This window comes from Lycium barbarum, chromosome 7, assembly GCF_019175385.1.
Source record: "Lycium barbarum isolate Lr01 chromosome 7, ASM1917538v2, whole genome shotgun sequence".
Classification (NCBI taxonomy): domain Eukaryota; kingdom Viridiplantae; phylum Streptophyta; class Magnoliopsida; order Solanales; family Solanaceae; genus Lycium; species Lycium barbarum.
In genome coordinates this window covers 111,936,564-112,008,652 of record NC_083343.1, presented here as the reverse complement: position 1 = coordinate 112,008,652, position 72,089 = coordinate 111,936,564, and the positions used below count along the sequence as shown (strand labels likewise).

Below are 72,089 nucleotides of genomic sequence, written 5' to 3'. Positions count from 1 at the left end.
GGTTCTATATAAAATATTGAAGTTTCAAGGTCCCGAAGCATGATTAATCTATGGTCAAAGTACGTTAAAAAGTGTAATGGAAGAAGGGTTAACCAAAAGGGCCGAAAAAAAAATGGGAGGGACACTATAGTAGTTAACGGAGTCGTCCCCGTTAACTGCTTTAGCGCAGTAAATTACTACGCTAAAGGTATTTTGGTAACATTTTTTTTTTTTTTGGGATATTTTGATTCAAAATGTTTTTTTTTTTTTTTTGGCATTTTGGTTCCGGACTCGGTATTGGTGAAGGAAGTTTATGGATGATAAGAAGTTTACAATTTTATTGGTTGTGTTGATTGGATCTTGTCCATCAACATACGAAATGTCTATCTAAACTAGTCCCGAATCGTCTCCAAAAACTTTAGGCACAACAGAGGTCTTGAGCTACTCCACCCAATGCGATGTGGTAGGCATAATGGGATTTCGGCATAATACTCAAATTTGGTATGCAATTTGCATAATTACAAATCAAAATCAGAACTCGTAAAGGATGTTCTCACATCATAGGTTAGTATAGTTATGATTTACTTTGAATCAATACTTTTGACTCGAATTTTGTATATATATTAAAAAGTTTATTAAATAAGTATGTCTTGAACATAATAAATCAAATTAGCTACGGTAGAATCTCCAATTTTAATCCATAAAGTTCAAATCCTAATTTATTTAAGAGAGAATGGGGAGTGAATTGAATTCCGTTTCCGTTCTTTGGGGGCTTTCGGGCCCCTCTCGATCTTTTTCGTAGTTGAGAAGGGGGGAAAGGAGAAATATATAGTATCAATAAGAAGATCATTTGATTTTCTTATTTGCTATAGCGGAAACCCCAAAATCTAGAGCTTATGGTTTTAAGTTCCAACCCAGTTCCAACAATGCACTTCTCGGCACATCATCGGTAGGGGAAATTTCCGAAGTTCTCAAATAGTTGCTTTTGTCTCTGTTTATTCTATTATTAGTTCTATTGTTCCGATCCGCTTGTGTTTCAGGAAATCAAACCGAAGTAAATTCATTCAACAAGAGAAGAGAGACTTGTTGGAAATGTGCTTGGTTGTTGACCAAGAAAGAAAGAAATGGGAGCTAAAGACCCAGAAGGCCTAGAGCAAGGTCAAGAAGTTAGCTCATTAAACCAGTGCCCTTTTCTTTTGTACTAATCAACTATATGAAATATAGAATAGAAGGTCTTCAATCTTCACACTTATGCGTGTTTGGAACATTTTGAGGTCAACCCTGTGACTCATTACTTTGCGTTTGAACCCAAAAATCAAATACATATGTGAGATTTGCAACCAAACATTGTTACTAAAATTAATACTCTTGCGTACCTCATACCACTACTAAAAAATCACTATTCTCCCATTGAATTACCCACTGAAAAATGTTTACTGGCTATTCCCATTGAATGTCGGTCGAAAAAACCTAAATTTTAGTGTTTCACATTGAAAAATTCGGAAGTTTCCCAGAGTTTCAAGAAAAATCTATTTCCCACCATGCGTTTTCCCAGTGTGCTATTTAGATAGAAACGATGTGAAAAATTATGTTTTATAACATAAATTTCTCATTCAATAACGGTTGAAAAAAATCTCTATTTCTAATAGTGTACACCCTACCAAACGGCCCCAAGTCTAGAGTTATTCATTGGGTTAAAAGATACTACAGTACTCGTATGATTCAACTATTGAGGCAGGTTGAAAAGACTAAAGGTTACTATATTCCAAGTTGGAATGGGACAATTGTATATTTCTACACATTTGGACTAAGGCAACGAGAAACTTTTATATGTATACAGGGAGTTACGTTGGCTATTTCCAATTCCATGAACTGTGTAACTAGGTGGAGGACATTTCCTATTTTTACCATTTCCATGTGTTGTTATAAGTGAAAGATTTAAAGTTTGAAACATCACGAGCTTGAGATAAGACTTGAGAATGACAATAACCTGCAGAACCAAAAAGAAAAAAACATGATGGATTGTGCAGAAGATAAGAATATTGTTACAGTTGTATTTGAAAGATGAGAAGTGAATAATTCAAGACATGAAGGTAGAGGGTCCATTTGTTTACTTTTTTCTTGCTTTTATATTGTTAATTATAAATTGAGACAATAATATTTATACATCCTCAAGTTTATTTTAAATTCAAGCGCTCTCTTCGATTTTGAATAAGATATTTTCTCCTTCTATTCTATGTAATAGCTATTTTTTTCAAAAAAAAAAAAATTGCTTCCACTTTCTATCCATGTAGTACCTGTATACATTAATATTTTTATCCTTTTCTAGGTGTTTCACCTATAATTTTATTAATGTTATATTGTCTTATTTTAAGTTAAGTCCATTAATATTAATTCTATTTTTAAATTGATATTGTAATATAACGTGCATTAGGCATTACTTATGTGTCTCGCTATGTGTGTTTGTGTTTGTCTACATCTATCATGTATATTAGTTTTTGAGTTTTGATTATCATTAATCAAATATTTTTAAATTAAAATTTAAAATTTATTCAAAATATAAATAGATAATATTTTAGAAAATTATTATAAAAAATACATCTATTTATAATAATGATTTTTATTGTCTGCATTGAATATATTTTTACAAAATGACCAGTGACTCATTAATCATTAAGTTTTCAAAAAGTAGTACGCGGAACATTGACATTAGCAGTTAGTATGTTTAAAGGCAAAGGTGTCTCCTTGCGATCAAATCCTGAGTTTGTCTCTATATGAGGTAGTTGTTTAGTCTTTTGGCAAAAGGAGAAAGACAGTATGGCATGGATTTAACAAGTAATTGCATGTATGAATGTACTCATAATGGATTCCTCTCTGTTCAATATAATTTGAATCTAAAATAAAATTTAAGAAATTAATAAAAATATTGAAATTTATAATTTTAAACATGACCTTAGATAGAAGAGTATGAAGGTCACTGATTAGGATAAAAGGTTAGTAGATAGTTGAGCGTTGTCTCACTTTTTAGTGGAATTAGGCTTGGTGGTATTCTGGAACACCGTATCTATCGTAGTATTGGTCTTATTCATGTAGTTTCTTGCTTTTTGATATCTGCCACCATCTATTGTTTATTCTGTTTCAGTTATATTGTGCTATTTCGATATTGTTGTTGTTCTTTTTTCTGAATGTATTGTACTGTTTTCCTTATTAGTTGTCATATCTTATTCATTGCCGTATGTCATTTTTCATAACAATTTTGATTTGCTGCGCTTGAGCCGAGGGTCTTTTGGAAATAACTTGTGCGTACACTCTACCCTCTCGAGACCCCACATATGTAATTACATTAGGTATGTTGCTGTTATTGTAAACATGTTATAATATTTATATAGCTACAAAAAATTTGACATGTACCAATCATAAATGATAAATCTAAAGAATCAATTTTACTTATATTCCATATCGAATTAAATTATGTGATATAAATTAAAACGAACTGGTAAAAATAAAACACAGAAGCACCGCACCGGCCAATAGGTCATTTCATGTGACTAACCCCATTTGTCAATAGGCATAAAATGCTTTGAATAAATATTAAAATTTAAAATTATAATTCCAAATATTAATATATCAAATAAAGTAATAAAAACTTTAAAAGTGAAACCAATTAAATTTAAATTTTCAGTCTGCTTCTGTTAGCTTTTGAGATACCCTAGGTCCTTGTTCTTGCTCTCTCCTGCTGCAGCTGCTGACTGACGTAAAATAAAGGTCACAATTATTCTGTCTATGACGTTGTGATTGATATAGAGAATTGGAGAACAAACCAATGTACAAAAATACTAAAAATTACTCCATCCGTTTAACTTTGTTGTCGTAGTTTCATTTTAACATAATAATGAAAAAAAGGATTCATAAACTTTTGATATTTATATTCTTAAATATGCATATATAATATTTGTAGCTGTAGAATATATACATACTAGTATTCGTATTTGCGCGATGCGCAGTCAAATGAAAAGAAACGTGACAAATTTGTTACTCTTATCTATTTATAATATTGCATTATAACTCGTTGCTTTAATATTTAAACTGTCATTTTTTAGAGATCATTTATTTTATCTTTATAAGTCAATATGTAATACTCCTCCTACACGTAAGAAATAAATTAAAAGTTGTTCAAGTGATTCTTTAACATGCTTTTCTTTTGGTTTTTTTTTTTTTTTTCAAATCTAATTGTTATAGCAACGTTTCACAAATTTTATTGTCAATTATTATATATTAAACGTTTTCTTAGATCAACTTCCCCACATTGTGGGATTCACTGAGTATGTTGTTGTTGTCGTTGTTGTTTTCTTAGATCAACTTATAGTTAACCAATATGTTTGTTACATATTTCATTTCAACTAATTACTTTAATATTTAAACTGTTATTTTTTAGAGATCATTTATTTTCTCTTTATAAGTCAATTGTAATACTCCTCCTACATGTAAAAAATAAATTAAAAGTTGTTCAAGTGATTCTTTAACATGCTTTTTAGTTGGAAAAAAATGAAATCTAATTTTTATATCAACTTTTCATAAATTTTATTGTCAATTGTCATATATAACACATTTTGTTAGATCAGTTTATAGTTGACCAATATGTTTGTTACATATTTCTTAACATAGCAAAGCAGCAAAAAAAACTATATTCCATTTAATAAGAAGACAAGTATTTTTAAGCAATTGTTTAAAACTTGTATTAGAAAAATAAAATTTACATTTTTCAAATTCTTAAATAAAAATAAACAGAAATCACTTAGATAAAATATACTAATTAATTTTGATAATAATGTTTAGGGATTTGTATAATTAAACTATGTTAAAGTCTGTTATTATACATACTCACCAAAAACAAATATTACTTCCCAACATCACTCTAGTTCTTTCTTCTTTTGGAGATTTCAATTAATGTTGGTCCCTTCTTTTACAAAAATAATAATAAAAAAAAATGAACTATCAAAATGAAACCAAATGAATGAGCATGCGGTAAAAAAAACAATCGATGGATATTATTATGTATATATTATAAATTATTATGATTTCTAGTCTCGGTGTCTTAATTACTTGTTAATATTGCACTTGTGTTTTCTTCAATTGTTATAATATTCATTACGCAACACTTAACCACCCATCCTTTGACCATAAATCTTTGGGGAAAGTACATATTCCTTCTTTATAATTGTTTTTCTATGTTTCTTGCCAAAATTTTGAAATTTACTTCTTCAAACTCTTCTCAATCCTTTCTTCTTAAGAAGGTGATTTTGATTTTAAATTTATGAAGAACGTTAAAGATGATAAAAGGCCAATGCTTGAATTTTCATAACCAATCAGTAATTATTGTATTAAAAATATTTTATTGAACTATATTTATCCAACAACTCCTTGAGAATATAATACTAAAGAGAAAAAAGAAAAAGTAAAATTTTTAAAATAAAGAAGTTTGGTTAAAAATATATATTTGAAATGAATACAAATCAAGTTTTAAAAAATAATAATAAGTAAAATAATTACAGGTGAGAATGAACGTCTAACCTTGTAGGCTTCTTTGATAGTCAACTTGTGTTTGACACAAAACTTTTAAGAGAATCAAAATTACAAATCAACTTAGACATTGCAACATAATAAGTTTTTTTTAAGGTAAAACTACAATAAAAGTAAGATTACGGTGATTTGTTGATTTTGTAAGAAATTTGTTATCGTAGTTGTTGATAGTTCATTGCCACTGCCGATTTTACTACTCACCCCAAATTTCAAACAATACAAAAAGAAAAAATTAATGCCTTCTATAATCCTAATTGTTATGAGATGCTTCTAAAATCCAAAAAGCAACTAAGAAAACTAAATACTTCTAATGAAGTTTCTTGTTCTTTTTTAAATAATATGATACAAAAAACAATTAAGCAATATCACCTGCGTTGAAATAAAAGATTTACAAAGAAAGAAACTTACGATATAAATTCTCCTGAAATATTGATGAAAAGTTAAGAACGTAGAAGTAATCTATGCAATAAAATGGTAGAGAAACAATGCAAGTTGAATCATAAACTTTACATTGGCTTCAACCTTTTAATATGATGTAGACTCTGAAGATTCATGTTGTATTATAAGGTCAGAAGAATACGAATATATAATATTCTACATGGTGATTTTTATTTTGATATGGTTCTTTGTCACAATATTAGTTTACCATATACATCGCTTGATTGTCGATCAATCATTCAATTCCATTTAATAAATGTGAAACTTAAAATATAATCAACTTTTTCATATTAATATTTGTCTTCAAAATGTGATTTAACTTAAAATGTGAAGCTTAAATATATATATATATATATATATATATATGTTATTGTTATTATTATTATTATTATTATTATTATTAACAACTACTATTACTATGTGCTGATAATATCGTATGAGTATATTACGCGAGTTCATTATTATTTTCATTATTATTATTAACTACTACTACTACTATGTGTTGATAATATTGTATGAGTATATTACGTGAGTCCATTATTATTATTATTATTATTATTATTAATTATTATTATTATTATTATTATTATTATTATTATTATTATTATTATTATTATTATTATTATTATTAGTAGTAGTAGTAGTAGTAGTAGTAGTAGTAGTAGTAGTAGAAGATTAATAAATTAGGTAATATTTTGAACTACAATTAATAACTTCTTTTATAATTAATGCAAATAGAATTTGTTGCCAAGTGTTATTATTATTATTATTAGTAGTAGTAGTAGTAGTAGTAGATTATTAAATTAGGTAATATTTTGAACTATAATTAATAAATTCTTTTATAATTAATGCAAATAGAATTTGTTGCCAAGTGCTTGTTCATATTATACCACTTGGCTTAATATTAAGCTAGACTACTCTCCTTTTATATATATATAGTAGTAGTAGTAGTAGTAGATTATTAAATTAGGTAATATTTTGAACTACAATTAATAACTTCTTTTATAATTAGTGCAAATAGAATTTGTTGCCAAGTGGCTAGTTCATATTACACCACTTGACTTAATATTAAGCTATATATATATTAATTATTAACAACTACTACTACTATATGTTGATAATATCTTATGAGTATATTACGCGAGTTCATTATTATTTTCATTATTATTATTAACTACTACTATTACTATGTGTTGATAATATCGTATGAGTATATTACGTGAGTCCATTATTATTATTATTATTAATTATTATTATTATTATTATTATTATTATTATTATTATTAGTAGTAGTAGTAGTAGTAGTAGTAGTAGTAGTAGTAGTAGAAGAAGAAGATTATTAAATTAGGTAATATTTTGAACTACAATTAATAACTTCGTTTATAATTAATGCAAATAGAATTTGTTGCCAAGTGTTATTATTATTATTATTATTATTAGTAGTAGTAGTAGTAGTAGATTATTAAATTAGGTAATATTTTGAAATATAATTAATAACTTAATTAATGCAAATAAAATTTGTTGTCAAGTGGCTTGTTCATATTACACAACTTGGCTTAATATTAAGATAGACTACTCTCCTTATATATATATATATATATATATATATATATATATATATATATATATATATATATATATATATAATAGTAATAATAGTTGTAGTATAGAACATTATTAAATTAGGTAATATTTTGAACTACAATTAATAACTTCTTTTATAATTAACGCAAATAGAATTTGTTGCCAAGTGGCTTGTTCATATTATACCACTTGGCTTAATATTAAGCTAGACTACTCTCCTTTTATATGTATATATATATATATATATATATATATATATATATATATATTAACAACTACTACTACTGTGTATTGATAATATCGTATGAGTATATTACGTGAGTTTATTATTATTATTATTATTAGTAGTAGTAGTAGTAGTAGTAGCAGTAGTAGTAGTAGATTATTAAATTCGGTAATATTTTGAACTACAATTAATAACTTCTTTTATAATTAATGCAAATAGAATTTGTTACCAAGTGACTTGTTCATATTACGCCACTTGACTTACTATTAAGCTAGACTACTCTCCTTATATATATATATATATATATATATATATATTATTAACAACTACTACTACTATGTGTTGATACTATTGTATGAGTATATTACGTGAGTTCATTATTATTATTATTATTATTATTATTATTATTATTATTATAATTAGTTATAGTAGTAGTAGATTATTAAATTAGATAATATTTTGAACTACAATTAATAACTTCTTTTATAATTAATGCAAATAGTAGTTGTTGCCAAGTGGCTTGTTCATATTATACCACTTGACTTAATATTAAGTTAGACTACTCTTCTTATATATATATATAGAGAGAGAGAGAGAGAGATTATTATTATTATTATTATTAGCAGTAGTAGTAGTAGCAGCAGCAGCTTATTAAATTAGGTAATATATTGAACTACAATTATTAACTTCTTTTATAATTAATGCAAATAGAATTTGCTGCCAAGTGGCTTGTTCATATTACACACTTGGCTTAATATTAAGTTAGACTACTCTCCTTTTACATATATACTAGTATACGTATCCGCGCGATGCGTGTTCATTATAATTTAAAATTGAATCATTTAAAAAATCTTATACATTTAAAGGTAGACAAAAAACTTATGGTTTATATAAAAATGTACTTCGTACAATTGAAAGTATGTGTTTGAATACAATATGTCTTATTATTTACCGCTCGAGTAGTTTTCTTTGCTTTCCTACTAATCTCAAATAAAAGATTATACAATCACTTGATAAAAATGCTATATAAAAATCACCATCTTCTTTGCTCGTCTCGTCTCCTTTTTGTTTGCTCGTCTCTCGTCTCTTTTTTATCGATCTTAAATTTTGAAATTAAAGACTATCAAATAGCTACATTTTTCAACTAATTTAAATATCCAGAATATGCATGGCACAAAAATATTATCCATCTCTATTCAAATAGAAGATATTGACTTACTAAATTATTTTTCTATTTGAATTAAGAAATTACCAAACTTACCAACTTATTTTTTTCTCAAGAAACACAAATAATGTGGATAATTAATATCATTTCGGCAAATAATTTTCTTATTCCAAACCTATGTTGTGGATACAATGTTCAACCTCCTCATATGTTTCTTCTTAATGAACTCTCATTTTGACTTCGTAATAGCATCCATTTACATGCTCGGTCTCTTACTCTACTAATACCTCACATCAAAAGACCAAAAAAAAAAAAAAAGATCAAGAAAGTCAATCACCTTTGTAATAATGCAAAACCCCAAAATAATACATAATGAAGGAACTATGGATGCATGTGTAGAGAGTTCCCAAGTTATAATCCTGAAAATAGAGCAATGAAAAGCAAAAGCAAGTTGGGATGTTTGGAGAATCGGTTGATGGCAGAAAAATAGTGACCGAGCATTTATCACTCTCTGCTTCTTTGTAACTTCACCTCAAATCTCTCTTAGTTAACTTCCCCTGAAATCTCGGATTTGATTCTATTTAATTGATTACTTAATTACCTCCATAATTGTAAAGATGGTTTTTCGGACTAAATACGGTAGTGGTTGTTTTCCCCCTAAAAATCAATTTTTTACTATTCTTGATTAGTTACAGAATTATTTATATTTATTTATTATTTTTAAATTATAATCCAAAAACAACTAATTATTGTCTAACCTAACTAATTTATCCTAAAACTACCACTTGTCTTTCTACTACGTGGCAACTTGTCATGATCCTAGAATAGACTTATTTGTCATATATATATATATCGATGTCTCACAGATAAAATTAGTTTTCGAAGTCGTTTCTTTGAAGAAAGTAATGACCTTAACCTAGTTAGTTTTTTCCATATGATGTATCATGTATATGTTGAAGATTCATATTGTCCTAGTGGTTAGAATCTGAATATATAGTAATCCCCGTAGATTCTTTTTTTTTTTGGAAAAGGCTCTTGCTCACAATATTATTTTACCATGTATGTTGCTTGTTTGTTAGTCAATTATTCATTTTCATAGTCAAAACTAATATTTCTCTTCAAAATCTAAACAAAGTAAAAGAAATAAATGCAATAAATTAAATAATATGCAGATCATAATATTATTTTTTATATGTTAAAATTTGAATTGTATATATTCCAATTTATTAGTAATACAACTGTAATATGCAGTGTTAATCTATTTTAATTGGTATATGATAAATTTGGCAAGTTATGGACGGAGAAAATATATTTTACTGTGTTATGTTAAATTTAGAACAATCATCACTATATTATTGGAAGTCTAGAACAACTAAGTCTTTTTCCAAACGTGGAAAGTAAGAGCCCGTTTGGATGGGCTTATAAGTTGATCAAACCAACTTATAAGCCTTTTTTAGCTTATTTTAGTGTTTGGGTACAAACTTAAAGTGCTTAAAATAAGTCATAAAGTGTTTAAAGTCAGTCATTTATGAAAAGTTGGGATTTCTAACTTTTTTTTTGGAGGGCTTAAAAGTCATTTTCGTTGACCAATAAAATTACTTTTGTATCTCTTGTATTTTATTCTAATTCCCACACAACCCTCTCACCTAAAGCCCTAAAAGTGACGATCTCTTCCTCTTTTCATCATCTTCTACAAACAACGCAGTCTCCAGGAAAGCCCTAAAAATATGATTTTTTTTCCTCTTTCCGTCATCTTCTACGCAATCCTCTTGCTTTCACCGCAGCTTTTCATCTGGGTAAGTTTTTCTCCATTATTCTCTTGTAAGTTTAGTCGAAATTTTTGTGAGTGATGGAGTTATCAAAAGGAATTAGTAATAGATTTTTACTCTATTTGGTGTCTGCGGTTTTACATGTTCTGGTCTCAGGCTTGCTTAATTTTGTAAAACTAATTTTGACAAGTATTTGTTAATATTCAGAGCAATAACTATTCAGAGCATTATTGCCCCCTGCCCACCCACCCAGTTCGAAGCTATAGAATTGATCAATATCCTTATTAAGTTCTTCAGATTTCAGTCGAATTTCGGGTTCTTATTTCTTTAGCTTTTTTTTTTTTTTTTTTTTTTTTTGTTCTCAATGATCTTCAATGTTACGAGGGAAAATCCCTAAAATAGAAGTGAAGAAACCTATTTGATTATAAGAAAATTAATTATTAAGAGTTCAAAATATATAAGAGTAATAAATGATGCTTAAGGCTTCCTTATTTTTCTTATATATTACTTTTCGTGTTGTATTCGATTCTCCTTCAGATTTATGTGCTCTTATCTTTCGCTCTCGTGGTTGTAGTATTTATTTGATTCCTATAAGTCGGGGCAAGAGTGGGCTGGTTCGCTTCGTGTTTGAGGTATGTTATCACTTCCCATTTCCTTTTGCTATGTTTCCTTTGATAATGCACTAGCAAATTCAGATCAATTAGGTACTAGTCTTAATGTGCATCTCAATTCAGTTCCAGTATTTTAACCCTTGCTCCCATGGATCTTGTTGATTGGTAAGAATGAGGAGGTGCATGAGTTACTCCATATACAAAATGGAATAAGCACCAACAATAGGGAGTGCCAAGGATCTATGAAAGAGAGACTAAACAAAATGAGAACCTGGTTTCAAGAGAGTAAAATCCTCAACTGTAGATAGATTAGTTCTAAAAAAAGGGCAGCCCGGTGCACTAAGCTCCCGCTATGCGCGGGGTCCAGGGAAGGGCCGGACCACAAGGGTCTATTGTACGCAGCCTTACCTTACATTTCTGCAAGAGGCTGTTTCCACGGCTCGAACCCGTGACCTCCTGGTCACATGGCAGCAACTTTACCAGTTACGCCAAGGCTCCCCTTCTATAGCAAGTAAACATTTTTGATAGATCCAAAATGTTGATAGCTTTTTACATGAGAGTATTCGAGCTCTGTCAGTATCTTTAGTGCTTTATTGGCAAAGAAGCATATATCTTGCATGACTATGCTTGTTACTATGTCTCCTTCGCTGAGTATGATGTGGAGCACAATATGAGCTTTCTCACTATGAACTCCTTGATCAAGTTAATATAACTGAGTATATTTGATTTTGTCCATTAACCTTTATTTTCTACTACAGATTATTCTCTATGCTGCTGTCATTACTCTTGTGTTTCTTTTGTTAAATGAGAATCTAGCATTCCTCTCAGTTTCAGATAATGTATCCTGTGTTTGTTTGTTTGAATTGACATGGAAAATTTGAATTAAGGAAGTAGTTGGTTTGAACTTTGTCTCAAGGGAAAGTTGCAGTGTATAGACTATTTTCTAGATTTTATGATTTTTTTTTTAATCTGCATTTTTGGCATAGACACTTAGCTTTGCCATCCGTTAAAAGTTGACACAAAAATACCTCGTAGTTTCTCTTTAGTATCATATTTTCCATCTTTTTCGAGTTCAACAAACATGTTTTTGGTTGGTTTTCACTATTGTACGTGTAAGCTAATCCTCTGATTAGGCATAGGGATGTATAATTATGCAAAACCAACTAAATGTTGGAGGAGAAGTGGTTTGGCCCTAGATATTCATCTTCATCCATCATAATTGTAATTATGTAACAGAAAAAACACAAATTAAAATGCAATCATAAATACTGCATATATACCATGTAGTTAAAACTTTTTTTCATTCAGATAAGAATAGTAATATAGTATAGCTAAACATTGTTTGATTCCCAGCCACCTTTATTATGCAGATCTTGAGGAGATGGATTTAGAGTGTTAACAGCTAAATAAAAACCACTCTCTTTCACAACCCACAGACATAGACCATGTTCATATTTAAATGCACATGGAAGATCTTTATTAAATACATCAAGAATCTGTTGTTTTGAACCCTAATAAAAGTGAGAAAAGAAGAGTGTGTCACCCCAGCTGCTGGCTGCTGGCTGCAGTTGCGGGCTGCTGGTTACTGCGGCTGCTAGTTGCTGCTGCTGCTGGCTGCAGTTGCGGGCTGCTGCTGCTGCTGCTGGTTGCTGCTGCTGCTGGCTGCAGTTGCGGGCTGCTACTGCTGCTGCTGGTGGCTGCTGGCTGGTGGTGGTGGTGGTGGTGCTGCTGCTACTGGCTCGTTCCTTTATTGGCGTTTTACATTCCTCTTAGAGTGAAGAGATACGATGTTTGAGGTTGAAAGCGACTTGGAATATGACTTAAATATGACTTTTTCTTTTGGCTTTTGGCTTTTGGCTTTTGGCTTCATTTAATTAATTAATTGATGCTGCTTTTAGTCTATTCTATTAATATTGCTCTTTGTTGCCCAAATTTTTCACATATTGGCCGACTTGAAGTTGTATTTAGAAACACTTAAAATTTTATTTCCACTTTTTCTCCACTCTCGGTACATTCAAATAATCAAATATTTTTTATGCTTCCACTTCTTTTTTATTATCTCTCTATTTTGGTATGTGTACAAAAAGCTGTGACTAGGGAATTGTGGCTGTGTGTTTAGTTATTGGGCTGCCAACATTATGATTTTGCAGAGTTCATGAACATTTATTTCTCCTTTCTTCAGATTGTTTACATTCAATCATGCCGGAAACTAGTAAAGCACGAAGTAATGCTAAATGGGATGATGATGCCAACATTAAATTTATAGATTTGTGTGAAAATGAGATTAGACAAGGACGTAGACCACACACTCATTTAAATAGAGATGGATGGAATAATGTTGTTGAAGAATTCAATAGAGCCACGGGAAGAAACTATGATAAAAAACAAATGAAAAATCATTGGGATAACATGAAAAAAGATTGGATTCTTTTTAAGAAGTTAATGAGAGGGGAGACGGGTTTAGGATGGGATGCCACGAAAAATACAATTATGGCAGATAGCTATTGGTGGGAGCGAAAAATTAAGGTACATCTCTCACATTTTTCTATATGTCTTTCTTTTTTCTTTCATTGCTAAATTTCTTGGTTAGTTTAAAGTAGTTTTGAATTTTTTGTTACAAGAGGATGATCGATACAATAAGTTCAGGAAAATAGATCTTTCACTTATATGGTATCGCTATGATGCGTTGTTTTCTGATATTGTTGCTACTGGAGAAAGAGCACGTGCAGCGAATCAAGAACAAATGTCTGGCATTGGAGTAGATCTTGATGAAGAAGGAACAAATAATATTGGTGGCTATGACAAAGAACACTTTATCAATCCTAGTGATGAAGCGAATGATGAAAGTGATGATATACAGAATGTGGATTCTATTATGTTTCCTAAGCCGTCACTTAAAAGACGAGGTTCAATTGATTATATTGGCACTAGCAATCAAGTCAAAAAAAAATAAGGCAAAATCTGGTGTGGCATCAATGAGAGAGGATATACACTCTCTAGTGGAGTTTATGTCTAGTAAAAGCACTGCTACATCCCCTTCGGTAGATGATCCCGTCATCGATAAGTGTATGAATATGTTGGCAAATTTTTCTGATATTCCTGCTGGGAGTGGAAAGTACAACTATGTTTGCAACATGTTTCTTAAAAAGGATGTACGTCAACTGTTTCTTAAGATGGAAACTGATGAAGCTCAGAAATCTTGGTTGGAGTATAACTATCAGTTACACCTTGAGAAAATGGGTTGATTGCGTTGCTATGGTTAAATCTTTTTATTGTTTAATTTTCGAACATTATGGTTGTGCATGTAAACTTTACTTATTGCTTCTTGTTTAGACATTGCAGTTGTATCCCTAAATCTTATGGTTGTACGTGTAAACTTTATGTATTGTTAATGTTGTGTTGATGTTGTGGTTGTATCCTTAGACCTTATGGTTATTGTTGTTGTGTTGACTTTAATGAATGTGGGAACTTTATGTATTGTTGTGGTTGTTTTTCTTTGATGGAATAGTAATTTGAGATTTACAATGTGATTTTCCGATGATACATATGAGTGTATTGAAACAATGGAGTTTCTAAAAAATCTTGAAATTGGGTTGTGATGAGCCGTGAAATTACGGGATATTCGATGTTTATTCCTTAAGCTTTTGTGACTCTTTAAGCACTTTTGTTTTTACTTTTTGTGTTTTTATGTTGTTTTGTAGGAAAAGATGCCCGGAGAGCATAACGGAGCAAAACGGACCAAAATAGAGCAAAAATAGAACAAATCAACATTTCTGGTAGCATATGCTAATAGCACATGGTGCAGCATGTTGAACATGCGAGCAGCACATGGTGCAACATATGCTGACAGAGAAAGTGGCACCATGTGCGAGTAGCACATGGTGCAGCATGTTCAACATGCGAGTAGCACATGGTGCAGCACATGCTGACAGAGAAATTGGCACCATGTGCTACGATTTTGGCACAACATGCGATTAGCATGTTGAACATGCGAATAGCACATGGTGCAGCATGTTGTGCAAGAGGGTATTATGGTCCAGATTTTGTTCCCGTTTTTTGGAATGATATAAATACTCTTTTAGGGTTTGTAATAGATATCTTTGGCAATTTTTTACAAGTTCTGGAGACTAGGTTTCTACACCACACTTTGGGGTTGAAGATTTGAAGATTTGGTTGAGTATTTCTTAAACCTTTAATTCATTTCTTCAATTCCTTGCTTTGTATTGTATATCTAAGTGTGTAGCTTTCTATTCCATTACTTGAATCTTGTTTATGAAAATATTCTTGATTAAAGTTTGGTTTGAAACTCTTGTTATGCTTATGTATTGAATGATTTCTATTCCTAATGAAGTGGGTCTTTGTTGATTTAATTAATCTCGTTCTTGAATGTTTCCAAAGGGATTAGCTAACCCTAGGACTCACCCATTTACTTAGATTGAGCTCGGAAGAGGAAATCTAGGTTGGGAAAGATTAGTTAACAAGGATTTGGGTCATTAAACCCATCTAATAACTTGAGCTCGGAAGAGGATAGTTACTTGAGGTTAAATTGATTGTGCCTAATATCACACTCTAAGGCTTGGAAAAGCTTAGAGTGAAATTCATTGATTTGGTTGGAAGACTTTCAATGAGATTTTAGATATCATTATCTATCAACACAAACCCGCTCTTAGTTGTAAAATCGTAAAATACGTTGGATCGTTACTTGAGTGAAATCTCCTATTATCCATGCTTGTGGCCATTGATCATTTTACTCGCTTTCTAGGTTAGTTTACATTTCCGCATTAGTTATAATTATCTCAAAAACCCAAAATATTATCCATCATTTGGCTTTAGCGTAATTGGTGAAAGATCCTCACTTTCTTAATCGCCTAGCATATTGTTCCCTGTGGGATCGACCCCGACTCATAGTTGGGTAAATATATTGCATACGACCGTGTACACTTTCTCTTTGAGAAGTGTATTTGGACGTTATCAAAAATTGGTTCCGTTACCGGGAACGGCGCCATTTTTTATAACGTCCAAATCCACTCCTCAAAGAGAAAGTGTACACGGTCGTATGCAATATATTTTACCCAACTATGAGTCGTGGTCGATTCCACAGGGAACAATATGCTAGGCGATTAAGAAAGTAAGGAACTTTCACCAACTAAGCTAAAGCCAAACGATGGATAATATTTTGGTTTTTGGAGAAAATTATAACCAATGCAAAAATGTAAACTAACCTAGAAAGCGAGTAAAATGATCAATGACCACAAGTTTGGATACAAAGGAAATTACACTCAAGTAACGATCCAATGTATTTCATGATTTTACAACTAAGAGCGGGTTTATGTTAATAGATAATGATTTCTAAAATCTCATTGAAAGTCTTCCAACCAAATCAATGAATTTCACTCTAAGCTTGTCCAAGCCTTAGAGTGTGATATTAGGCACAATCAATTTAACCTCAAGTAACTATCCTCTTCCGAGCTCAAGTTATTAGATGGGTTTAATGACCCAAATCCTTGTTAACTAATCTTTCCCAACCTAGATTTCCTCTTCCGAGCTCAATCTAAGTAAATGGGTGAGTCCTAGGGTTAGCTAATCCCTTTGGAAACATTCAAGAACGAGATTAATTAAAGAAACAATAACCCACTTCATTAGGAATAAAAATCATTCAATACATAAGCATAACAAGAGTTTCAAACCAAACTTTAATCAAGAATATTTTCATAAACAAGATTCAAGTATAGAAATGAAATACTACACACTTAAATATTCAATACAGAACAAGAAATTGAAGAAAGGTTTAAGAATTATCTCATTAAAGTGCTCCAATCTTCTCCTCCAATGGTGTAGGTGAAACCCTAGCCTCCAAGCTTGTAAGAAAAATGACCAAAGATGAAAATGTTTTGCCCCAAGCCTCTCTTTTGTAGCTCCTCAATTTTTCCAAGTCCAAAAAATGACAAAATATGCCCCAGATTTTCGTTTTTGCAGTTCTGCCCATTTTTTGCAAATCTGTCCCGCTTTTGCAAAACTGTCCACTTTTGACAGTTTTGCAAAACTGTGCAGTTTTTGTCCAATTTGACCTCTTTTTGACTTTATTTTCACTTGGTTTCTTCCGATCACTTCTAAATCACATAAACCTATAAAATGGAAGTAAACGACATTAAATGCACTATTTTCTCAATCAAAACATAGCAAAAATCTAAGATTAAAGAAGAAATAAGTTGGTAAAATACCAACTTATCAGGTTGTTGGAAAAACTTTCATTCTTTACTAATTGGAGTCATTTCCATTTTCAGTTAAATGGAGAGTTGGGATATTAGCAATGTGGTCTCTCCTCATTTAAGTGATTTGTTAGATGACGAAGATCAAGAACTAGAACAGATTCGGAGAGAGCAAGATGAGAAGGTGGGGATGGCTTTATGTCATATAACAGGTAAATACATTTTGATGTATTGTGAAAAATACATGTGCAAAGAACCTTGTCGTACATCAATGCGCTCTGGAAATGAGTTTATTCAAGAGATATTACGAGGAAATGAGACTCGTTGTTATGAAAATTTTCGAATGAAGAAGGCGGTGTGCATTGATCTATCCAATGACCTAACTGATAAATATGGGCTTAAACCCACTTGTGGAATGTCTATACATGAAATGTTAGGCATATTCTTGATGACTTGTGCACATAGAGTTGGAAATCGAATGATACAAGATATCTTTCAACATTCTGCAGAGACAATTCATATACACTTTCATAGTGTTTTAAAGGCCGTTTGTAAGCTTGCAAGAGATATCATTCAACCACATCCAAATTATAATGATGGTTGCGATGCTCACAAGCCATGTAAACAAAGATATCTCCCTTTCTTTAAAGTAAGTAACCCGTTTATGATAATTTGTTATTCTGCATTGTATCTTTACTACCCTTATATAACAAAAGCTTTATGATAGTTTCTTGCCCCTTAGAATTCAACGAGAAAAAAAATGGATCCCAAGTTTCTTATTTTACATTCACTTCTTGTAGGATTATATTGGAGCAATCGATGGCACACATGTTAAAGCTAGATTACCGCAAGGTCAACATAGTCGTAGGATTGTATTGGAGCAATTGATGGCACACAGGTTTTACATTTGCATGGGCTGGGTGGGAAGGAGCAGCTCACGATAGTCGTATATTTGTTGAGGCCCTTCGTAGAGAAGAGCTCAACTTTCCACATCCACGCGAAAACAAATATTATCTAGTTGATGCAGGATATTCACACATGAAAAGATACATGGCTCCATACAAAGGAAATAATGTAAGATATCACCTAGTTGAATTTCGCCGCGGTGCAACTCGACAATTGCGAGAGCCAAGAGGACGCATTGAGAAATTTAACTATTTACATTCTTCTTGTAGAAATGTAGTAGAGCACACATTTGGCGTTTGGAAAACAAGATGGTCTATTTTAAGAGACATGTCATACTATCACATTGACACACAAAGGGACATCGTACTTGATACTATGGCCATTCACAATTATATTAGAAAGAAATGCAATGTGGATGATGCATTCCAAACAGTCGAGAATGAGAGCTATATTCCATCGGTTGATTCTAATGATATTGGCACAACTTCAAGAGCTAACAATGTAGATGTCGAAGATGTAGGAGAACAAAATGATGTCTATTGGATGGAGTTTCGTGATATGATTGCTAGTGACATTTCTAATGCTTGATACTTGTATTATATGAGTATTTTCCACTTCTTGTATTTATAGTGGAGTGCTTTCGGTTGTATTAGCACTTTTATTTTGTGTCAAATTCTTCATCTTTGAAATATAAATTGTATTACCCTTTTTTAAGTCATGTAAAAAATTTAAAAAATTGTGCTCTTTATAGCAGTCCTAGGCAAAAAATGTCCATTTGCTTCCGATTTTTTCATAAATGCCAATAATAGATCATCATTATTAAAAGTAGAAGTTTTTGTTCTACTTGCACGTTCATCTAGTGCTTCAGTTATGTAATTGTTCAAAATGTGGAGGCTCTTCTTTAGACTTTTTTTTGATCCAATGGACAAAAATCTCATAAATTTCCACATGAAGTTGGGATAGAACAATCTTTTGAAAACTGATTTTAGAGTTGTATCCATTGCAAGTGCAATTGAATTATCATCATGAAGTTCAATGGTGAGAATATTCAAACTTTTCCCTAGAGCAAGTCCAAAAATGTTATCAGTGCCAAAACGTATCATTAAATCTTGTAAGTCTACTGAAATGTTCTGTTTTGAAGCCTTGTCTAAGATTAGTAATAAACCATTCTTGATTGCTGGATTTAGTCAACGATATAGTGCATGACCAAGCTTCCATTTTGATAATTCAGGAACCACTATTTTCCTTTGCAAAATTCACTCTTCACCGTTAACATAGGATATATCTGTTGGAGGAAGAAGAATGATTTAATTAATTTCTCATAATTAATACACAACTCTTTCTTGAAACAACAAATCAATATAAATACATTTCCAATAATGAAATAAATCAAGAAGATATTACTCCCTTCATTCCAAAATAAGTGTCTCTTTTAGCTCATGCGGCCCCCTTAAGTAACATGTATTTATAAAAAAAATAACTTAAATAAACATTTTATAGTGGAAGTGATTTTAAAATATAAATTACTTTTGATTTGAATCAACTTTAGAGTTTAAAATCTTTTAAATCAACTTATTTATGGTGTTAACAGCTTTAAGGGTATTTCAGTCATTTTGACAGAAAATAAGTGCTTACAACACTTATTTACCAAACACATTAACAACTTATTTTCAGCATAAACACTTTTATCCAAACACTCAATTGTTTATTTATAAAAATAACTTTCAGCACTTAAAAGTTCTAAATGCACTTTATACATAAAAATCATTTTTTTTAAGCCCATCCAAACGGGCTCTAAATCAAGACTACAGGTTTTTTTCCCCTTATCTAATGACTCGCATAGTTTTAATGTAGCTTTTAATGACAAAATCATATGGGTTGGCAATTTTCTTTTACTAACCCAAAATTAAAATCCTTTTTTTCCTTAATAACCCAAATGCAGAAATCAGAATCTCATAACCAAATTACAGTGATTATTAATATAAATAAAATTTTCATATAAAAGATATAGGTATAGATAATTCAAATTCAATAAAATAAGGATAAATTTTCTCTGGAAAAAATATTCAACGTGGGTCAATATATCACATCTAAACGTGGGGAAAGAAGTAAGATGGGCCGAATTAGATTCGAACATAAATGGTAGAAATCTAGGAAATAATTTTGGTAATGCAATATTTGGATTGAAATTGACAAAGAATTCCTTTTAATTTATATTTCACATACAATCATTTTACCTATAGCTAGGGGTGTTCATGATTCGGTTTGGGTCGGTTATTGATTAAAACCATAACCAAACCAATTTAGTCGGTTTTTAAAAGTCTAAAACCATAACCAAACCAAATAAAATAATAACCACCGGTTTGGTTGGGTTTGGTTGGATTTTTCGGTTTATGACTAGCAGCCATGAGACTTATCAGTAAACATTAAAAAGTTGAAAAAACATGTCTTTTTTTTTGTTCAAACGATATATTTTATTTATAATTTAAGGTGGAACATACATCATAGAAACATTTTCACTATTAGTGATAGTGTCGTACTCAAGCTACCCAAAGTTGCTAAACTATTACATATAAAGCTAAAAACTAACTAAGTAGTGGCTGCACCATTTTTGTCATCTTAATATACATACCTGGAAATAAAGTAGAGCATAAGAGCTTTTAGTTGTTGTTACAAACATACATATTAATTAAACATAAAGACTACCTAAAATTAAAATGAAAATATATGAAATAAAAAAAACTTTGTGTAATGATCCTAAACTTTGGGACAGCACTTGCATTTTGCCCTCAATTCTCCCATTTTATTAAAAAAAAACTTTCTGTAATGATCCCAAATTCAGATGTTTTTCTATCATTATCTCCAAGGCTAGGGTCTCGACTACAAGGAGTTGTTCTTTTCTGCTTTTTAGGAGGATTATCCACGGAAGAAGTATTAGGACATTACCATGTGCTTGAGTTGCAGCAAATGCTGATGTTACCGAAGTATCTTCTATAGGAACCTCCAAATCTACAACCTCTGTCCTTTTCATATGAAAAATATTAGAAGTTTAGGACCCATTCAGACAAGAAAAAAAGAAAGGTATAAATTCGAAAAAAGAAAAAGAAACAACCTAAAATCAAATGGCTGACAAAGAAAGGCTAAAAAATTAAGTTAAAGACATTAGACTCTAACGTGAGCTTACACTTAACACTTAAAGAGTTAAAAGACTTAAAGTCATGGGCTTGAGCATATTCTTAAAAACACGGGTCTTAAACAATCATGTGAAATAAGTAGACCAGAAATCAAATTAATGATTAAAAGGTATAAAATATTTATAATTATTTATGAAAAAATAATATTATACATATAAATAATTATAAAATTTATGTATATAATTTATCGGTTTGGTTCGGTTATTTATTCGGTTATTTTTTAATATAACCATAACCAAACCAAATATTATCGGTTTTTAAAATTTAAAACCAAATCAAACCAAACCAAACCAAATGTCGGTTTTTTTATTCGGTTTGGTTAAAATTTCGATTTGGTTTTGGTTTTAACCAAAACCGTGAACAGCCCTACCTATAGCATCAATAACCAATTTTATAACAGTATGCTATTTAACTTAATATTAAGCTAGGCTACCCTCCTTTTAATATAATAGAGATATATATTGTTGTTATTATTATTATTATTATTATCATCATCATCATCATCATCATCATCCTAGTATTTAAATTGAAAATTTTCTAATTTCCTCATAAAGAAAAATATAGTCTGCACATTTTTTGTCATATAATATTATTTCTTATATGGTAATTTTTTAATTGCAAATATTATAAAATCCATATAAGATATTATATGAATATTTTTAAAATTATATGTCATGATTCTTCATATATGGTAATATTTCAACTGCAATTAATAACTCTTTTTTTAATCCAATCAAATAGAATTTGTTGCCAAGTGGCTTGTTCATTTACACCACTTGGCTTAATATTATGCTAGACTACTCTCTTTATATATATTATTATTATTATTATTATTATTATTATTATTATTATTATTATTATTATTATTATTATTATTATTATTAACAACTACTACTACTATGTGTTGATAATATTGTATGAGTATATTACGTGAGTTCATTATTATTATTATTATTATTATTATTATTATTATTATTATTATTATTATTAATTATTATTATTATTATTATTATTATTATTATTATTATTAATAGTGGTGTTGTAGTAGTAGTAGTAGTAGTAGAAGAAGAAGAAGATTATTAAATTAGATGATATTTTGAACTACAATTAATAACTTCTTTTATAATTAATGCACGTAGAATTTGTTTCCAAGTGGCTTATTCATATTACGCCACTTGGTTTAATATTAAGCTAGACTACTCTCCTTATATATATATATTGATGACGATCCGTTATGATTTGTGAGTAATCCAACAAGACAGTTGATTAAATATAACATGAAGTCATACCAGTTTGTCATGACTTATATGCCAAGATTTGAAATATATTTTTTCTTCTTCTTTGAATTTGTAGCTTTAATCTGAAATCGTGACAGTCCGGTGTGATTTATGCCAAGCCAACAAAACTTCTAAGTTGAATATAACATGAAGTTATACTGGTCTGTCATAACTTGAACGCCACCGTGTTAAAACATATTTTTTCCGCCTATTTATTAGTTATAACTTTGAAATCATTATGATCTGACATGATTTATGAGTATTAATCCAAAATGACATTTAGGTTGAATACATCATAGAATCATAACGATGTTATGTGTTGTCAGGGCGGCATTGAATGCATTTGTTCACTCATTCGGCGACATCGCTTCAAAGGCAGTGATTGGCAGTTACAGGAGTAGACTCGGCCCTCCGTGAATCGAGGCTAATGATTGCGATTTCCCCTATGTAAGTTGTTCATTTGCCCACTGAATCCACACACAATCTCTTTTGACAACTCTCTGGCTTCATATCTTCTCTTCTCTCACCTTTTCTCCCTTTGAAACTTCGAACAAAAGAAACTATGTCTTCTTCATCATGCTCCTCCCGTCATTTAGCCTTCACCACGACTGAGGAACATTTGGACGGGATCTTCGACACCATCTCCGGCGAAGGGACCGACACCACCTCCTCTGCTGACACCCAAGAAATCAATTCGGGGTGAACACTACCGACATCATTCCCCCAGTCCTGAATTTATTGAAGGACTTCCACTCCAGCCAACAATTGGGTTCAGTTATGCAGATGTGCTCTATGATCTATGACGCTTCCATCCCCCCAGTTCGTCTTGACTGCCAGTGGAGGCTAGAAGTCGATATTTCAACGGCCCCTGAAATACCAACATAGCTCATCATGCTACCGGAATGTCGATAGTCTACACTTACCCTTTTACCATTGGCTTTTTGCTACCCGTCCATGAGGTGATCGAGGTGTTTTGCTGTCATTACCAAATCTACATTGCACAATTGGCGCCCCAAGTTTGGAGGATAATTCCGTGTACACAGCACCTGGCTGAACTGGTCGGGCTCCCTTTTACTCTAAACCACCTGCTCCACCTATATTCTCCTCGCATGTTCCCGGGAGGAATGATCCATCTGGTCTCCCGAGGCTCTCGAAGCCTAATCACCAGTGCCGAAGATGACTTCGATCGAGGTTGATATAATCGATTCTTGATGATCCGTACTGACCTCTTGCACCGTGCTTCCCTAAATTTGTTTTCGGAGCCTTGGAACCCTATACGTATGTGTCTTATCCAGATAATTATTCCACCATTTTCTATTTAAAAAGTCCCGATTTTAAGTTTTGTCTGGTTCTTTTGCAGCGGCCCTGATAAAATAAGACTACATGCCCGAACTCTTCGGATGGGTGATGGCTATTTTACGCGCATCTCTCGAGGTTCGTAAGACCTGGAGGAGTATCTCAGCCAACCGCTAGTGGGCCAAGAACCATGGTATGTCAAAAATAATTTTTGCCTCGTTCTAAGACTTAGCCGAGAACCCCCTCAAGGTTTCCATTAATTTTCTCGACGCCTCTGAACCATTGACGTTCAAACCATCTGTGAATGCCGTAGCAGCTCAATCTTCCTGGTATGGCAGGCAACAGCATCCTCTCCCGTTGGGATCTTTCCACGTAGGTGCAGAGCATCTCATCATTGCTCTATTTTACAGCAAATATGTCCTCTTTGTGCGTCTCAACTCCGAGCCCTGATAACGTCCAAATCCACTCCTCAAAGAGAAAGTGTACACGGCCGTATGCAATATAATTTACCCAACTATGAGTCGGGGTCGATCCCACAAGGAACAATATACTAGGCGATTTAAACAAGTAAGGAATTATCACTTTCTACGCTAAGCCAAACACTTGATAATATTTTGATTTAAAGAAAATTATAACTAATGCAAAAATGTAAACTAACTTAGAAAGCAAGTAAAATGATCAATGGCCACAAGCATGGATACAAGGAACTCTCAAGTAACGATCCAATATATTTTATGATATTACAACTAAGAGCAGGTTTATGTTAATAGATAATGGTTTCTAAAATCTCATTGAAACTCTTCCAACCAAATCAATGAATTTCATTCTAAGTTTTTCCAAGCCTTAGAGTGTAATATCAAGCACAACCAATTGAATCTCAAGTAACTTTCCTATTCCTAGCTCAAGTTATTAGATGAGTTTAATGACCCAAATTATTGTTAATTAATCTTTCCCAACCTAGATTTCTTCTTCCGAGCTTAATCAAAGTAAATGGGCAAGTCTTAGGGTTAGCTAATCCCTTAAGAAACATTAAAGAACAAGATTAATTAAATCGACAAAGACCCACTTCAAAGCAATAACAATCATTCAATACATAAGCAAAACAAGAGTTTCATCCAACACTTTAATCATAGAATATTTCCATAAACAAGATTCAAGTGAAGAAAATAAATACTACACACTTAGATATACAATACAAAGAAAGGAATTGAAGAAATGAATTAAAGGTTTAAGAAATGCTCAACCAAATCTTCAACCCCAAAGTGTGGTGTAGGAACCTAGTCTTCAAAACTTGTATGAAAATGGCCAAAGATGTGTTTTACAAACCCTAAAAGAGTATTTATAACATTCCAAAAACGGGAACAAAATCTGGACAAAAATACCCTGCGCGCACAACATGCTACTCGCATCTTGTGTCGCAGGTGCAACATGCTAGTCGCATGTTGTGCCAATTTCTCTGTCAGCACATGCTGCACAACATGCTGCTCGCATATTCAACATGCTGCAGCAAGTGCTACTAGCATGTGCTGCCAGAAAGTGTTTCTTGTTCTATTTTTGCTCCGTTTTGCTCCGCTATGCTCTCCGGGCATCTTATCCTACAAAACAACATAAATACACAAAAAGTAACAACAAAAGTGTTTGAAGAGTCACAAAAGCTTAAGGAATTAGCATCGAATATCCCGTAATTTCACGGCACATCAACACCCTCAACTTAAAGTCTTTTATTGTCCTCAAGCAGATCAAAACAAAAATCTCAATTAGGATCCACTTTAAGCACAAAAACATGACTTTGGTTGGTACCAACAATTAGGCTACAAGCATGTGAAGCTTCAACCAAATAACTTCCTTATTTCAAAATACAATATCAAGAATGCAATAGAGATTTAAAACCATCAAGCAACAACACTCAAGCCTCAATAAGTGACTTAAAACCACTAGCTTACTAGATATGCTCAGTTGACTCAACTTTGAATTTTTCAACATCACCAATCTATCGTAATCCATATGCCCTCACAAGAAAGAAAGTCCCAAAATCACTATATTCACAACAACGACGCAAGGGACAAATACACAAAAGTCACTCACACTCAACAAAGAAGTTCTAGTGCTAACAAATATCACACCATAAGCTTGCCCTTATTTTCGTTCATCACTAACTCAAGAACATTCGGTTGGAGATCACATAGGGACTTTTTAAACTTGTAATGTAGGCTTAGGGAAGGGTAGGATAAATATTTGGGATACAAGTGACTACGCCCTCCTTGAACACTACACATCCTTTTGTCCACTTTCCTCTTCATTTCAAAACATCACTCCTTCCTTTGCATACTAGTTTCCCCAATTATTCCAACTTCTTTTTGTGCAACCATTTTCTTGATTTCTAAATATATTTTTTTGGCACAAAAAGTTTGCAACCTTTTTGTATTTTTCAAATTTTCTTCCTTTCTTTTGACTTTTCCACAACACCAACCTTCACCACTCTCAAGCAACACTAACACCCCCAACTTAGGCTTTTGGCCTCAAATTCACAATTTCATGTTCAAGGAGGGAAAGGTTCAAAAGAAAGACTTTTCATCAAAAAGGGTAAAGGCTTGTAATGTGGCAATCAAAGAAAAGGTCATAGGCTCAAATGGGGTTACTAGTGATATTATTTATGCAATGGTAGGCTAGAAAGGCTAAAGAGGTTTTTTCAAAAATCACAAAGATAGCCCAAGGTCATCTCTCCAACCAACATAATCAAAATTAGCATTGAAAGACTAACCGGGCAAGTTCTAGATGATAAAAGTAAACACAAGAATTATTCAATAAACACTCACCACACATGGCATATGAACTAGTCAAGATGGATCAATTTTACTTCCTAAGCAAGAACAAATAGAGCAATATCTCATCATCCCAAGTAAAACTTATCTAGTAGGTAAAGAGTCACAAAATGAGCCAAAAAGTTGTCACAAAAATCATTCCTTCTATGCATCTTGCTTCTCTTTTCACTTAAAATTTCACTTGGAGGGGTATGCTTAATTAAACGCTTCACAAGCAAGAAACTAATTCTATTAGTACCAAACAAGCCAAGAGTTTTCACAATTTTTCCTCAAAGGATCACCTACACCTAAACTAAAAGACTAATTAAAGAAGCTAAGAAAGAAAATAAACTAATAAAAGTGACTAATCCACAACATGCCAACAAAACAAAATCTTCAAAAATTTGAGCAAGTTCCATTTGTGACAACGTTTATTCACAACCATACCAATAGTCACAAAACAAACCCGGCAAGGGCACACAATATCCATATAGAAGACAAAAGCCCGGCAAGGGCACAATTTATGCATAACCAAAACATAATGTGCTACCACATGCCACCTCCAACTACAAACATTGCAGTGACCTCACTGCACATAATCAAAACAAAACATAAAATAGTTTGAGGGCAAATAATTTTTTTTTTGTCAGCACCTGCGACTCGCAGGCATGACCTACGGTTCGCAGGTGATGTCACCTGATTTTTTTTTGAACTGTCAGCACCTGCGAAACGCAGGCATGACCTGCGAAACGCAGGCATGACTTGCGAATCGCAGGTGATATCACCTGATTTTTTTTTCAGCAGCAACTACTGGTTTGGGGCTGCTCTAAAAACCCGACCTGCTCAAAACAGCTCCAAAAATTCTAAAACTTTGTGGATTAGTCAAAAGCAATAGAATAAACTATTCTAAAAAATAAAATTTCAAAAACGAGTTGAAATTTTGAAAACGATGGGTTGCCTTCCACCAAGCGCTTAAGTTAACGTCGCGACACGACGGTTAACTTTACAACTTTTCCCTCCACTTGGAGGATATGAATTTTCACCCCAACTTCGAATCAAGATTCCGGTGATGCTCGTGAGGCGGTGGTAGGAAAGCAAAGAGGCCAACTCTCGGGTGTCGTATTTTGTACTTCTTGGCCCGTAAGTGAAGCATGTCATTTTGTCTTCTTGGCATAGCAAACTTCAAAATGAAAACGCTTTCTTCTTCATCTCCAAAATTCTCCATAGGCTCGGTTAGTTCAACTTCCATATCATCAACCAAGCACAATGTTGAAAAATGGTTGGAATGTGGTCCAATGCGCTTCAATTTCAAATTCACTTCATTTTTGGCATCCTCACCCAAAAATGAACTAGAGTCTTCAAAAACCATTTCATGAACTTTTTTATGCAACTCTAGTATCATTTCTTCAATCTCGGCATCTTGCATTATTTTTGGATTGGTCGGTTGGCAATTCATCATTAGCTCTTGAAAATCAATCTTGACCTCTTCTTCATTGGAAACCAACTCAAAACTACAATCCATGGCCCTTTGATATTGAGCATCACATGCCTCAATCTTTGCATTCAATTCGGCCTCCAATTTCCGGATAGCAATTTCAAGTAGCTCCACTTCTTGACTTTGCTCAACATGCATTTTTAGAAATTCTTCCATCATTCGACGTCTAGACCATAAAATATTTTCAAGAACAAGCAAATCAAAATGATTTTTGTCTGTATTTATTCTTTGAGTTTGAGATTGCAGAATGAATTCATCAAAATTCTTTTTATCAACATATCTCGTGAAATGCCTTCACGGTGATCCCCATAGGCTTCAAGTTGTTGAGCTTGATTCATTAGCCAATCATGGCTCAAAATTTCTATTTTTTCAAGTTTTTCTTCATTGTGAGAGTCGTCCAGCTCTTGTAAAAATCCATCCATGGTGAGATACACCTTTTGGATAGTTTCATCATCTCCATGTTGAACTTCTTCCCACAATTTGGTCAAAACTTGCCCATAGTTTTCATTCCTCCCCATTATGCTTTTCAAAATTTCCTTAACTTCTTCTTTTTGAGAATTGGAAATTTCTTCTTCAAGATTTTGCTCTTCTTTAAGTTGAACCACTTCTTCACTTTCACAACTTTCGTTGTGGACACAAGAATTTTCGGGCTCATCTTTCAAATTTGAAATCTCTTCTTCAACCAATTCATTTTGAGGAGTAGACACTTCCATGACAATTGAGGAATTTTCATATTCTAATGAATCATTCATTCTTTTCATAGCTTCTCCATTTTCTAAAATGGACTGTTGGACGAGTTTTCGCTCTTCCTCCATTTTAGCTTCCCGATCTAAGTAATTTTGGAGCATTGCCATGATGCCTTCATATCCGGTACTTTGTCCTCCACTTGTCATGTCATTGTCCCTATCAAACTCAAAAGGACAACTAGCATTTTCATTAGAACAACTTGGGGGAGGGGGAGCAAAATAATTAGGACAATACCCCAATGTCCACCTTGACCACCACGTATATTACAAATATTCTCATCATAGGATTGAGACGGTGCACACATCTCTCTCCCGGGAGCATTTTCACAATCTTGCCAAAAGTGGGGTCCTCCACAATATGGACATGGGTCATCAAAATATAGGTTGCAACCATCAAACCCATTTTCATTCCAAGATGCCATAGAGACACAAGTAACAAAAATAAATAACAAAAAAATAAAAACTAACACAAAGAAACACAAAAAATCACAAACACATATTCACAAGTTTGAACCAAAGCAAGTAAGCTTACATCCCAAACTAACCCAAATACGCCAAATTGTTCCCCGGCAACGGCGCCAAAATTGATAACGTCCAAATCCACTCCTCAAAGAGAAAGTGTACACGGTCGTATGCAATATAATTTACCCAACTATGAGTCGGGGTTCGATCCCACGGGGAACAATATACTAGGCGATTTAAACAAGTAAGGAATTATCACTTTCTACGCTAAGCCAAATACTTGATAATATTTTGATTTAAAGAAAATTATAACTAATGCAAAAATGTAAACTAACCTAGAAAGCAAGTAAAATGATCAATGGCTACAAGCATGGATACAAGGAACTCTCAAGTAACGATCCAATATATTTTATGATATTACAACTAAGAGCGGGTTTATGTTAATAGATAATGGTTTCTAAAATCTCATTGAAAGTCTTCCAACCAAATCAATGAATTTCACTCTAAGCTTTTCCAAGCCTTAGAGTGTAATATCAAGCACAACCAATTGAATCTCAAGTAACTTTCCTATTCTTAGCTCAAGTTATTAGATGAGTTTAATGACTCAAATTCTTGTTAATTAATCTTTCTCAACCTAGATTTCCTCTTCCGAGCTTAATAAAAGTAAATGGGCAAGTCTTAGGGTTAGCTAATACCTTAAGAAACATTATAGAACAAGATTAATTAAATCGACAAAGACCCACTTCAAAGCAATAACAATCATTCAATACATAAGCAAAACAAGAGTTTCATCCAACACTTTAATCATAAAATATTTCCATAAACAAGATTCAAATGAAGAAAATAAATACTACACACTTAGATATACAATACAAAGCAAGGAATTGAAGAAATGAATTAACGGTTTAAGAAATGCTCAACCAAATCTTCAAATCTTCAACCCCAAAGTGTGGTGTAGGAACCTAGTCTCCAAAACTTGTATGAAAATGGCCAAAGATGTGTTTTACAAATCCTAAAAGAGTATTTATAACATTCCAAAAACGAGAACAAAATCTGGACAAAAATACCCCGCGTGCAGAACATGCTACTCGCATCTTGTGTCGCAGGTGCAACATGCGAGTCGCATGTTGTGCCAAAACCGTAGCATGTTGTGTCAATTTCTCTGTCAGCACATGCTGCACAACATGCTGCTCGCATGTTCAACATGCTGCAGCAAGTGCTACTAGCATGTGCTGCCAGAAAGTGCTTCTTGTTCTATTTTTTCTCCGTTTTGCTCCGTTATGCTCTCCGGGCATATTATCCTACAAAACAACATAAATACACAAAAAGTAACAACAAAAGTGCTTGAAGAGTCACAAAAGCTTTAGGAATTAGCATCGAATATCCCGTAATTTCATGGCACATCAAGCCCCGGCATGAGATTTTACAAACGTATCTACAAGAGCAGCAAAAGAGTCAATAGAATTTCTGGGCAAGAAATTATACCAAGAATGTGCCCCTTAACGAGCGTGTGTTGGATTTTTTTTAGCATGATTGATTCAATCTCGTACCGCTTGAGGTCGTGTTTGATAATGGCCTCTTCGAAGATCGTTATGTGTTCCTCCGGATCTGTGTTTCCGTCATATTTGGATATATCTGGCATTTTGAACTTTTTTGGGATGAGCACTGGAAACGCACTCGGGTTGTATGGAATCTTTATGTATTTCCTCACTCCTGCCCCTTTTAAAGACAGGGAAGCCCTGGGTATTTAGCTCATCCGGTCGAGAACTTTTTTCTAACTTAGCGGTCATCGCTAAGTCTGCACTCTGATTGACTGGCTCTAGCTCCATCTGCTCTGCGTCCACCTCGGGAGTCCCAGGATCCTTAATAACCTCCGGGTTATCCGTAGGGCATTTAATCGATGTTCTTCCAGCCGTGATACTGATGAGCTTTTCCATGCACTCTATCATGGTGTTGTTCGACTCCAGAACTGGTGCTAGAGTTATTTCCGATGAGGGATCTTCCGGTTTGTACATTCCTTCCACCCTAGGATGAGGGCGCCTTTTCCTTTTTTCGGAGTAATGTCCTCGAGGAATCTTCTTCCTGCTTTCCGCCGAATGGTCAGGATGGTCTTTCTCAATCGGGCTCTCGTTTTGGACCTCCTCCGGGGGTTGTGTTACCTTCTCCCTTTCTACCTGTTCTTCTAATTCTGGGTTGATTTTCTTGTTAAAGTTCTGCTGGTTCCTCAATCGTGAGCCCTGCGGGTCTCTCATTCCTGTTGGAACACTGCTCCTTGACATGCTGGTAGCTGTTTCAAGCATGGTCAAGTGCGTTTTTTTCGCTTTGACAAAACAACTCCAGACCCAAGCGAGTCTTTTAAGATTTTCTGCTTTGGATCAGGATGACACCACATATGTCTATCCCTATAGACGACGCCAAACTGTTTTCCGGCAAAATCAGATTTGACGAAAAAATGAGTTAGAGATTTGTGTTTGTAGGGTTTAAAGAGAAGTGGATGTATCCAATCCCGAGAACTCTTTTTATGAGCCCGGTCAAGAGTATTTTGGATCGTAATAGAGTATAGCAAGCCACAAAGATCATATAACAAGATTCAAGTTGCTAAAATGACAAGAAAGTCTACTAGAATGGATTACAAAATCAGAATCAGACAAATCATGCTCCAACTTCACACACGAGGACAATCACAGAAGAACTGACCAAAGATACTAGAGAGATTAAACAATTTTCCTACTTAGTCAAGTGATGTATATTCACGTGTAATGAATCAGAATGTCCATGGGATCTAGTTCTAGAGTCCAAATGGAACTAGTGCTTTGTAAATATTACACTTGGTTGATATAAAATTTTCCAATTCGACAAAAAAAAAAATGACAAGAAAGTGATGATTCCGTGTATATTACTCGTTATTGAAGATAAAAACAATATTTACAATAGTATGAGAGAGAAGGAAGAAGATGCCTTCCTTCCACCATAAGTTAAGTTTTTATAAGCCAATCCTCAACTTTTCTAACCTCATAGTACTAGTGATGTGACCATTCTGCCACCCCAGCGTGCATACTTGCAGCGACGCTCTAATCGAGGACTGTTGACGTAACGTGAGTTGGTGAGAATGAGAACCAACTGGACAGTTCCTGCAGTCGTAACGGGTATCCGGGTCTCGTGACCGGACCCTGATGCGCTTTTACCCCCATGCACTTAAAATTATCAATTCCTCACAAATATCAAAAGCTGAAACATATTTTAAATACCAATTCTAAAGTATCATTTTTTACTGCAAATCACCCAAAAAGCAATATACACTAATTTATATTCTTGAAGTGACGCTCTTTAAATATAATAGCATCTGTTTATTATTTTAAAGTGTCGTTTTCCAATTATAGTAATAACCATTTTGTTGTTTTTGATACCCCTATTATATAATCTAAGACCCTGTTTGGACATGATTTGAAATCATGATATGAAATCAAGATAATTTGAAGTTGAAATTTTGTTTGAACATGCAATTTGAATTTATTAAGTTGTATTTTTTTTCATAGACATAAAAACCGCACAAGTTGTGAAAACCGTCATAACTTCTCATTTCTTTTACAAGATTACCAAATGAGCAAATCATAGTTCATAACAAAATTAATACGCCACTAAAATGACTTTCTAAAAAATACAATATCAATTGATCGAACTGTAGTTCAATAAAAAAGAAAATTGAACATGAATTGTAGTGTAACTACTCTTTAATATAATCCCTCCATATGATATGGACATTTGGTAATGGTTGGTAAGAGTAAATTTGTTAAAAAAACTTGCGGATATTTTAATATTTGATATAAATGGTTGGTAAATATATCTACAAACTAGTGAATTTTTATTTTTACAAAATATAAACTTATGGAATAAGTTTCACATTTTAAAAAATATAAAATCATCTTTTTGAAGAATTTGGAATTTGAAATCATGATATGAAGTTGAAGTTGAAATTTTGTGCAACTTGCATAAACAAACACTAATTTGAAATTAAAATCATATCACATGGCCAAACGCATAATAAGATAAACCCAAATTACACAAATTTTTCTTCAAGAATTAGTGGGAAGGAGAGGTATGATATGCTTGTCCAGAGACTTTGTGGCCAACAGAGATATGTGGGTTCAGAGATTCTTGATAGATTTTTTTAACATATATATATATATATATATATATATATATTTGTGCTTGACAGGATTGCTTACAGCATGCTTTATCGAGACAATCCTGGTCATGGGTGCGAGGCCAATGGATAATACAAGTGAATAGAAAATTATACTGTACGAAAACCTAATAAGCGGAAAATAATATATTTCCTTTTTGATACTAATAAAAACGAATACACTTGAGAGTTCAGGGAATGAGTAAAAGGAAATTGTTTTGCTTCACGAGAAAGGCCTTTTAACCTCTATGGGTTTAATTATTAAGACATTAATATCAAACCTAATATATTTTTAAAATTATAGTTATATATATATATATACTTTTAATGAAGCTTTATAAGTATATTTGTTGGATTTTTAAGAGGTGTGAATGAGAAATAGAGGAAAATGAAAATTTGTACAAAATTCTTTTGGTAAGGAAACTTTGTCCCTCAATATTGATTATTGATTAAAGAGAGGAGAGTTACATTGTTGTGCTTATATATAAGAGCATTTCTTCCAATTCTGAATAGGGCTGTTCAAAACCGAACCGCCACCGATAATCCAACCGTAAAATTGGCTTATTGGTAGTGGGCTATCGGATTAGCGGTTGGGGAATGAATTAAAATTTTGTAGTTAACGGCTTATCGGTGCGGGAGCGGATTATACAATTTTCTTATTGGGCAAACCGTTAACCCGTTAAGAATTTATCATATTTATAATTTTACCCCTAAACATATAAAATATGTATTGTAAACCTAAAACACTAAAATCTAAAGCTAAAGCACTAAAGTGAAAAGTCTGAATCATCAGTAATTATCTTCGGTAAACTCTTCCATTAACCATAAATTATTATTATTATTATTATTATTATTATTACTATTATTATTATTATTATTATTATTTTGTGTTGGAAGTTACTATTGCAATAATTGTGGTTCCAGAGAAAGGTGGTGAAGTGATCACCATAGGAAGGGTTGAGATTAAACTTGTGAATTCTTAACTGTTAAGTCCTGCCCTATGACAATGGGGCTTAATTGACTTCCTAGTTGTTAAATTATGAATAAAACGTTTGTCTTTCTAGGCAAAAGAAAAAATAGTAGTTACGTAATTTAACCGATACACCGCCCGATAACCGTCCAATAATTGTTGACCTGATACCGAACCAACCGATATCTTATCGGTTGGCTAGCGGATTAGTACTTTTAAAAGCCGATAACCGTTAAGCCAAACCGTTAAGCGTTGTTATCCGCCCGATAAGCAACCCTAGTTGAAATTTTGGCTAAACGTTGAGGGAATATTTGGGTATTTTCTCGAAAAGAAATAAGATAAATATATACTAGTATAACTCTAATTGAATGTTTCTTCTGCTGTATATAAGCATCTTCGGTGCACATGTTCTTTCTTTTAATCAGTTTCAAATATAATTTGACAACTTTTCAACTGGGTTATCCACCATGGCCATATTCACTAGGGTTGTTCAGAATTGAACCGCCACCGATAATCCAACCGTAAAATTGGCTTATTGGTAGTGGGCTATCGGATTAGCGGTTCGGGAATGGATTAAAATTTTGTAGTTAACGGCTTATCGGTGCGGGAGCGGATTATACAATTTTCTTATTGGGCAAACCGTTAACCCGTTAAGAATTTATCATATTTATATTTTTACCCCTAAACATATAAAATATGTATTGTAAACCTAAAACACTAAAATCTAAAGCTAAAGCACTAAAGTGAAAAGTCTGAACCATCAGTAATTATCTTCGGTAAACTCTTTCATTAACCATAAATTATTATTATTATTATTATTATTTTGTGTTGGAAGTTACTATTGTAATAATTGTGGTTCCAGAGAAAGGTGGTGAAGTGATCACCATAGGAAGGGTTGAGATTAAACTTGTGAATTCTTAACTGTTAAGTCCTGTCCTATGGCTATGGGGCTTAATTGACTTCCTAGTTGTTAAATTATGAATAAAACGTTTGTCTTTCTAGGCAAAAAAAAAAAAATAGTAGTTACGTAATTTAACCGATACACCGCCCGATAACCGTCCAATAATTGTTGACCCGATACCGAACCAACCGATATCTTATCGGTTGGCTAGCGGATTAGTACTTTTAAAAGCCGATAACCGTTAAGTCAAACCGTTAAGCGTTGTTATCCGCCCGATAAGCAGCCCTAATTCTGAAATAGTTGAGAAGAAGTCAAGTCCAGTACCTCGGTCGTCATTTGGCTATCTTCTTGGACCAAGATAATCTTTGTGTAGTTCGTGACTCTCTTTAAGTTTGACGAAATTGTTGGCGTTTGAGGTATTGCTACTCTAACAATAGGTATATCCGTTCTATCCTACGAAGAAGTAATCCAACACCATGAGTATAGTCAGGGGATTAAATTTCTTAAAGACACACAGTAAATTTTGTGAGCTTTGATATTTTAATTAAAATTTTTGCTTTTCTTGATATTCTGATTTACTATTTTTATAATATTAAATTCAGATAAACAACCCGACTCCGCAACGTGCGTCCTCACACTTTTGAGGTGGATCGACAAGACAGCCATTTCTGTAGTAGGTACTTCTGCATTGCACACATCACAACACTTCCTTTTGTTGGGTCAATGAATGCATGATGACACTTACTGCGTATTTTTTTCTTTTCTTGTTAGCTTTGATTGTCAAGACGTTGGGACAGCAGAAGATGCACCACTGGTGGAAGGGGGGTAATATAGGAATTAATTGAACGTTTTCAAGTTCCGTAAGAACATAGTGAATGAAAGTATTTTCTAAAGTTCTTGTATTGAAAAACTACAGTAAGTGAAAATTCTTGATGTATTAATGACATTGTTTTTAAAGATATTTAGTAAAGCTCATTCCCAAAAATCAACAGGATGAGAAATATAACAAAATAATGATACGGTAAAACCTAATTGAGACGAAGTGGAAGGAAAAGAGAATTTTTTTAGTATTTACAAAGGAACAAAAGTCTATACTAACACTAAATTTGTAACTACTATTTTGACTGTTTTGGAATAAAACGTGGTAATAATGGGTGTGTTCGGTACGGAGGAAAATGTTTTCCTGAAAAATGTGTTCTTGGAAAATAAGTGAATTTCTACTTATTTTCTCATGTTCGTTTGGTAGCAGAAACAAGTAAATAAGAACTTATTTTCTTATATTTGTTTGGTTAGTATAAAACATTTTTAGAAAAATACCCACTCAAGCCCCACAACTGCACCCCAACCTCACCACCCCATACCACACCAACCCCCCCCCCCACCCCCATCCCCACCCCAACACACACACACATTTTTTTCTTTTGAAGTTTTAAATTTTCTTTGATTGGTTTTCTACACCACCACAACCCCCCCCCCCCCCCGCCCCACCCACAAAACCCCCCACGATTTTTTTTTAAGTTACTTTTTTCAGATTTTCACACCACTCACCCCCTTCAATAACCACGCAAACTTTCAAATTTTATAATTTTTTAATAAAGGTAAAATTAAATAGGAAATAGAAAATTCGGAAAGGGGTAGGAGTGTAGAGAATCAAAAAAGAAAACTTTTCAAAACTTTAAAAGAAAATTAATTTTTTTGGAGGGGGTGGTGGGGTGTCAGGAGGGGGGTGGTCATAGAGGTGGGTGGGGTAAAAAAATTAAAAAAAAAACTTCTAAAACTTTTTTTAAGAAAAAAAATTAGGGATTGGGGGGGGGGGGGGGAGAGGGTACGGGTTAGGGGGTGGGTTGAGTGGGGGTGGGGGGGATGGATGTGGTGGTGTAGAAACCAAAAAGAAAAATTAAAAAAAACATTAGGGGGTAGGGTGGGGCGGTGGGGGGTGGGGGTGGGGTGTGGGGTGAGGCTAGGGGTAGGGGTAATGTGCGGTGTGGAGGGAGTAGTGCATGTGTTACAGGAGTGGTTGGGGGGTGGGGTGGTACATGGTTGCAGAAGTGGTTGGGGTTTGATAGTTGGGAGTGGGCGTGGGGTGTGGGTGGTGGAAAAAATAAAAAAAAATCAGAACTTTTTTTTTTTAAAACAAAATTAATTTTGGGGGTGGGGTGAGGGGTGGGGTGGGGTAGTGGGAGTGGTTGGAGGTGGGTTGAGTGGTTGGTGGAATGAACTTGTGGACTTGTTCTCTCTATTTTTATTAGAAAAGTCATTTTCTCAATTTTTGAAGAACTTATTTTCCTAAAGAAAATGTTTTTCAAAATTTTTAATCGAACGAACATGAGAAAATTGAAAAACATTTTCCTACATACCGAACACACCAAATATCTCTTTGGCCATTATTCCCGTTAATGGCAGCAGCCCTCTGATGATGTTATTAAACTTAATGTACATGATGCGTACGATAATATAATTGGAAGAGGAGGAATATGAGGTGTTTTTAGAAATCATACAGACAGTTGGATACTTGATTTATCCAAACACCTTACCTCTACATCTATTATCCAAATTCCAAACATACTTGCTTGCCTTATTATATAGTAGATTGCTCTTGGCCTAGAAAGTGAACATTATACTTTTGCAGATTGAATTAATCTAACTCCCAAGCAGTGTGCTCTATGCTTAATGGATTAAATGATAAATACTTGCATATCCTTGCTAAATGCAGATCTTTGCTTAATGATCTTAGAGGACCACATATGCAACACATTCTCAGAGAAGCCAACATTATGGCCGATATATATTTTGTCTAGATATGGTTTTAATAGCATGGATACTAATACTACGTTTTATTTTGCTGCCTTCATTTGTATATAATTATTATGTTAATGATCCTTCAAATTAGGTACTAAGGAGAAGGTAATAGCTAGTTAATATATAAAATATGTCTTCTGAAGCTAAAAAACAAATTGGCCACAGGCAAGGATGAAAGTTTCTTTCACCTAAGTGATACTATATAAGCTTGATTATTTAAACATGAACTTATTAATGTAAATCTTCTAGGAAGAATGACTTGTGTAACACCAATAAAGTGGTAGCATATGCATTATCAATATAGACATACTTAAAATTATAGTGTGTATAGTTAAAGGTGGCAACCGGTTCGGGCTAACCGGTTTTAACCGGTAACCGGACCGGTTAAACTGGAACCGGAACCGGTAGAACCGGTTAACCGGTTCCGGTTAATCGTGTAATTGTTTATCGGTCCGGTTCCAATATTTTGGAAACTGAAACCGGTTAAACCAGTTTAACCGGTGAAAATTAAAAAAAAAAAAAAAAAAAAAAAAAAAAGGAAAGAGCCGTTGGGCCTTAATGGACCGTTGGCAACGGTCCATTTGCAAAAATGGTCGTTGCCAAACGGTCAGTTTTTTTATTTTTGGCCCCCAATTTTTTTTTTTTTAACACTTTAACCCATCTCCACCCCTATATAAACCCTTCTTCATTTTCATTTTAATTCACATCAATTCACTCTTCTTCATCTTTCTCTCAAATATCAATCTCTCAATTATAGTTTCTTTGCAATAATTAGCCACAAAGTCTTATTATAGTTTCAACTTTCAATTATTAATTTTGCAATTATAATATTGTTGGTGGAGTTGGTGATTTTGCAACAATCCGAAGTAGCTTTGGTGGATTTGCAATTCTAGCCGCCTTCACTTTGTTGGAAATTAATCCGGCAATTTGGTACCTTCGTTCAAACTCTATCTTTATTTTTCGCAATTTAATTCTAGCAATTTAATTTACGCAATTTAATTCTAGCAATTTAATTTGTTGTAATTTATTTTCTTGTAATTTATTTGATTGTGATTTAAATTAATTCTATTTAATAATGTCAAAGAGATTAAGACGTGGTGCCGGTAGTAGTAGTCGTACTGTTAGGGGTGCGCTTAATGAGGAAACATTTATGGAAGAAACACCTAATTTAGGTATTGATGTTGGTGGATATAATCCACTTTTAGGTCATGAGGCAATGCAACAACATTTTACTGACACTTTTAATGAAGACTTAGATGATGATGATGAAACACAACCCCCCGAAAATCCCATAGGAGATACATGTCCGGCACAATCACATACACAAGACAAACCGCCTAGAACTCGTAAGCCAACAGCTAAAGTTTGGAAATTTATGACTAAGAATAGGGAAAACCAAACAGCTACGTGTACCCTATGTGGACAAGTATTTAGTTTTAAGCAAGGAACTGGTAAGGATGGTGGAACGGGTACACTAAATGGTCATATGAGAACCAAACATATGGATATTTGGGGAGAACAAACGGGTTCAAATGTGGGGGGGATTCAAATGACGATAGACCCACGAACCGGTAGAAATTTTAAGTATGACAAGAAAAAAGAACGCGTAGAAATAGCTAAAATGGTAGCTTATGATTGTTTACCATTTTCCTTTCCCTCGGGTTTGGGGTTTGTTACTTACATTCAACGTTGTTATAACCCGTTATTTGAGGGTATTCCTAGAAGTACTTGTAGAGCCGATGTTATAGATTTGTTTAAAAAATATAGATTTTATTTGCGCCATGTATTTAATTCTTTAAATTGTAATGTTTGTCTTACCGCTGATTTGGGTCTTAGTATTAACCATTTAGATTTTTTTGCTATTACATGTCATTGGGTTGATGACAACTGAGTTATGCAAAAAAGAATTATAGCTTTTTTATATGACGAAGGAAAAGGTCGTCACGATGGAAAATTTTTAGCCGATTCAATGTCTACAATAATGAGATTTTTTAACATTTATAGAAAAACACTTTGTATTGCTTTAGATAATGCTTCTAATAATACAAAGACAATTGGTCTTTTAAAAAGAAAAATAAACCCTCCTCTAAGAAATTTTTTTCATGTAAGATGTAGTTGTCACATTTTAAATTTAATTGTTAAAGATGGTCTTGTGCATTTTGATGATTCTGTTCAAAAAGTTAGAAATGCTGTTGCGTTTCTTTTTTGTAATGCTAATAGGGGAAGAATTAGAGATTTTAAGAATGCTTGTGTGGAAAATAACCTTAGACCTAGGAAAATTCAAGTAGAAATTGAGACTAGGTGGAACTACACTTACATTATGCTACAACAAGCATATGAGTATAGGATTCTCATACAACAAGTTCACAACAAATATAATACTGATAGTGAGGATTGGTTAACCTTTAGGCATTGGGAAGATGTTAAAGAATGTATTGAACTCTTAGAAATTTTTTATAATGCAACTCTTGTTTTTTCTAGACAATTCTATCCCACGGTAACCGGAATTTTAGCCTACTTAACGGAAATAGCTAGAGTATTACAAGAGTATAAATATAAACCCGATTATCAAGTGGCTATTTTTGAAATGATAATCAAATTTAAGAAGTATTTTTTTTCCATCCCAACTTTATTTATATTGGGTTCCCTTTTAAATCCTTGTTTAAAAGTGTCTTATACTAAAAATTTGGTTAGTCAAATTTATACATTTTTAGAAATTGAAGAGGGAGTTCAACCATCTTTAGCTAAAGCCGATCTCGCTATTGATGATGAGTTTAGAAGAGTTTTTACTCATTATTCTAGTTTGGAAAAACGTGCTACACCCGTTGCTCCACGCCCTACTACTTCTCAGAGTAGCAAAAAGGGCTTGTCGGGTTTAAAAGTTTTACATTCACAGTCAACTTCTTCTTCTACTGCAAACTTTGATGAATATAACTTTTATTTGATGCAGCCAAATGTGGATATCAGCCAACTGGATGAGGTGGACGTCTTAGCATGGTGGAAGAAGTACAAGGCAAGCTATCCGGTACTTTCAAGAATGACTCGAGATATCCTTATGGTTCAAGTATCAACCGTGGCTTCGGAGAGCGCATTTAGCCAAGGAAGACAGCAAATTGGAGACCATAGACATTCATTATCCGGCTTTAGCTTGCAAGTACTAGTGTGCATTCGTGATTGGATTAGATCGGAGCGACGCAACCAAAACTCAGAAGCGGAGGAAGGCGAAGAGGAAGAAATTGAAGATTTGATAGCTAGTGGACCGGACCAAATGGAAGACTTTGAAGATATTTCCATGACCGAATATGATGTGGGGGAAATTAACGAAATGGTTCAAAATTGGTGATTTTATTATTCTACTATTTTTGTACAACTCATGTATTATTTGCAAGTTAAAAAAAAAATACAACTTGCAAATAAATGTTATCCAAGAATGAATAAAATATATGGCTCATTGAGCTTTCTTCTATTTACTTGTGTTCATATTTTTACTTTTATTAAGTTAAGAATATACCTAAAATATACTAAGAATATACTTATAAGTATATTAAGTTATATAGTATACTTAAACATATATAAGTATATATAGTACATATAGAAAAAATAGTATATATAGTATATATAGTATATAAGTAAGTATATATAGTATATATATTAAGTTATACACATATATAAGTATATATAGTATATATTATATATAAATATATTTAGTATATATATTAAGTATATATAGTATATATAGTATATATGTATATATAGTATATATATTAAGTTATACCTATATATAAGTATATATAGAATATAGTACATATATATATATAAGTATATATAGCATATAAGTATATATAGTATATATATTAAGTTATACATATGTATAAGTATATGTAAGTTATACATATATATGTATACGAAAAGCACTATTCTGTATTGCTGACTTGCTGTTAGGCTGTTAGTCAGTAAATATTTAAACTTTAATTATAAAGTTGTATAACATATGTAAATATACCTACAATATACAAATAAATACTATAATATATATATATATATATATATAATACAAAAAATAAAAAACAAAAAAGAAGATTTTAAGCACTCCAAATCGGACCGGTTCCGGTTTGGAGTTTAAAATCGGTAAACCGGAACCGGTTAAGCGGTTCCGATTTTTTAACCGAAACCGGCCGATTAGCTAACCGGTTACCGGTCCGGTTTCGATTGGAACCGGTTAACACCTTTATGTATAGTACACGTACGTAGTTTGTTTATGCTTCCACAATCTATGCAATTTTTAAACATTTTATATCTTGCAAAAGTAAAGCATATGCAAAGAAAGTGATGGACATTTCCAGAATACAATAACATTGGAAGGAGTGTGAAAAAAGAAGCATATGACTATATAACTTTCTTCCAAATAGCAGTGGATTGCAATATTTAAACCATAGTGCTGTCTAATCACATTCCCTTTCTCTTAGCTTATATAAAGCCATTCTTCTACTCATAATCATAATAAAAACCCGTGAGCTCCTCCTCTTAGGCACAAAATACTAAACAAACAAGTATTCAAACTCCATCACTTCATCTCCCCTAATTTTCCTCTCTATTTCCACCTTGTGGAATCTGTTTGTCCAAAATATTCTTAAAATTTTTTCTTATGTGGGGTTCCTTAATTTTTTTTTGCATAATATATATGTAGAGAGCTTTCTTCAGTCCACATAAAGGGGGTAATATGGTTCAATTAGCTGCTGACTCATTCACACAAATGCTAAGGGGTTTGGGTTGAAGAATGCCTTAGTAGCTGAGTGAATGAAGTGGGAGACTTGTTGAATCTTAAGCTTCCTCTACTTGGACTGAAGGGAGCTCCCTCTTCAATTACTTGCTTTCATTTACACTCCTCTCTCTTCTTGAAAATCTTATCTAATTTCTAAGCTACTTTATAGCTAGATTTGGACATAGATTTGGCTGAAACTTAGAAAAAAATTGAAGTTGTTGAAAAATAGTTTTTGGAAGTTGAAATTGTGTTTGGACATGCATTTTAATTACTTGAAAAAGGTTAAAAGTTTTGTGAATGGAAGAAAAAAATTCACCCAAAAATTGGCCCAAACCAGTTTGATGAAATTCCATGAACATGTTTTCAATTTCTTTTTGAAAAAAATGTAAAAAATATCTGTATCCAACGGGAGCTTAGTTCTAGTTTCCTTACTAACATGGATTGCTATCCATGTACTTTAAGGGTTATTTAAGTTCTATAGAGTGATAATCTACTCAATTTTCTACAGTATCACTTATAGTTTAACCTATGATATTAGTTTGTTACCATATATGTCCAATCACTAATTAGTAATGTTTATCATCGACATCCCGTTGTTATCTTGTATTTAAGTCACTTAATTTATTGAGTGAATATATATTTTTTACTCCGTCAGTTCATAAGATTTAAACTCATCTCTAGGGTTATTGTCAATGCATAAGACTCAATATATATATATTTTTTTAGGGTTTGCACTTGTGGCTTTTGTCTTTTGTGTTTAAGATTTATATATCATAGGTTCTTTGGTTGATCTAATTAGTGTAAGAATTCTTTACCCTAACTGTGTGTAAAACTTAAGCTCCCGTGCTTTATATATCTGCAGGTTAAAAAATCTAGTTAGATGATTATATTTGTTTTCGGTTGCCTAACTAACGTAAGATTGTGTAAATTTGGATTACTTTTTTTAGTTTCAGATTAATTGAAGATCCAAAATTGAACTTTACTTCTTATACTGAGACAAATGAGATAAGAGGAGGCTCTATGACAACTATGATATTTATTTATGTTCTTGCCCTCCTTGTAATAAGTAAATATCCTTCAACTGTTTATTGAATTAATCTATCCGCTAGCCTTTTGGAGTATTTTATTTGCATACTGATATAATCTTTGTCTTTTCATTCCCTTTTTCTTGTAATTTTGTGTTTTTTTGTTGTCGATATTTTCCTAAAAATTCGCCTCTTCGAGCTGTAAATGTGATGTTTCTTGACATTTTGCCCTATTCATCTCTTGGAGCTGTAATCATCACTTTTTCATTACAACAATTCAATGTATGAAGACATCGCAATTTTTCTGCTTGCTATTTTGTTTATTGTAAGTGGAGCCATTTTCGCGTTTTCTCTGTTTGGAAAGCCAATAGGATCAATATTATCTGCTTCTTGTGTGTATCAGACTTTATTCACATCCGCTAATTAAAGCCACAACTTAGGGTGTTTTAGGTGCGTAATTTAAAGCTATCAATTCACATTAAAAAAAGTTGTGTTTTCCTGAAAATGTTTTTTTTCATGTTTGATTGCTCAAAATGTTTTGAAAATATTTTCCCCACCATCACTAACTAGGCTTGCAAGAAGACAATGTCATCCATATAAAACGGTTTGATGGTTCAATTACAAGTTCTTCACACACACACACACACACAGAGGCATGATTCATTGTTCTCATCATATTAGTTGGGCAGATTAGCTTAAGTCCATTTAAAAACAAAATGGGTAAACACAAAACTGCAGAACAATATATTTAGCCTTTAGGGAACCAAAAATAGTGTTGTATAAGTCTCCTTTCTTTCCACCCCTCACCCCCCCCCCCCCCCCCCCTGAGTGTGGGAATACTAAGGATCAATGACGCATGTTCATTTTTAGCTAATATACCACCAGGCTGTGATCCTCATTAACAATAACAACCTACCCAATGTAATCTCACAAGTGGCCCCTACCTTGGGAGGTAGAGAGGAACATATAAAGCAGGACAACAAGTATAGAATTTTTGATATCATAGGTATGAAGAAACATTATAGAGAGAAAGGGTGGATAGAGAGCTTATACCCATAGGAAAGGTTAATGTAAATGTAGATAGGGTGGTCGAGAGTACTGCTGAGTTATTTTTGAGTTGCTATAGGAAGTACTTGGAGTCTGTATGCATGGTTTTTTCGAAAATAATTAAAGTTTGTTTGTTCGACCAAAAAATGAGGTTGTTTCCGATGGACCTTGGCTCAGAATAAAGCAATAACAAAGCAGGTCAAATAGGAGAAAGGAACAGGAACTACACCGAAACAGTATGCTAAGTGAAAAATCAGAGATAGTAAATAATAATAGAAATCAAAGGACAAGAAACTACAAGAGAAATATTATGATTACTAGTAATACGGAAGGATAAGGGCGACAATGGTCTTTTGCCTACTAATCTTCTACCTAATTCGCGTCCTTCAAAACCTCCTATCTAAGATTATGCCCTCGGTAAGCTGTAACTGCGTCATATCCTACCTAATCACTTCTCCTCTATACTTCTTCCCTTTATCTCTTCTGAAGCCATCCATAGCTCACCTCTCACACTTTCACATTGGGACATCCGCACATCTCCTCTTCACATAGCCGAATCATCTCAGCTTTGCTTCCCACTATTGCGCGCCTTAGTTGCTTATTTTATTAATAATGATTTAAAAAAAACTCAAAGAGGATTGTAAGTGAGTCCAAACCATGCCTTACTAATTCTAATGAAGGACTTGTGTTATAGTTTGAACTTTGAACAAGTTTTAAAATGGGCAAACTCAAGGATATGTCTAGTTGTCTACTCCATTATTCTCTCTTTAATTCCCTGTTAGAGTTCCGTGGTCTGAGTATATTATGCTAGTGCTTCCATTTCATTCATAGAAGCTTATTAGGTATCCGTTGCTATAAGCTTTTGAGAGTCAGCAAACCTATGTGCCATAGTTTTTCACATATGGTATTGATATATTGATTCAATCCGAGCTCTCTTATTGAGAATGCTCATTATATGATGCGTTGAAGAGGACTTGAACCTTCACACTCTCTAGCTAGAGATTTTGAGTCTCGCGTATTTACCATTTCACCACTAAGGCATCTTGAAAGCGAATTGTATTCCATGAATATCATATCAGACGATGTTATTATAAATGTGGTTCTTCAGAAACAACAAGCGTTTGTAGTCCAACGGTTAGGATTATTGCCTTCCAAGCAATAGACCCGGGTTCGACTCCGGGATACGCACATATTTTGAAGTATAGTTTGCCTGGTTTTTTCTTCTTAGGATATACAAGATTTTTCAAGGACACGGCAAGGAAACAAAGTATCTGGAAGTTTGTTTGCCTTTTCGCAATGCTCATTGATCATTGGTCATTTATGTTTTCCATAAGCAAAGAGTTAAATCTACATGATGGATACATTTACACGCGTCAGGAATGGTCGGAATGCCATAGTTTAAAGAGAGAACTTTTCTACTATCAATGATGTACACTAAGGCAATGCCAAAAGAGATAGGCTGTACAAATCCTACCATATTTAGGGCCATCAGACATGGTTGACTGAAAGACGAAGCTTTTTCGATGGAAGAATACCATCAGCAATTTCAACCAGACAATTTGATTCCACAACTGGTTTTGGTGCTATGAATTGATTTTCAGATTTCTCAGTCAATTTACACGCTTTTATGTCCTTCTGAGAAGGTTTCTTCAGCAATTGGTTGTTACTTCAGTCTTTTGCTTCAGCGACTATGTAGCTGTTACATCCCGTACTTTTGTACGCTAAGCATCTTTGTGAGTTGGTGATTATAGATTTGGAGAGCGGAGTTATCTTTGAGGTTTTATAAGATTAGATGTGTTCATCTTGAGTATACGAAGGTTTAAGTTCATGTTGGCATGTGAACGAATATAGAAGAGAAATACGGATCATATAATATGGACCGTACCTTGAAATAAGGTCCTTACTTCTCTTGGCAGAGAGGGCCTGAAATTTCATTGGGAAATACGGTCCATATATATGAACAGTATATATATATATACGACCAGTATTCTGGACTGTATATATACATATGGCCAATATTTCTGGCCGTATTTCTATGTCGGTTTCAGCTCTTTTTTTTTTTTTTTGAAATAATTCGTATACCCCTCATTTTATCTCATTTCCTTCATCTCGCTTAACCTCTAACCTTCTAGAAAACTCTCTCCAACATACCTAATCAACCCCTAAGTAAAATCAAGGATCAAAAGAGAAGATTAAGTGCTAAAGGTTTCCAAAGTATTTGTCACGACCCAACCCCGTAGGCCGTGACTGGCGCCCTAGTTGGGCACCCTGACGTACTTATTCAATCGAATCACACACACAAATAGCATATACGGCCATAAATACTATATGCCGTCTAAAACCATATCAAACTGTTCAAACACATCTCAACGCAACCGTATGCGGATATATATATATATATGTCAAAAAGCCGGCAAGGCTATCAAATGTATCAAAAGCCGACAAGGCTAACAGATGTATCAAAAGCCGACAAGGCTAACGGATGGCGCAACGGCCCAAAACATATACAAAGTGCACGCCGACAAGGCTGCCATAACGAATAGGGTCATACAAACACATCTGTACAGAAGTAGGCACACACACCCACAAATACGTCTACAGACCTCTAAACAGACCAACAGAAACATATGGCGGGACAGGGCCCCGCCGTACCCCTGAACGAATATATGCATACATAGCGAACAAAATATATATACCAAAAGTGTATGCTCCGAAATGAGAAGAGCACTCCAAACGGCAGAAGAGGGTGTCCTAGACTGGTGGATCACCAAACTGTGCGTCTGTACCTGCGGACATGAAACGCAGCCCCCGAAGAAAGGGGGTCAGTACGAAATATGCACTGAGTATACAAAGCAGAATATACAGAAGCAAACCTGAGACATAAACGAAATAGTAGTACAGAGAATATATACAAATCCAACGTATCAAAATGTTTACTTTAAAAATATGTAAGTCATGCAGAAGGTACAGAAGAATATGGTCCCTCGCCCGTCGATGGCGCCATAACACAGCATAACACCAAAAAGGTTTCTAACCTCCGAACCCCCGTCACATATCATAACACAGCATAACGCCATACACACCATAATATCATATATAAGTGGAACCCGACCCTCTTTGGCGAGTAGCTCGGTGAACCATAAGCACAGTATAACTCCGGAGTATATCAAAGTGCGCACGACAACAGAACTGGCCCGGGACTCGGCGAAGGGAAATATCAGAATGCACGAGTAGAGTCGTGAGTAGTCATATGCATAAAATCATTATCATAACCTCAAACATAAGTAAAATGATCATACTTGCAAATCGAAGTAATAGTTATATCAAATTCTTTCAAAAGTTCTCCGAAGTACATAAAAGAACGTCGCGGGACCCACGGACGGGTATTTATCCGAGTCGGGCCCGCCTATGGAAATCATACTCATCATAGGCCATGCAAACTCATACGAAAATATCAAAACAATCCAAGCCTTTATGCGAAAGATATGGCATTCAAAAATTTCGAAATTCTTTAAAGTGAAACCTTTTTATACAAAGTTCGGAAGGCGATTATTTCAAAGACGTAATGGTTCATACTTTTATCAAATCATACATAAGAGTGCCAAGGAATATATATAGATCATATCGTGCTCGGATTTCGAATCATAGGATTTTCCTAAAGGTTCGTAATCTAGCCTATCCAAACTAAGGCATGCCAAAAGAAGGAAGGTTGGGGCTTTACATACCTCGAACGCCCTCCAAGCTAGCCGATCTAAAGTTAATCCCAATCTACGCCTCGGGCTCCCCAAGGTCTACAAATATGCCAACGAATATCCCATATTAACCATAGGCACTTAAGCACTTATTTATTCCAAACTAACTCTAAATTCTACAGAAAATTCGGCAGCATTTCCCCTGTAAATAGGCCAACCCGAGAATTTATCTCGCTCAAAATCAACCACAATAACCAACCTAGCAACATCGGTAATCAATTCGAAAGGCAAAATAACAATAGTAACTCTCTTTTACATCATTCAACAACTTTCCAAATATTCAATTTAACGGCTTACATTCAAGCCACAATATCGCTCACACATTCAATTATCAACCCGAATCCTTACCAACAATATTCAAGGACATCCCAAACAATTCACATAATTTTTCCAACAAGCCAATAATAATTTTTTTTTTCTATGTTGGCCGAAAACAGTCCCAACCGTGAGCAGCCCCTTTTTACCACATTCCTCATTTTCAAGTCATGGTTTGTATCACAATCCAAAATGTAACGATATCGTTCTCATAAAATATACCAATTACATCAACGCATAATAAGCCTCAAAACAGCCCACACAATCTCAACATTAATCTTAAGTCATTAAATGTTCATTTCAAAACTAGAATTCATAACGACGACAATTAAAACGCTAAGCGATATTAACTCATTCTTTGCTACAAATTGGAGGCTATATACACGGCTACATACCCACCTATATACATACATCGCTAGTTCTCATTCATTTGGTCACCCTACAACAATCAACATACTAAATAGAGTTAATTCATCACTTAGTCACAACACCCATTTACACAACTTCACACACCATACACGACCCAACTTCCAACATACTACATTTCATAATTTTCATCCATTTTAACATACTACAACATGAATTAAACGTTCACAACACATAAACAAGAGTAAAACTTACCTTTCTTCTCCAATTCTACACTTTGGTTAGGGTTTGCAATTGACCCCACGAATGGTTGGATGACCCAAACAACTCTTCCACGGTACTTAGGGACCTCAAAATAGTGGGTTTGAACCAAAGAAATAATTTTTGGAAGGCTTGAAATGATCTTGGCTTTTCTTCCCTCTTGGCCGTGAGCTTCTTGGTGAAGCTCTTCAATTTGGGGCTTTATTTTGCTATGAATAATGAAGAAAGATGACTTGAAGTCATCTTTTAAGTTCCACTTAATATCTCTCTTTGTTTGTGGCCCACACATGTGTTGGACCAATTAAAATTGGCCACACAATGTGTGGGACCATCTCAATATACATGGCCACAAGGCCTTATTGGTGCAAGATTTTTAAATTCCAATTTTTTTTGAATTGTGGTCCAAATTTTTCCTAAGTGTTCAATGCCAACAATTTCATATATAATTTATGTCTCAAAATAAAATCAAAGGTCAAAAGTCCCGACTTCAAATTCCGGAATAGTCTTGGCCTTAAATTATCATAGTTAATCCAGGTTGTCCCAAGTATAAAAATACGGGACGTAACAGTATTGATTGAAGCTTGTTTCTCCTTCTTGTAGAAACTCTGGAGGATACTCCAAGGTGCAGTAATCTTGGAATTGAAGTATTCTTGAGCTCTTAAGGTAAGATTTCATCTTATTTCCATGTTTATGAGTTTATATGATAGTTATGCTAGGTTTGAAGGGAAAGAAGTTGGAGGGAAGGTTCAAATATGAACTTGAGATTATGTTGAGATGTAATCTAACTTGAGTCATGTTGTTGATGTGTTTTTGAACTAGAATCTTGTTTTAAGGATAGTAGTTAGTGTTGAGATTGTATTGAGGAGGTTATACTTGGTATAATTAGAAGAAGAAAGGGTATAAGTGTCATATATAAGCATATATTGGGCTGTTTTGATGAGAATCGTGGGTTGAGTAGTGATGTGAAATTAAAGAGACTTATATGAGGTTGTTGTTGTGTTGTTGCCTGTTAGGTGTGCTATAGTGACTAAGGAGATTGGAGTACTGGTCCGACAGATTCGTTGTGGATTTGTGTTGACCACTTGAGGTATGTTAAGGCTAACTTTCTTTTTTTTGGCATGATCCTCATGAACGAAACGTAAACGTAACGCTACCCATAATGATTCCTGTTGACACCTAATTTTTGACCTCCCGTAATTTATTTCAATCACTCAGAATCCCGGGATAATAAATAAATGAGCTGAACATTTTTAAAAGCCTTTAGTGATTATCATAAATTGTCCGGATTAATATTTCTTTCCCTTAAATTAACAAAAAAGGATTTTCAAGCATCATAAATTTTATTTAGAGATTAATGAGCATTTTCATGATATTTTGTTAAATTTAATTTAAAAAGGAAAAGGAGAGATAGAGGAAGGGTACTTATTTAATTATTTAAAATTATTTTGCAAATACTCCTTTCCTTTTTATTTTATCTTTGAAAATCTGAATAATTTAAGTAATTAACTATTTAACCTTTTTAACTTTTGATTTTTATAAAATAGACATAACTGCCCTTAAATGTTTTAATTACGCTAATTAATTAATTAAGTGATTGCAAAATTGAGCCTTTTATATAGATATATTTATTTTCTTTGTTTTTGCCTTGGCCATAATTAATTAAGTCAGTCCATGATTTAAAGAAATTAGAGTCGTTTTTGCAAAATCAGCCAGTTAACATGTGATAATGGGTTTAATTTAATTTCCAAAATTGATTAAAAAGGCCATAAGTAAAATAATTATGCTAGACTAATTAATTAAGGCCATTTTAAGCCCATTGACAATTTGATCGACTTTTTAAATTTATTTTAACATAACTACGGCCTAATTTTGCCCATAATTAAAATCTCCTCCAATTTTAATTTCTAGTTATTTCTTTTGGGAATTAGATATACCCAATGTATACACCAAAGTATACACATATATATATGAAATATATATGTATACACTTGGTGTATACATGAAAAATTAAGGCCCTTTTAATTTAAATTCGGATTTGGACCGAGTCCAGCCCAAGCCAGGCTATGACTCGGCCCAGTCCTTTTAATTAATCAGTCATATCCCCCTCCCCCCCCCCCCCCCCCCCCCGCACCCGCTTCTCTCTTTCTCCTCCTTTCCCTTCTCGTGTAAAACCCTAAGTAGCTGCCATGCATTTCTCGCCTCTCTCATGCCAAAAATGGCATTTTTACACATCTGTATGCCCTTTGTGATGAAATATCGCATATACGCTTGGTTCCACGAGTGCTTTTGTCCGAATATGGTAATGAATCTTTACTTTACTTTGTTTTTTCAAATTTTTAGTCAAAATCGTCATTATCTTTTACTTTAAAGTTTATTTTGGTTGTATTTTGTTATTGGTTTACGTTTGTTGGGTCAGATCGAACCAAAAGAGGGTCAGATCTGATCGTATGTTGGCTTACCTTAGATCTGGGTTGTCGATTTGTTGGCTATTTGGTTTGGATTGTGAGAAAGGGGGTTTTGTTCCACATCGACTGTTGTTTGGTTTCGTTTGAACTTTGGGGTTCTATTTATAGAACCCTAACCCTCGTACAAGAACAAGTTTTCTTTGAAAAGTGGGAAGTCTGAAAAAATATATAGAGAAATTTGAGGGAAAAAAAAAGAAGTTGAAAAACTTCTTAGTAAAAAGAATTTTGAAAACCTAGACTAAATAGTTGTTTTTTTTTTCTTAGTTAAAAATATTTAGTCCTCACTTCATTTTTTTTTTTTCATGTGTGTGTGGCTAGGTTGCTGAGATTTGAAGCACAGAGGCTCCCAAATCCATTCTTTTCTTGGCTGCGCACTTAAAAAGTAAACCTTAATTTAATTCATTTCATTTTGTATTTAGTATTTAGTATTCTGCCTAGTTTGAATATGTTTGTAGGTTAGTTATGTTTATGTGTCTGATGATGCTAAGTATGCCTTATTTGGGTTCTATATTTAATATGTGCTTTATTTAATAACAAACATAATAGGAATTGAGGAAAGTGTTACTGTGACGTTCATTTAAGAAGTAGGTTGTTGAATTACTTATTGGTCTTGTTTGTTCATGTGGTCTTGAGGTTCCGTGTTCACTATAAAGATGTGTGTGTGAGGTGCCTTTTTTTTTTTTTTTTTGAAAATCCCCTTCCCTTTCCCTTGTCTTTTCTTGAATGTTTTTACTAGTTTACTGATCATGATCCTAAGTAGAGTCAATATAAGAAGTTCAACTTAATTTAAAAAAGGGAGGAATATGAGACAGTCTATGTGTTAGTACAGATGAAATGTGGATGATTTGCTGGTAGTGTGTGCTTGTGATTATAGTTAAGTCCCCTATTTTGCTGATCAATCATGAATGACCCCTATTGTGAAGTGAGGTCTTTTATCAAATCTTAACTGGGCTGTTTGAACTTGACAAGTTGTTTTGGACACAATCCCTGATATGTTTCTCTTTCTTTTTGAAAATAAGTAAATAAAGGAACACTTAGATAAAAATGTGAACCTGTTTGCTGAAACTCTGAACACAATAGGATGCCTTATTGCTTCTTTCCTTTCCTCTTAAATGATCTTGCTCACCGAGAATAGAGTAAAACAAGATAAGTCCATGGTCTGTTTTGTTTGTTAATCAACACTAAAACAAAAGGAGTATCGGGTTCATACCTTAAGCTTACAGTTTGATAGGTTGTTCATGGTTGTATTTGTAGTGGAGTCATCATCTAATTTAGGCTGGATTATGTATAATCACCTGTGATTTGTGACAAGTGTATGTTAATTGTCCATGACTCATAGCAAATCCTAGAACTATTATGATCATGGCACTTGAATGTGAACTCTGTTTCCCTTTTTTGGTTTGCTTAAGGCTAGTTTTCGTGATCAAATTTGTTGCTTATGCACATGGTGTTCATAACTTGCTATGTTGGCTTATGTTACAAGTGCCTCACCTGGAAATAGTCTACTTTTAAATGTGCAGAGTTTGATGAAAGGGGAAAAGTAAAAAAAAAATGGAAAAGAGGTGATTAATTGTAGGAACTGTAGGATTAAGCCCTCATTAAAGACCTATTAGAATTAATCTAGTTGACAACTCGTTAATAGATTGACTGTCAACCTGTAGTTTAATCATGATCATGTTGAAATTGAAAAGTGTGAAAGAAAGAATGAAATGGTGTATAAGAGAGAGGTCTGTTCTCTTATTCGTGAGTTCTTTTGTTGGTCCTGCCCTATCAGTATCTTACTTAAAGGGTGAAGTAAATTTATTATAAAAAATGGACTAATATGTTAATGCTCTTGCATGTGTGTTATTGAAGATAAGCACCGAAAGTAAGAGAAGTGAGGCGTTCGGGACCTATTCTAGTAAAGGAAGCAACCCCAGAAAACCTGACCAAAAGATAGCTAAGTTCCCGTCACTAACCTTACTTCGGACTATGTGGTTGATCCGCTGAGAAAAGACAGTAAGGCAAAGAGAAAGTACCACTTTTCTTAAGTTATGATGAATCTAATCTATTGAAGAGTCAAGGTTTCCGTTTTCATCCATGTATGGGTCTTAATTTGGTAAGGGATCATGAGTGTTCCAATTTTATAAGTTTAAGTATTAAAAGAAGAATGAAAGGAAACAGCCTGATTTTGATTTTCCCAAGTCTTGAACAATTTGGATATTAAGGCTTTACCTTGAGACATGAATGCTTTCTTTGTTCTCTTATGTGTATAAGTAATTGATGTAGTAATAATAATTCTTTGTTTGCAAACTGCCTAGGCTTAAAGATAGGCACAGATAGAAAGAAAAAGCCTCATTATGCTAATCTAAGTAAAAGAAGAGTATGGAAAGATAGAAGAGAAAGAAAAAAGTATTTGAGAACTTAAGAAAAGGTATTTGTCTCTAACCTGGAAATTGCCTAGTCTCATTTGGTATGTGAAAAAAGGGTAATAAAAGATCATATGTGTAGGAGTGGAGGTTGAAAACCACTTGGCTAGGTAGGGAAGGTCTTTTAAAGATATCTTATGAGAGGATTGAGAAAGGGTCAAGCATTGCTTGACCCATAATATCTTTTCTCCCAAATAAAAGATTGTCATGGCATCCCTCTTAAGCTTATGGGGGTATAATCTCCTACCTCTGTATTTTGGTGCTTTCTTGTCATTTTGTTGAGGTTATGGAATCCTAAAAGATAAAATTTCTTGTACACTTATTAATGAACCACTAGAACCGATTAACCTGGTTTTTATTGTATTTGTCCTGATGTGTCTCAAGAAAATGTTTGGATTAGTTGGAAGATGTATGATAATTTGGAGACTGTAATAAAACTGGAAAAAGGAAAAGCAATTTTCAAAAGAGGATACTGATTATTTTTTGGTAAAATAAAGTAGAAGAGTCTTTTCTTTTTGTGAAGATGACATGATGATGTAAGACAGACCCTAACAATTGGGTTGAGTTAGGATCATGGTTTAGACCCTATGTAGAATCTGTGTGCATTGATGTGGTTTCAATCTGCATTTTTTTGAAAAGTGGTCTATTCTCTCTTGCATCATAAGTCCTAATAGTGCCTCTTTTTGAAAATAAGGAGGTCAATGGTTCAGTGTTTAGTCAAGATAGCAATGAAGGCTGATGGGGGGGGGGGGGGGTATATTTGACCCTTTTTCCTTGTGACACTTTGAACAATAAGTCATGCTCCTTTTCCATCTTCTCCTTTGAACTGTGTTGTGAATCCATTAATCTAAAGGCCCCAGTAATAGATGAAGCTGACCCTAATCTGGTTATGTTGAAGAATTTATTTTCCTTCTGTGCAACATTAAAAATTAGTCAAAAATATGTGATACTTGTCCAATTTTGAAAAAAGAGGGAGATTAAGAATAAGGCCATAACTAAAATTAGGTGCATCCCTTAAAGATTAATTTAGACCTTTCTGCAAATGAGATAGAATCAAGAGTAAAGGTTAGAAAAATTCTAAGATCTGCACTTAGAACAAACTGTGAAATTTTTGTGCATTTTTTGAGACTTTGACCTTCCTACTTGCTTAAGTCATGTATAGAGGTGTAACTGTTGTGTCTGAGATTTATATATCCTATATGGGAACATGATAACTTAAAGGTCTCTTGGCAGTTGTTTCTACAAATGATCCTAGCTTGGTTTTCATTACTGTTTGTGTCTTGAATTGTGTTCTGTAAAAGCAACATAGTATCATACCAATAAAGGGTTGTTCCATTTTTAAAGGGACTCTGATTTGCAGTTGCTTGGTCTTGTTAGGCTATATCTGTTAAGATTATAGTTTGGATCCTCCTGTTTATTTTTGTCTTCACTAGAGGAATCATTTAGACTTTGGAATATAATGTCCTCAAAAATGGCAAGAGTATTCATTTGAATTGTCCATAAAATGTCTAGGCTCATTTAAGAATTATACTAAGATAGTTATACATATACTTCATGTACACTAAACCTGTTGTGGTTATACCATGCCTAGAAGATGGTTTTCCCTTATCCTTGTATGTCTCTATACTTCATCACATTTGCCTGATTCAATATTGTCCAGAATTGCATTATTTCCATGTGACTGCCACTGTTGTGATTATTTGGTTTAAGTTTGGTCTAAGCCACACTGTGTCCATACAGATTGCTTTTCATCTTTATACTCAAGTCATTTTATCTTTCCTCTACTTGTCTCATCTGTTCTTGTTGGCTGATGATTGTTCCATACACATGTCTATTAGACCTATCCTACTTATTCTGAGCTATGTGTATGTGTGTGTGTGGATTTGTGTCTTCCATGGTTGTTGGTTGAGAGGCAGTTTAGGTAAAAAGGGGTCTAGTTTGAACCCTTCCCTGGTGACCAGCCATGCCGGAGGTTCATGAAACCTCTTGGAACTGGTTCGGCATCAAGAATATAAGGGGGGGGGGGGGGGGTGATGACTTGATCTTCCACCACCTAGTTTGGGATATTGAGTTTGAGGACATGGAACACATATATGCCCCTCACATGAGCTTATGAATTGATAGGCTATGTTTCTTATATGTGTATATATTTATGTATAGAATGGATTCAGTAGTGTGTTATGTATATTATGTGCATATATCATATGTATGATAGGAACAGTAAATATAAACTAACCGGGGTCTTTTGTTTTTTCCCCTCTCTACTGCATACTTGGGCCGATGTCTAGCCACCCTAAGCCCAATAGGGAAAATTCTTTCAAATGTCTTCGAGTCCAAAAAGGAAGAAAGGGAAGCTAATATATTAAAGGCTCAATCATGGGTAAAAATGATAAGAAGGCCCAACCATGGGTGAAAATGGTTAGGGTTTGGTACACCCCATTTCATTTTACTTCGTCATATTTTCGTTATTTTTGGCTTATTTGTATTGTGTTTATTACTTGTCAAACCCACAAATATTATTGGAACCTTTATTATGAATTAGGCATCTTAGGCAAATAGCGCATATGCCGTTTAGATTGATTTTAGCACCTGAAAACTCTTTTCTCAAAACTTCGAAAAAATGCATACTGATTTTTTGGAGATAAAAAATGGAAAACAAACTACCTTTTTTTAAATAATAATAATAATAATAATAATAATAATAAGAAGAAGAAGAAGAAGAAGAAGAAGAAGAAGAAGAAGAAGAAGAAGAAGAAGGAGCTAAAGAGGTCTGCTTTGATAAAAATGGTATAGACCTGAGGTATAAAATTAGGTAAATTAGGCAAAAATTTCTTTTCATCTTTCAAAACTATCAAAACATGTTTCTTTTTCTTGTTATGAGTTATTAAAAAAGCAACGTCTTAGGACCAAAACCCACATGATTCTTTTCCTTAAAACTGGATGTTTTCAAAAGAATAAGTTTAGGCTGAAACGCATCCCAATTTGGTTTTCAAAATATGGATTTGTATAAAGTCACGACTTGGGCTAGTAAATTTCGTTTAATGCTTTACCAAAAAATCAGAGGCTAATAAAAGAGATCAAAGCCCATAACGTAATTGGCCAAACAAGGAATATTTGGGCCAAGGCCCACGCGGGTAATTTCTTTAAATAAGTTAAAAAACATTTTCTGGTCAAGACCCATTTTTATCAAGCCCATGATCAAAGTTTTTTGGGGCTAATGCTTTGAAGGAATTTCAGTAAAATGTCCTAAAACGAAATGGATTTCAAAAGGCCAAATTTATCTTTGAAGCTAAAATCCGGACTTTTTGTGTATATAGCAAGTATATTTTGTTAAAGGAAAATATATAAGAGTTTCTTTTAGGCCACAAACAATTCATTTCCTTTTAAACTAACTACGCAAATTAATATAAAGAGTTCTTTCGTAAAAGGGTCAAAACAGTCCAATTTACACCTAATTTACCAAAATTTAGGCAAGGGTATTCTAAAAACGTATTAAGCGGATCCACCCGGTTCATGTGTGAGTAAAGCATGAATAAAATCCAAACCAATAAAACAAAAAAAAAACTTTCCATTATTTTAGAAAACTACTATCCTTATATGTAAAAAGAATTAATTATACCTGGCTATCATAGATCCGAACTTAAATACCCTATATATAAAGGGGATATATTCAATTTTTTCAAACAATGATATGCAACACGACAGTCTTTGCGGGAAATAAACACTAAGTAAACAGTTCATGCAAATACTCACACATTGGAATTCGAAGGTCAACCGTATAGTACGGATCCTTAATATTAGGTGCCTAACACCTTCCCTAGGGGATCACCAAAACCCTTACCTAGAACTTTGGATTAAAAAGGTTTTTTCACGGTGTATGAATAAACCCTTCAAAACTGGTTTTCCTAATTTCCTAAAAATTAGGTGGCGACTCTTTTAAAAGAAAGTTCGAAAGAGCACCAACGATTTCAAAGTAGCTTTTCCGAGCGCTAACCCCGCCCGCAAAAATGCAAACCGTTACAATTCCATTCTTAGCAGGTAGATATGTCCTATGTTGATTCATGTTCCACTGATATTGTTCATAGTAAGTCCTTCTTCGGATTCAGTATACTTCATAGAGTCACATGATGATGAAAATGCTATTTCATAATGATGATCGGAGGTGTAACAACCTTATGTCACTCCGACAGATTCAAGATGCACTCTTATATATATATATATATATATATATATATATATATATATATATATATATATATATATATATGTTGTCCACCCTTATTTATATCTTTATGGGGTATGGAGAAGGTAACAACATTATATACGCACTACCACCTTGGCCGAGTAGGCTTAAGCCCGAATCCATCCTTACGGAAGAAGCGTGGGATATTAGCTACGAGAGAAAGTCCTTGTTGTTCACCTCCACCTCCCGACGCTGTTGACCCCTACCGGGACCTTTTTCCTTTATTTGCTACAAGACTGGTCCAAAATTCTAGTTCGTCACAGTCACACTTTGTTTCTGTTAATCATTCATGACCCCTGAATGAAAAATAAAAGGCTTTACTAAGCAAGTTGTATGTCGGTCCCCATTGGTTATTTGTGTCAATACAGGCAAGGAGATAGTTGGTCATATGATGAAAATTATGCCCACAAATGCTGATATGATGATGATTATGTCCACAGAGGCTTGATAGGCGTCATATACGCATATATATGTATGATCAGGCGTTATATACGCATATTTACAGTACTTATGCATGTCATTAATGGCCCTCAGAGACAATTCAGATGTACATGTTGCATTCCTTTTATCCTACATACTTTCATGTCTTCTTTATGTCACTTTCATGCCTTACATACTCAGTACTTTGTTCATACTACCGCCCCTTTCGCTTGGGGGATGCTGCGTTTCATGCCCGCGGGTTCAGGTAAATAGGTTGATGATCCGCCTCCGTAGGTTGCTGTTCAGCTGATATTGGAGCACTCCCCTTATCCCAGAGTTGTTGTTGTGTTTTGGTACGTTATATTTTTGTTGTATATACGGGTATGGGGAGACCCTGTCCTGGCCTTGTTATGTCATGTACTCTATCAGAGGCTTGTAGACAGTTGTGGTACAGTTAGACGTTGTATGGCCCCCTCGGCCTATATTTCGTTGTATAGTTGTCCATGATGGCCTTGTCAGCTTGTACAGTTTTGTCCAGCATAGTTATAAACGCATATTCTTTGGGCTCGTTCCTTTTCAGTATATTTCTCTTATGACTTAGCGGGTTGCCATCTGACGACCCTAGTTGTCCACCCTTGTTTGTGATTACGATATAACAGCATGATTAGTGGTGCTCGGCAGGTAGGGCCCGAGTGACCGTCATGGCCCTCCAGTTTGGGTCGTGACAGTAGCAATCTCACAAAGCGTCTCAGCAGCAACCAATATCTCAGGAGATTCATCTGCTACCATCAGATATAATATGAGCTTTGCATAGATAAAAACGTCTCAACACATTCTTGGGAACTAAATGGTGAATGTGCATCAATGCATACAGTGTATGATTTCTTGATATCATACAGTATGATTTTATCAAGATCTAGTACTCTTCTAACATGATGCTCGGCAGCCTAAAGAAACTAGAAATCATAGAGCAACTTAAAGAATGTAACGGGATGGATATTCCATAGAAACTCACATAAATGCAAAAGATAAGATCCATCTGTCCATAATAGTGGCAAATAAACAGTAAATCATTGTAGGAACTTGTGATGGATAGATTTCAAAATAGAATAACTCTTTGGTTAGTGCCTACAGGTTCCTCATGTAAGCACAATCATATTTGTTAGAGTGGGTTAAAGTCCCAAATTGATTGGGGAATGAACTGGTGGTTTGCTTATATGGACTTGGGCAATCCTCCCCTCTTGAGCTAACTTTTGGGGTTGAGTTAGGGGAAATTTACACTGTTATCCCTCCAGTGGAATGCCGAAAGCACAAAACTGCATAATTAATTCAAAAAATGCAGCAACTCCTGTACTCAAGCCCCTGAGAAATTTACCTTGTGGAACTTCAGAAGTGTTGCTGGCTTCAAATGATGATGAAATCCTTTCACATACAGTAAAGCTATCATGGTTTGATGAAGCATTTTCATTTTTTGAAGGCCCAGACACTTGAACTCCTGTTGGCAGTGGTGGATCCAGGATGTTTACTCAGGGGTTTCGATACAAACAATAAAAGCTAAATATAGAAAATTATGTTGTCCTTGGGGATCAAACCTACGACTCTAGAGACCATTTTGAACACCCTGGACCGCTTGAGCTAACCTTTTACATTTGTTCAGGGTGTTCAAAAATTAATATATGTACATAAACACGAAAAATTTACCCTATATACACTATAATTTTTGCCGGGGGTTTTGGGGTGAACACCCTCACCACCATGTACATCCGCCCCTGCCTGTTGGAACTAGTTTGTGATTGTCAGTGAGTGAATGCAATTCCACAAGGAAACCAGTAGAACCTTTCAGAGGAGTCAAAGTGTTTTCCACTCTTACCCATCTGCCTTGGCAAACCATCTTACGTGTAGATAATTTAGCTGAATCAAGAACAGTTTTAGGATGCCCAGAGCACGGATATGACCAAGGAAAAGGAGGCAAGCCATTTCGCTGAGATGATGGCTTGCTTAGACGATGATCACCACTATTTCTTGAAAATGGAGGCTTGACTGTATCCATAAGTAAATAATCCAAATCCTTGGATGGAGTGAGCGCAAGGCGCTCCAACACATCCTTTGGTGTATATGATGGAGAATGACACACTGTCGCAACTGCTTGAGCCTTGCCACTGGATTCCTGCACATTTGAGAATAAAAAGAAAAAAATAACGTAGGTTATGAGCTTTTTGCAGATACTGGCATTACCTTGTGAACCTAAAAAATTGTGTCCATTTTGTATGGCATTGGTACTCGAAGAGTCGGTTTTTTCTTTGTATACAACTTTATCAAATATTAGTTTGGTAATTTTAGTTTCAAATTATTTTAATTTGTAAGAGTACTTTACAAAAGTTTCTAATGTAGATTTTACTTAAAAAGTAAACTAATGTACAAATGCATACCTAAATTACATGGTTTAACCTTGTACAACAAAGTTCAAACTCAGCAATTCCTTTTATGATGAAGGGAGCAATCCATTTAGGAAACAGAGCAAACTTGCTTGACCAAGTGGACCGTTAAGACTCAGCTTCAGTAACAAACCTTAAGAACTCACCTGATGAGAAGAAGACAGATTACCCGTCCTGGTTTCTTCCTTGTCTCCATCATTTCGACTTGCTGAAGAAGAGCTGGTATAAGAATGGACTCGAGAGAGCTTGCTATCAACATTAGAAGAATTCTGCGTCTGTACGGACTTCTGAAGTCGAAGCACGGAGTTAGCATCTCTAACCAACTGCATGAGACTGTCATTTGAATTTGAATCTTTGTTTCTCTTATCTTTGGGAAAAGGTGCACACTACAGCCATCAAGTAGTTCCCTCACGGGCAGATCATCTACATCTGTTGTGACATCCATGACATCAGATTTCAAGCCATACATTCCTGAGTCAGATATCCCTTGTTATTTTCTCAGAACGTTACTTTATGGTATAACACATTGGTAAATGCTTAAGACCAAGAATAACCAAAGAATTTATCGATCAAGCGGATAAGTTCCAGGGTAAAGCCAAAGCTAGGGACGATATACTTTATGACTATAGTCTATACGTAAAAATTAAGAAATAAATGTCAGGGTACAGCAAAAGCCAGTGTGGACATACTTTACTGAATGCAGGTCAACTGTATGGACATGTTTAGATGGGTTGCTACGTCTTACCCAGATAATTCTGAGTCCAAAAGCTGCATAAAACAAGTGCTAGTGTGAAAGTGCAACTTTTCAGTTGGCTATGTAGTCACAATATCTTCTATAAAATTACATCTGGTACAAACAAATTGCAGTAACTTGACACTTCTTGTAGGTTTTGGCTGAGTTATTTCATTGAGTCCGGAGCCTAAAGGGCACAAAAATACACAAAATAAACCAAAAGGGGTATAACGTTGGCACAAAAATACACAAAATAAACCAAAAGGGGTATAACGTGGAGGAGCCAACGTTATACCCCAATTTTTTTTTCCCAATGTCAGACCAAAACAAAAAATAAAAAATAAAAATTTAAGAGTATAACGTGGACTGATACACGTTATACAAATAATTTTGTATAACGTGGATCAGTCCACGATTTACAATATATATGTTGTATAACGTGGATCAGTATCGTGGGGCTGTCCACGACTCATACAACACCCCAAAATTTTTGCCCTAATTTTTCTCATCTTTCTCCTCCGCTTCTTCCTCCATTCTTTTCAACTTACAGAATTCTTTATCCTTCTCCTTCTCCTTCTTCTTCTTCTCCTCCATTTATTTTCTTTTTAAACCCTGCATTACAGTCTAATTTTTGGAGCAACTTCTTCATCAAAATCCTTTTGTTGCTATCTAAATTAAGGTATTTTTTCTAACTCATATAATATTATATATTTATAGTAGATGTAGGATATCTGTTTGTCTTATATATCTTGATTATATGGATTCTTTAATTTTTTATTTGTGTTATTTTTATCTGAACTTTAGACATGATTGTTAGAAGCATTGTTATATAAAAGGTCTGATTTGTTTAGTAGCACTTTTGAAGAAATGTGTTCTTATGTCACTGTTATTTTTGTGGATTGTTATATAAAAGGTCTGATTTGTTAAGTTTTTAATTGTACCTTTATTGTGATATTTATATAGCCAGAAAAGTGAAACTTAATTGATGTCTCACTAGCCGAGAAAAAAGGATACTTAAAATGTCATGATAATGCTTTATTATAAGGGACCTAAGTCTAAGTGGGTGGACAATTATTTTCTCTATGCTTTATAGGTATTAATGTGGTCCACTATCAGTGGTTTCTAAATAAGGCGTATGGAAGTTGGTTTTATCTAGCCAGTGCATATTTGTTCTGCTAAAATTGGAATAATATATTTTTTTAAATAGTAAGTTACTCCAAATAGCTTGATCTGGACTTCATTTTTTTTTAAAAGGTATAGAGCTTCCACGGGTACCCCTACATCTGGGGCCAGAAGTGTACGATGTGTTAACACTCCAGGAGAAGCATCGATCACAGGCTATGTGGGATGGGGCCTTGAGAGGATCGACCGGATGCCTGTTTCCACACCGCGCGGATACCGAATTTTGGAAGCACTTGAGGCGTCATCCTCGCATCCTTGACTACTTTGGCCTGTGTGGTTTTAGGGGAGTAGTAGAGGTAGGATGTATATCATATGATTGGGCAGTCATCACTGCACCTATAGAGAGATGGCGTCCTGAGACGCACACCTTTCATCTGCGTACGGGTAAGGCGACTATCACATTACAAGATATTGAGCTCATGTTTGGAATGGTTGTTGATGGTAATCCCTTGAATGATCTTAATGCTAGAAATATAATATTGTTGGGTGGCAACAGTTAATCCATGAGCTTATTGGTTGGTCACTCGGTCTGGATTGTTTTAATGGTGTTAGTAGGTTGGAAGTAAATAAATTAATTGAATATATTAGAGGCTTAGATGCCATTACAGATCAGACCCCAGAAATTGATGTGCAAAAGCGGGTTAGGTTGTACTTGCTATGTCTTTGTGGCGGTATGATATTTTCGGATAAGTCCGGTGACTTACTTAATTTAGACTATTTGCTTGACATGCATGACCTTAGAGCAATGAGTAGACAAGCTTAGGGAGCGGCTGCATTGTCATATTTGTAGACTTGTCTATGCCGCGCTTTGATGAGGAAAGCCAAGGATATATGTGGATTCATTTCCTTATTGCAGGTACGTGACCTTTAAAATTATATAATTTTATCTGATTGTCTTATTTGATAGTTATAAGCTTTTTATTTATTTATTTTAAATTTTTAATATAGGTTTGGACTTGGGAGCGAATTATACCGATGCAGCCACCACCCAGGGCCCTTCAGCCACCACGGCTCTTGCACGAAAGTGGACTCATTGTAAAGCTTGCGAAAATGAGGCATGTGTTGTGCTACCCATATGTAGGGATGTATTGGACAACCTAACAGATGGGCAGGTATTTTATCATAATTATGGTTGTTAATGGCGTTTTGATATAATAGTTACGCTTATGTGTAATTTATTTATTTCATTATCATGTAATTTTATGTTCTTTCTATCGTAGTTTGTGTGGCAGCCTTATTCAGAGGCCATCATTAATGGACTCCCTGAGTGGTGTCAGCGTGGCCGAGGTATTTGGATGGCACAGGTTCCCCTTATTTGTGGAATCTATCGAGAGTGGCACGTGGTAGACCGTGTTCTCAGAGAGTTTGGTAGGAAGCAACATATTCCGGGACCATATGTTGAGATTGATCCTTTTCATTACAAACGTGACAAGCGGTATGCTATACCAGTGGAGGATCAACAAAATTTTATGCGAACGGACTTTTTTTGGGAAAATCTTCGACAAAGGGTAATTCGGGCCGAGTATGAAACTCAAGACCCAAAGTCATTATCAGAGTATTTTTATTGGTATCGATGTCACTCGCGCACTTTCATAGGAAATCCTGCGCATAATGTGGATAGAGGATACCAACTACGTTGATACCATATATTATGGTCGATCCATACATCAGTATTAAGTCAGTTCAGGAAAAAATAAAAGGGTTGCATACGTTTACTCCTAGTTATAGAAAAGCACAAAAGGGGCATAAGAAACCTATTGAAATGGTATTTGGAGATTTTGAAACCTCTTTCAAGACATTGCCCCGATACATGGCTGCCTTACAATATTTCAATCCGGGGATCGTTGTTAAGTGGGAGCACCAATCAACTACAATGCAAGGTGAACACATCTTCAAGTTTCTTTTCTGGGCTTATAAACCAAGCATCGATGGATTCAAAAATTGCAGGCCTGTCATCTCAATAGACGGCACTCATATGTACGGTAAGTATGAGATGAAACTGTTAATTGCTGTTGGAATTGATGCGAACAATAACATTTTTCCACTTGCATATGCTATTGTTGCACGCGAGAGCTTTGAGTCTTGGACGTGGCTCCTTGTGTTGTTGTGGAGACATATTGTTTGTGGGAGACAAGGAATTGGACTTATTTCTGACCGTCATCAGGGCATCTTGCAATGTGTCCAAACACATGATTGGTTACTACCACCATCCACACACCAAAGGTTTTGCGTTCGGTATTTGAAAAGCAACTTTAATAAAAAGTTCCTCAAAAGTGACCTTGAGAAGCTAATGTGGTTGGCGGCTACAGAGCACCAGAAGAAAAAGTATAAAATGAGGATGGAACAAATCAAAAGATTGTCACCTCCAGCGCATCTGTGGTTAAAAGCTCTTCTGGAGGAGAAATGGACATTGAATAAGGACAACAGTCATAGGTGGGGGGCTATGGCAACGAATGTCTCCGAGTCTTACAACGGTTTATTGAAGAAAGCTCGTGGATTGCCCGTTACTGCTATGGTCCGTTATACATTTAAAAATCTTGTTAATCGATTTGTTGAGAGAAGCACCCTTATTGATTTGTTGATTGCGGATAAAAAGTTTTGGCTGCTCGCTGTTGAAAAGAAGTTTGATGAATACTGGGAGAGGTCCCTAAAGCACACTGACATGAAGCAATACAATACAGCTGAAGGGGTCTTTGAAATTCTGACATTTTCACACGACGGTAAGGGCGGAAATATCCATAAAGTCTCTGCCGAAGGGAAAAAGCGTTCGTGTGGGAAGTGGAGAAACTACCATATGCCATGTTCACATGCCATTAAATTTTGTGATATCCGCGGAATTCAACCAAAGACCTATGTTAGCAAGTATTACAGTTGCAGGTATTACAAGCAAACGTACAGTGGAAATTTTTCACCGTTGGGTGATGAGGCATATTGACCACCTTCTCCCTTCAGTTTAATTGCAAACACTGAATACGAGCGAACTTCAGGAGCGCGGAGCACAACTAGAAGGAGGAATGAAATGGATATAGCTCTTGCTCGCATGGCTAGAAAGTGTAGTACGTGCAAGCAAACAGGTCATAACAAGAATCGTTGCCCCGACAGAAATCAGTAGTTGTTGTTGCTTGTTGGTTTTTATATTTTTTCTTAAGTTGTACGATCGTTTTTTCCTTATGTAATCTTCCAATAATATATAACATGTCTTGTGCCGTTTAATAATGTATGTAATTTAACATTTACTACTCAGTTAATGTGTGACGTTTATTTAACTTATATTTTAGTATTTTTTTATTTATGTTCGCATATATAACACATATTTAATTATTGTATGCGTTAAAATATTTGTTTGAGTTAATCACTGAAATTAATTGTATGCGTTAAAAATTAAAAAATCACTAAAAAAAATTTTATTAAAAAAACATCCGGATATGATTTAAATCTGGCCAACGTCTTACAAACTATTTTTGTAAAACGTTGGACGGGGAAAAATATATATGTTGTATAACGTGGACTGATCCACGTTAGACAAATAATTTTGTATAACGTGGAGCAGTCCACGTTTTACAACATATATATTGTAAAACGTGGATCAGTCCACGTTATACTATTAATTTTTTTATTTTTTTTTTGTTTTGGTCTGACATTGGGAAAAAAAAATTGGGGTATAACGTTGGCCCCTCCACGTTATACCCCTTTTGATATATCATGGAAGGGAGCCCCCTTTTGGTTTATTTTGTGTATTTTTGTGCCCTTTAGGCTTCGGACTCTTATTTCATCACAGAAACGACCATGCTAAATTAATAGTTGATTCAAATTAAAGTTATAAGTAACTTTAATTTTCATTTTTTCCTGGATGAGGTAGTAATTTTTACCTTCAAAACGCTAGTTCTTTTTTTCAATTTAAACAAGTTAAGAGCTCAAGGAAACAATTGTTTGTTACCAATGTTAATTAATTTTTCAATATAACAATAATAAAGTGTGATCCCACAAGTGAGGTCTGAGAAGGAGTGTGTGGAGACCTTACCCCTACATTGTGTGTGAGCCTGTGAGGTAATTTTTCAAATACAATATTTAAAAGAAACTCCTGTTTCGGTGTTTACAATTATTGGCCATGCCACCAATTTCAAGTGCCTACACGAGAGTTCTGCCGTGGCAGGTCATAGTTTAAATCCCTTCGGTTGAACCAAAAAATCCAAAGAGTTCCTCTTCGCAGTAAGGGAAAAGTGTTACATAAATTGAGACTGAGGGAATAATATCTTCATTGGTTCCACATGAAGAAGAACGTGGAACAGGACCAATGTTTGAAAAATAGGAAGACCTTTCAGTCAGTGGATTTAGAGTCTTTATTCTTAAGTGAAGAAAAAAAAATTATTAAATAAAAGAATTGTAGTATTTAAGCTAAATACTAATTTAGAGAACTTACGGATTTCTTCTCAGGGGAAGCGAAACTACAACTGGTTTAAACTCTAGCCGTCATATTTTGGTTCAAAAATCTATTTTTTTCAATATCCATAATGGTGTATTTATATTCTATAGGGTTTAGAAGGAGAACAAGCTATAGCACCTCATATGGATGGACCCAACCCAATAGCTAATTCCAACCAGAGTATATTCCCAAAGGTAATCTAGTCAAGTTATAAGTTTTGCACATTTATAATAATTAAGTTAAAAGAGTTGTTACAAAAAAATCCCAATAAAAGAATTAAGCGTAATATTGTAAAACGCAAAGGAGGTTAATGTTACGAATTGAAACAGGAGAACGACTGCACCCAGTGGCGTAATCAGATATAGGGAACGAGATTCAATCGAGATCACCTTGTTGAAAAGCTAGTGCAATAGAGTAAAAAGATTTTTAAAACTGATATATAACACTTTAAATTTCCTTGACATAAAAGGTGCATATTCAAATTCCTAGTGTGATATTTATACATTTTCTCGAAAATTTCTAACTTCACCACTGACTGGTGAACGTCTGGCTCAAGTAAAACCTATTTTTAAGTGATGTAAAGACTTATTAGACTACTTTGAATGAACAAACACTGAATTGTTGTGATTAGGTGTCCCACTCAATCATGTCTTGTAAACTTGAAGCAATCCAATTGTGGTTTGAATTCCTTTAGGGTGGGTTCCATTCTTTTATGTGATAATCCAGATTGTTCAATTGCTTTGAATCAAGTGTTTGGGTTATTCTATACTCGAGTTTGTGAATTGTGATTGTAGCTAATTGAAAGGTTTAGATTCTGTTGTTTTAATTTGGGCTTCCTTTTAAAGTTCTGTCAATCTATCTTTGGATTTCTCTATTACATCAGTTTGGTATGAGAAATTAAGTATCCTCTTGTCCTTTGCACGTGACTTCTCCCATTAGTTCGACATGAAGTTTATGTGATGGGAGTAAATGGTGTTTGGTGTTTCTAACTCTAAAGACCATTAGGCTTCATTTGTTTATACTTAAAAGAAGTTATTAATTTTAATCATTCTGATGTACATTATTGAGTCGGTTTGTTTTTCATGTCTAAATTTTCATCGTTCAGACCTTAAGTATTAGTTGCGTTTGTTTTTTGTATGTTACTGATAAAATTGCTATAGCCAACCTCCATTAATGGTGATTGAGCTCTAAAGGAAGCAACTGTAAGTAGAGAGAGATAGAGAGAGAGATAGATGCGTATGAAGAACTGAATTCCATATATGGAAAATTGTGTTACAATCATATGAAGTGAGTCTACTTATACTAGTCTGACAGCTGTCATTTAAATATCTAATCTCCTCAACTAACTTTGATATCCAACTGCCTAACTAACTCTGTCCACTTATTTACAGAATTGACATTGCCAGCTAATTAACTAATTTGTTGTTTAATCCTTTAATTCTCAATACTCCCCCTCAAGCTAGGTGGTGCAAATATGTTCAACACTCCTAGCTTGTTTAGAAGATAGTTGTGTTGCGCCTTTCCTAGAGCTTTTGTAAACAAATCTGCTTCTTGATCTTTGGACATCGCATAAGTGGTCTTGATGGTTCTATCTTGTATTCTTTCTCTGATAAAGTGCAAGTCTATCTCTATGTGCTTTGTTCGTTCATGAAACACTGCGTTAGCTGCAATTTGGATGGCTGATTTACTGTCACTGCACAGTTCCACTGGTGTCTTCAGATTCAAGTTCAATTCTTTGCACAAACCAGTCAGTTATAAAATTTCAGACACTACAGCTGCCATACTCCTGTACTCTGCCTCAGCAAAGCTTTTTGACATTGTGTTTTGTTTCTTGGCCTTCCATGATATTAAGGAGTTTCCCAGCTTCATTGCATAACCAGTAATTGACCTTCTTGTGTTTGGGCAAGCAACCCAATCTGCATCACAGTATGCAATCAAATGTGATACTGATTTTGAACTCAATAAAATTCCCAAACCAAGTTCATTCTTCACATACTTCATTACCTTGATTGCTGCATCTAGATGTGACTCTTTTAGCTACTAACCTAGCCTTATACCTCTCCACTTCTCCATTAGCCTTGAGTTTGACCTTAAACACCCATTTACAATCAATTGGCACCTTACCAGGTGGTAAATGTACAAGGGACCAAGTTTGATTATCCTTAAGAGCCTGCAGCTCTTGGTTCATGCCTCTATCCGCAAGGGATCCTTGACAACTTCAGCATAGGATTGAGGTTCTGTGATGGAGGTCAAATTTGCCAAAAAAGACTGATATTTAGGAGTGAAATTATCAAGGCTCAGGTAAGAGTGCATAGGGTAAGTGCAAGTGGAATTATTAGAATGGGGAATAGAAGGAGTATGGCAGATGTAATCCTGCATCCAGCTAGGAGTGGACCTGGATCTACCAGACCTCCTGTGAGAGGTGGAAGTAGCATTAGGTTGAGGTGCAGGGTGTTGTGGAATATGTATAGATAGTGGTGATGGGTGATGAGGTTCAAGTGGTGGTAAAGGAGAAGAGTCAGCATGGTGCTCATTCTCAGCCTGAGAAGGACTACTGTCATGAGTCTGAGTATCAGTAAGTGTATTTTGAGTAGTGTTGGTAGGAGGTGGAGGAACAGTAGCATGTTGTGAGACATCAGCATCATTAGCTGAGTGTGTGAGGACCCCATTAGGAAATATTTGGAGCCTATCCTCCTTAAGGAGTTGGAAAGGAAATATGTTTTCCTTGAAATGTACATCTCTACTAACAAAAAAATTGTTGGTGAGTAGACAAAATAATTTTTATCCCTTTTGTGAAGAAGAATACCCCATTAATACACCTGCAACTGCCTTTGGTGACATTTTATCTCCATCATGCAAGCAAGTAGCAAAACATAAGCAGCCTATAGTTCTCATGTGTTGTATAGAAGGTACCCTACCATAAACCTCTCAAAAGGTGATTTCCCAACTAGTACTTATAAAGGCAATCTATTGATGATATATACTGCACTTTGAATGTATTCAGACCAAAATCTAAGTGGTAAATGACCCTGCAGTCTAAGTGCTCTTGCTATCTCTAAAATGTGCCTGTGCTTCCTCTCCACAACCCCATTTTGTTGGGGTGTGTGGACACAGGAACTTGGATACAATATACCATATGTATGGAATAGATCATTACAGGAAGAATTAAAAAATTATGTGCCATTGTCACTTCTGAAAACTTTAACAGTAGCTGCAAACTGAGTTTTTATTAAGGTTAGAAATTGTCTCAATGCTACAATCACATCACTTTTCAGTCTAAGTAGGTATATCCAAGTCATTCCACTGTAGTCATCTACCAAAGTAAGAAAGAATCTACACCCATCATGACTTTGTACCTTATATGGCCCCCACACATCAGCATGTAACATTTCAAAAGGAACCTGACATCTAGATGTGCTAATGGGGAAAGGAGTTCTTGTCTGCCTGGCCAGGGGGAAAATGGTACAACCTTGTAGTGTATCATGTTCTCTTCTAAACTTCATGGTTGAGATTGAATGTAGTAATTTATTAGGAGCATGTGCTAACCTCTTGTGCCATGCTTGTAGATCCTCCAACTGCTCAGCCACATGAACTGAAGCAGCTGCTACATCAGTTGCATCTTTATTCATTTTAATGGTATTTACAGGTAATTGGATGTGAT

At 34.3% G+C, this 72,089-nt stretch overlaps 1 protein-coding gene, 1 long non-coding RNA gene and 1 pseudogene across 2 annotated transcripts; 2 read left to right on the top strand and 1 right to left on the bottom strand.

The window, feature by feature from the left end:
• The first annotated feature begins 10,624 nt into the window (after positions 1 to 10,624).
• Positions 10,625 to 15,043, top strand: LOC132603823 (L10-interacting MYB domain-containing protein-like; annotated as a pseudogene).
• A 2,597-nt stretch (positions 15,044 to 17,640) lies between these two features.
• LOC132601748 (uncharacterized) lies at positions 17,641 to 19,055 on the top strand. The gene is made up of 3 exons (XM_060314814.1): positions 17,641 to 18,210; positions 18,362 to 18,413; positions 18,460 to 19,055. Exons 1-3 carry the CDS (start codon positions 17,641 to 17,643, stop codon positions 19,053 to 19,055), a joined length of 1,218 nt encoding a protein of 405 aa, XP_060170797.1.
• Positions 19,056 to 47,791: 28,736 nt separating this feature from the next.
• On the bottom strand, positions 47,792 to 50,320 carry LOC132602432 (uncharacterized). Its single transcript, XR_009567778.1, has 2 exons — positions 49,151 to 50,320; positions 47,792 to 48,211 (listed from the first exon to the last, which is right to left on the bottom strand). It is a non-coding gene; the product is annotated as an uncharacterized LOC132602432 (long non-coding RNA).
• Positions 50,321 to 72,089: the final 21,769 nt, after the last annotated feature.

Excerpts from the sequence above, each read along its gene's own strand:
- LOC132601748 (XM_060314814.1), top strand. The coding sequence starts at position 17,641 with ATGGAGAGTTGGGATATTAGCAATGTGGTCTCTCCTCATTTAAGTGAT. Across the intron at positions 18,211-18,361 it reads GATATCTCCCTTTCTTTAAA|GATTATATTGGAGCAATCGA; the intron begins GTAAGTAACCCG and ends CACTTCTTGTAG. Across the intron at positions 18,414-18,459 it reads TAAAGCTAGATTACCGCAAG|GTTTTACATTTGCATGGGCT; the intron begins GTCAACATAGTC and ends GATGGCACACAG.